At 37.4% G+C, this 68,792-nt stretch overlaps 1 protein-coding gene across 1 annotated transcript; it reads left to right on the forward strand.

Annotated features, from left to right (window-relative positions):
* The first annotated feature begins 14,019 nt into the window (after nt 1-14,019).
* LOC121388916 (tyrosinase-like protein) lies at nt 14,020-33,353 on the forward strand. The gene is made up of 4 exons (XM_041520457.1): nt 14,020-14,114; nt 21,845-22,097; nt 26,433-26,548; nt 31,931-33,353. Exons 2-4 carry the CDS (start codon nt 21,855-21,857, stop codon nt 33,159-33,161), a joined length of 1,590 nt encoding a protein of 529 aa, XP_041376391.1. The 5' UTR covers nt 14,020-14,114; nt 21,845-21,854; the 3' UTR covers nt 33,162-33,353.
* The last annotated feature ends 35,439 nt before the right edge of the window (nt 33,354-68,792 follow it).

Below are 68,792 nucleotides of genomic sequence, written 5' to 3' on the forward strand. Positions count from 1 at the left end.
GGAACATATAATCGAAATGAATTATGATTAAAAAATATCAGAAGTACAAAAATTGATGAGAGTATGGTCTTGCTGAAGATTGAAAACGTTAATAATGCCAAAGTTAACTCACCTATTAATAGCTTTACCGAATCCAAATGAAATTCTGATAAAACATAAATACATTATTTTTCAAATTTATCTGGCAGAGTAAAACTGAAAAATTGAAACGAAATTTAATAACGCAAGATTATGAAAGGGGTGGTATTAAAATGATAAACATAAATCATTTTATAACAGCAGTGAAATGTACATGGATTCGAAGAATGTTTTTAAATAACTCAAAGTGGATCACTTTGTTTAAGTCAATTACAAACATATCGTTAACAGACATGATTAAACAAGGTGATTATTTCCTAACGCGCAAAATAGAACACATTCGCAATAGGTTTTGGAGAGAAACACTGTCCAGCTGGATAGATATACAAAGTGTGGATGATATATTAAATATTAATATCTGGAATAACAGCAAAATATGTATAGGTAACAAACTATTTATATATAAACATTATATCAATAATGGTATCACATTTATTAATGATTTATTAAACGAACAAGGTGATGTTTTAACATACGAACAGTTTATAACAAAATATCATATAAATACAAATTTCTTGGAATATGCGTCAATAACAAATGCTGTTAAATCATTTATAAATAAATTAGAAAACATAAACGATGACACTTTCACAAGTCTTAAAAATCCTGTTTTCCCGTTTAAGATAAAACATTTATTAAAAGACAAAAGCGGTTGTAAACATATGTATGATATGTTAAATGCACAAACTGTCATTCCAGAAGCACGATTGAAATATGCAAATGAAGGATACATGTTTGATACAACGAAATGGGAAAAGTATTATGTGATTCCTTTTCGATGTGTAAAAGACACAACATTATCATGGTTTCAGTATAGAACAGTACACAGAATCTTAACTACTAATACATTTTTGTATATGATACATTACGTGAATTCTAATGCTTGCGACTTCTGCAAAGCTTCATGTGAAACGTTACAACATCTTTTCTTTGACTGTAACAAGGTTAACCACATTTGGGAATCAATATGAGAATGGATATTGACTGAAACAGGAATTGACATTATTTTTAGTCAAGATATTGTTATGTTTGGTATAATCAATAATGAAAATAGTAACTTTGTAAATTGGTTGATTATCAACATTAAATATTATATCTACTGTATGAAAGTACAGAAAAACATATTAAATATCAATGGAGTTAAAAACATTTTGCGAAACAAGTTTGAAACAGAAAGATTTATTTTATATAAGAATTGCAATTACGAAATTGTTAATCAACAATGGACACCATGGCTTAATCTCTTTGACTGAAACGTATTTCCTAACAATAGCTTGTTTCGAATTCCAGGTCTTTTTCATTTCGCGCTAGTATAGATTCACCCCCCCCCCCCCCCATGTATGTATTTATTTATTTATTTTTTATTTATTTATTTATTTGTTTTGTTTTGCTTGTTTGTTTGCTTATTTATTTATTTATTTATCAATTTATTATTATGTGTTTTAACCATTATATCGTCTTTCTTCTTCTCCTATATTTCCCAGTCATAGCAATTTGTTTTCTTTTTTACCAATCTTTAATTTATACAGAAACATTACAAATGCATTATTATACAACAAATTAGATATATGTACTTGTATATAAATTATATTACTTTGATGTAAGGCCATGAATTCAAGACTCCCCAATCTTGACATGGTCAGAATGGACTGGGAAAAATAAAAGATTTAAAAAAAAGAAAAAAAAAAAAAAAGAAAAAAAAAAGATGATATCCTTGAGACTTGGATTTTTCTGCATGCAATAACCGGAAGTGCTGTAGTAGAGTTTTTCATAACAGTTTGCAGATTTAAAAATTCCTCCTTCATAAGTTTACCAATATCAACGCTACGTCGACTGTAAATTATTGGAAAACATATTTTATCTCTGTCTACGGCTTTACCAGATTCAACATTAATTTCAAATGGCTGTTTTGTCTGTAATACACGAATCCAGAAGACCTCTCGGTCAAGTCTCAAGAGGTCTGTTTCATCTTTTCAACCAAGTATCAAGGGTTGTTCAATTGGAATTATTTCAAAAAATGTCATCTAACAAATGGTCAGGTAGATTGAAGTGATTGGCGACAGGGGTGTCAACTTTATGCCGAATATCATACTTGTGACAAACTGCTCTAATTCAAAGTTGGTTTTGCATTTGTCCTTCATACTGTTTTTATGTGTAAACCGGCACAATTTTAAAGTCCTGTCCAGCTACCGTTAATTTATTTGGAATAAAACTCTGCCTACATCGAACCCTGTCTATTCCGGACTTCGGATGCAAATTCAAGAACAAAAGAACAGTTTATGTAGTAATTACTATAAAATAATAAGGAAATATTCCGGTCTTTAAAATATTGGTCTTTATAGTAGGGTGATCTTAAAACTGGGGTTATCATTAGGTGGGGTTTGACTGTATACATAAACTTCCGATTAGATCAAGACGTGACGATGCGAGTTTAATTAAATGTGCAATTATAGAGCACCCCAGGCTTGTTGTTTTTTTCTGTATCTATAAATACACGGATGATATGCAATTTTTAGGTGACGTCACCCAGTATATAAAGTCTCAAAATTCTAAAAGTGCAAACGTCATTGGTCCGTTCTCACTTTCGTTTTAAAAATAATTCAATGTAAATTTTTTTAAATTCTAACAAATTGCCATATACATAAAAAATCTTACTTTAATACAGGATTGAAGGCAACTGCTGCAACAGCCAAGAAGGCAACTGCTGCACCTGAAGTTGTACTACTAATCGATATGCAGTACCCAGACACTAAACATGCACGTGCAATTGCATCAAATAAGAGATTTAGCCTATGCATTTTGATGGTAATTTTCGTTTAATGTTTTTTTTAATTATTATTTACCTTGAATATATTTGAATATAACACAAAATCAAGCAACAACAACAACAGCAAACAAATAAATAGCCACTTCCCCCCAAAAACCTCCCGCAACAAATCAACAACCAAAAAACCACCCGACCAAACAAAAAAGAAGAACAACAAACAAACAAATAAACAAACAAACAAACAAATAAACAAACAAACAAACGCGTTATACCTGATGAAGTGGGTTTAAAATTTAATAACATATTTTTTCCCAGAGGTTCAGCATTGTTAATTGTAGTTTCCTTTTTATTTGACGCAAACGGTTATTATCCTGCATGATTACGTGTCTGTTTAATTTTATGAATTAATGAATAAATAATAATGAAATATGTTTTTCACATTTTAGATGACCCCACTGCACCCGGAAGAGGTTCTACAAATTTGAAATAGGATTAAGATAACGCAGGTCATTATTGCCCCAGGATGAAACACTTATCTCGAGCGTTAGGATTGGTGGTATATGAAGGCATGCAGCCTTCACCCATACCCCACTCCTCACCATGGTAATGTCAGGGCTGGAAATAAAGGCGAAAGTCTTACACACGAGGCTTGCAAACCGTCCTAACTTTAGTGCGGTCTCGTTTGACCTGCACACTAATTATAGTATGTAGGTCAAAATGAGGTCATGTTGAAGATGGGGCAGTTTGGGAATGTTACGTGCTAGGAAAACAACTGTGCAAAACGTGACGTTAACTCGCATTCTATTCTGTCGTCTAATTATAAGACACAACATATGGGCATCCAATTGGTAGCCATCGGAAACGTTTGTGGTCAAAGGCCACATGTCAATGGAGCCCCCTAAATGTATTTTCTAGATCCGCCACTGGCAGTTGTAGCTGTGGTAAAGCGCTCGCCATTCGTAGGATTGGTCGCCTTCGGTTGACCAGGTTTCTTCTTGTTTTAACCAATGCCTTATGTCTAGTCATCAAAGGTCATGTTATCTACTATCTTTTGGAAAAGTTCATGTAAAAGACCCATTGCTGCTTCTTGTATAGTAGTAATCCATATGGAAGCTATATGAAATAGCCGTTGTATCAAATAGGTTAGTGTATCATCATTCGAATATATTTTAGACAGAACCATCAACAGTACATGAAAGACAAAATTATAATAGCATTTGATTAGGTTTTTCTCGTTAAAACCAGTGCACCACAGCTGGTCAAAGGCAGTGGTATGTGCTTTTTTGTCTGTGGGAAAGTGCATATAAAAGATCCCTTGCTAATGAAAAATGTAGCGGGTTTCCTCTGATGACTACGTGTCAAAATCACCAAATGTTTCACATTGAAACCCCCGCCCAACCCCCCCAAAAACAACAACAACAACAACAACAAAAAACCCCACAATTTTAATTAACATGGGTTACACTGGTCATTATTACAAAAAGGCCTTAAACCTGTCAAATAAGGGCAGCTATTTACATATTTATACCCTATACGCCTTCCCTAAAAAATCCCTTCACCCACATTTCTTCAATCCGAAAATATTCTAACAGACATCCGTATAAGGAATGAATGAATGAATGAATGATTAACGACACCCCAGCACACAAAAACAACCTTATGAAGGCAGATTTAGGCATTATAACTGAAACTATCTTAAACGGTAATTGATACTAATGTATTGCTATCTATGTCGATCATCTTGTCATAGTTAATATTTAGATGTGTTTTCATATCGCTGAACTAAGCAGTCTACCAACTGTGGCAGGTCAAATCCACGTAATTGTCCCCCAGGGTCATTTTTATAATCTTAGTATATAATTAGTGTTTCGTGGCATTTTAATAGAAGTATACCCGAGGGATGTAAAAGAAGAAGATATGTTGCTATTTATCTATCTAACTATCTTATCTTATCTTATCTTATCTTATCTTATCTATCTATCTATCTATCTATCTATCTATCTATCTATCTATCTATCTATCTAAATATATATGTATATATATATATATATATATATATATATATATATATATATATATATATATATATATATATATATATATATATATATATATATATATACATACATACACACAGAGAATATTACTAGTGTTTTTCGGTATTGTCAATATCATATATTAGGAATAAAAATAATACATTATGTTTATTCCTAATATATGATATTGACGATACCGAAACACATGAGGGTAATAATCTCTTTATCATATAATATCAAGCTTAATACAACTTGTTTTTGTAAACTGTACACGCAGCTTTAATTCCAGTCCGCCATTACTAGATATTCAAATGTCGTAAGTACATGTGTCGCGGTTTTTTTTCTGAATGGAAATGGCGTCAAAGTCGAATGACGTCATTTTGGATGTCCTTACATCGAAATAAACTGGAGCATAACGTTTTTTATTTTCTGAACGCTGGACAGGTTTCAGTGTAAAATTGCTATTGAAATGTTTTTATTTGATAACTATGAATGCATATGTTAATTATGGAGTGTCACCCTAGAACGTTTGCTTAAATGTCAATAAACCTAGTGCCGTGACATCGATTAATTTACATCTAATTTGCAAAGTTATCAAATTCTTAAAGTATGTGATCTGAAAAAATCATACACTTTGATTGCACTGAAAAAACCCACAAAAAGCAAACAAACAACACACACACACACACACACACACACACACACACACACACACACACACATATCTATATCTGCATACACATACACACACACACATATATATATATATATATATATACATACACACGCACGCACGCACGCACACACGCACGCACGCACGCACACGCGCGCGCGCGGTCGGCGTGGGATCGATCCCCGTCGGTGGGCCCATTGGGCTATTTCTCGTTCCAGCCAGTGTACCACAACTGGAATATCAAAGGCCGTGGTATGTACTACCCTGTCTGTGGGATAGTGCATATAAAAGATTCCTTGCTGCTAATCGAAAAGAGTAGCCCATGAAGTGGCGACAGCGGGTTTCTCTCTGAATATCTGTGTGGTCCTTAACCATATGTCTGACGCCAAATAACCGTAAATAAAATGTGTTGAGTGAGTTGTTAAATAAAATATTTCTTTCTTTCTTTTTCTCTTAAGTTTTGGTCTCATTGCACTCTACGAATAAATATGATATGGTTTAAGGATAATTACTACATAAATTGCACATATTCGAATCGACGTAACAAATCAATGCAAAAATGTATTAGTAAATAATCTATATTAGAACCATAATAAAGTTGAATCATTCAGACATTGAAAAGGTAGCAAATAGTACTGTTCCCAATCACTTGGTGTAAAAATAAATCCTTGATTCGTGTATTTAATTTGTGATTTTGACGTTACTGATTTGAAGTTTATGAGATTGTACATATCTTTACATCCTCTTGGGCTTTTTAACAATAGATTTAGTTTAAATAGAAGAATAAGTTTATTTATTGTTGTGAAACTTTCATCTTTCAAAGCATCTAAATTTGTAATGTATGATTTTACTGCTTTTACCATGTTGTATGATATATATATTTATAAATTTATCATAAGACAAAATATCACCTTGTTTATCAAATAGGTCACTAATGAAAATAATTCCTTTACTGGCATAATTTTTAAATATAAATGTTTTTCGATATGTAAGTATTTCACTATTATGCCAGATATTAGTACATAAAATATCGTTTACACTTTCAGGATTATGTTTATTTTCTATCTTTACCCAACAGAGTCATGTATCTCTCCAAAACTTATTTGGAAGTTGTTTGGCTTTTCCCTTTATGAAATAATCTCCATATATTATTAATTTAGTTATTGATACGTTTGTAACACGCTTAAAAAGATAAACCCACTTTGAATTATTTACAAACAATCTTTGTATTTTATTATGTTGGATTTAACAATAGAAAGTGAAAAGACTACACTTGTAAACATATATGGACCAAATATAGACAATAAAACATTTTATGAAAATATTTTTGACAATATTGTAGATCTGGATAATGATAAATCTATAATTTGTGGGGAATATAACTTGGTTTTAAATAAAAAAATCTAGACACTCAAAACTATTTACATGTCAATCATCCAAAGTCACAAAAACAAATCATAAAAACTATGGAAATTTTAGATTTAAAAGATCCATTTAGAGAACTATATCTAAATCTTAAAAGATATACTTGGAGAAAAAAAACTCCACCTAAACAAGCTCGATTAGATTTTTTTCTTATAACTAATAATTTAATGCCATTTGCTGAAAAGGTAACAATTGAAAATAGCTATCGTTCCGATCATTCTGGTGTAGTTTTACATATTAAATTTAATCAAATTAAAAAAGGTAGGGGACTATGGAAATTTAACAATTCGTTATTAACTTGTAAGGAATACATCAAAATAATTAAAGAAACCATTTGGGAAATAAAATGTCAGTATGCAGTGCCAATTTATAATATTAAAAACTTAAAATCAATTGCAGATAACGAAATTCAATTTATAATAAATGACCAACTATTTCTTGAAACATTACTTATGCAAATTAGAGAAAAGACAATTTCGTATTCGGCTTTTAAAAATAAAACAAGAAACGAATTAGAAGTTAAACTATGTGAGGAAATTAAAATGCTAGAACAAAATGAAAACACTGAAGATACAAAACAAATTGAAGATAAAAAAGAAGAACTAATAGAACTAAGAAAAGAGAAACTCAAAGGCCACTACATTCGATCACGGGCAAAATGGATAGAGGAAGGAGAAATTCAAAGGCCACTACATTCGATCACGGGCAAAATGGATAGAGGAAGGAGAAACTCAAAGGCCACTACATTCGATCACGGGCAAAATGGATAAAGGAAGGAGAAAAGCCAAAAAAATATTTTTGTAATATGGAATCTAGGAATTATTCTAGCAAACTAATTTCAAGAATTCAATTAGATAATGGAAATGAAATTAGAAAATGGGAAGACATTTTGAAAGAAACTAGAAATTTCTATGAAAAACTTTATTCTGCGCCACTTGGGCAAAGTAATAATGATATAACTGAAAAAAATTCTAATTTAAAATTTAATAAACTAACCGATGAAGAAGCTAATAGATTAGAAGGCGAATTGACTTATTCAGAAATACTGTCATATCTTAAAACCATGAAAAATTATAAACGTCCAGGCTCAGATGGTTTCTCAGCTGAATTTTTCAAAATGTTTTGGATTGATTTAGGACATTTTATAACCAGGGCCATCAACTATAGCTATTCTATTAAAGAAATGTCAAATGTACAAAAATTAGGTATAATTACATGTATCCGAAAGTAACTAAACCAAAGGAATTTCTTAAAAACTGGAGACCTATAACTCTACTAAATTGCATTTATAAAATGGCTTCAGGGTGCATCGCTAACAGAATAAAGCAAACTTTGGACAAAATAATAGATAATGACCAAACTGGTTTTGTAAAAGGAAGATATATTGGAGAAAATATAAGACTAATATATGATATTATGCAATGTACCGAACTGAATAATATTCCTAAATTACTACTTCTTATAGACTTCGAAAAAGCATTTGATTCATTATCATGGTCATTTATAGACAAAACACTTGATATTTTCAATTTTAAATCATCAATAAAAGATTGGGTCAAAACATTTTATAATAATTCTATGTCAAGAGTAATACAAAATGGATTTTTATCTCAACCTATCATTTTACAACGGGGATGCAGACAAGGCGACCCACTATCGCCATACATTTTTATTATATGTGCTGAAATCTTTGCAATTATTATTAGAAATAACCCAACTATTAAAGGCATAAATATAGATGGTGAAGAATATTTAATATCGCAATATGCTGACGACACATGTTTTATTCTAGATGGATCTACTGAGTCCCTTCGCAGTACACTAATGGAATTATACTATTATGAACAGATTTCACACCTAAAAATAAATTATTCAAAATCAAAAGCTATATGGACTGGGAGCAAAATGTTTTCTAAAGATGTTTACCACTAAACAAGATGGAAATTTGACTGGGGCGCAACACAATTCAATTTACTTGGTATTAATTTTTCAGTAGATTTGGAAAATATTACTGCAGTTAATTATGAATTTAAAATAAAAGAAATGCAAAACTCCATGAAACTGTGGTCTATTAGAAAACTAACAGTTTTAGGAAAAATAGTTGTTCTTAAAACTTTAATAATACCTAAAATAACACATCTTTTAATATCATTACCTAATCCTGGAGAAACGATCATAAAAAACTTAAATACGTTATTTTTAAAATTTATTTGGCAGAATAAGCCTGAAAAATTAAAACGTGATTTAATAACTCAAGACTATAAAGCTGGAGGTCTTGAAATGATAAACTTAAACAATTTTATGACTGCCTTTAAAATGCTCATGGCTACGAAGATTATTTATAAGTAATTCACAATGGGTAAACCTATTTAATTCGGTTACTAGTATAACAACAAAGGAGATATTAAAATACGGAGACTATTATTTAACAAATTTATATATATATATATATATATATATATATATATATATATTGCAAATAGATTTTGGAGAGATACCCTACTTAGCTGGCTAAAAACAGAGAAAGAACTTAATCCTCAAACCGTAGATGATATTTTATGTATTAATATTTGGCTGAATGATAGAATACTCATTGATCGTAAGCCATTTCTATATAAAAATTATTTTGAAAAAGGAATTGTTTTTATAAACGACCTTATTGACGAAAAAGGTGATATTTTAAAATATGATCAAATCATAAAAAAATACAATATATCCACCAATTTCATTAGCTATGCTTCGTTAACAAATGCAGTAAAAACGTACATATATAGTTTAGATGATTTGAAAGATAACAAATTTAAAATGGTTAATAACCCAATTCTTCCATTTAAACTTAATCTTTTATTAAAACGACAAAGAGGATGTAAGGATATGTACAACTTATTAAACTCTAAATCCATAACTCCAAAATCGCAAGCTAAATACACCAATCAAGGTTTTATCTTTTCATCAAGTGAATGGGCAGAATATTATTTACTTCCTTTTCAGAGCACTCAGGATTCAACATTAATATGGTTTCAATATAGACTAGTTCATCGAATCTTAGCTACGCACACTTTCTTATATATTAAACACTATGTTGAGTCAAACATGTGTAGCTTTTGTAACAACCATCCAGAAACTATACTACATCTATTTTTCGAATGCAATAAAGTTCACAACTTATGGGTTGCAGTTCAAAACTGGATATTGACTCAGACTGGTATTATAATTAATTTCAATAAAGATAATGTTATCTTTGGTATTATTAATAACGAAAAATCTAACTTCCTTAACTGGTTAATTATTAACATATAATATTATGTTTATGGAACTAAGATACCAAAAAAATATTTAGAAATCAAAGTTGTTAAAAATCTGTTGAAGCAAAAGTTTGAAATAGAAAGATTTATTTTATATAACAATTGCAAATACGAAATGTTTAATAAACAACGGGCTCCATGGGCTAATTTATTTAATGATAACGATTAAATGAAATATATGATGTTAGCTTAAGTTTGTTCTTGTCTATGGCTTGTTTGGAGATAGCGGAAAACAAACAAAAATAAAAATACACCTCACGTATAACCTTATCTCGTCTTCTACCTCTTTCTCCTCTTTCTTATTCTCTCTCTTCTCTTTATAATATCCCAGATTAAACCAATTACATGCATGTATATTTACTACTCTTGTACCCACTTACATTGATGCCTTTTTGCATATATATATGTGTATGTATGTGTGAATCTATGTATGTACATATGTGTGTGTATCGGAGGACATCCGGGTACGTGTGTACGTATTTGTTGGTGTATGGATATATGTGTTGTATATTTATTATATGTACAGCAGTGATTTGGGGCTCCCATCCCTGACACTGCTATGTTTGTGATCTGGGACAATAAAAAAACACAAAAACAAACAAAAACAAACAATCTTTGTATTCACAAGCTTTTAAAGCGATCATGAAGTTACTTACGTTTAACATTTTGAGTCCTACTTTATAGTCTTGAGTTATTAGATCACGTTTTAACTTTTCAGGTTTATTCTGCCAAATAAATTTAAAACATAGTGTATTTAGAGTTTTTAAGAACATTTCTCCTGGGTTCGGTAATGATATTAAAACATGTGTTATAACTGGTATTATTAATGTTTTAAGAACAGTTATTCTACCTAAGACTGTTAATTTTCTTATAGACAATCTTTTCAATGAATTTTTAATTTCTAGTAGCTTAGGGTTAAAATTAAATTCATTAATATTTTCCAAGTTGACTGGAAAGTTGATACCAAGTAAACTGAATTAAGTAGCGCTCCATTCTATCTTCAATCGTGTATGGTGATAAGCATCTTTAGAAAACATTTTACTGCCTATCCAGATAGCTTTTGAGTAGTTTAGTTTTAAACCTGAAATATGTTCATAATAATCTAATATCGTAAGTATACTGAACAGGGATTCGGGGGATTCTTCTAAAATAAAACTTGTATCATCTACGTATTGCGATATTAGATATTCCTCACCATCTATATTTATGCATGTAATAGTTGGATCATTTCTAATAATAACTGCAAAGATTTCAGCACATATTATGAAGGTATATGGCGACAACGGATCACCCTGCCTGTAGCCCCTTTGTAACAGAATTGGTTCGGATAAGAATCTATTTTGTATTACTCTAGAAACAGAATTGTTATAAAACATTTTAATCCAAGTTTTTATAGATGATTTAAAATTAAAAATATCAAGTACTTGATATATGAACCCCTGCGCGTGCTGTAACCTCACCGTGGTGCAGGGGTGTAACATTCTCTTTGAGAATGGCCAATACAGCACAAAATTAAAGTTTTAAGTAAAATTCAGTATCCGTAAAATTCTGTGATATTTGTGTTTTTGCACAGTTCTTTACACTGTTTTTGTTTAAGTCTTGAATTTTTATATTGATGTTATCATCACTTTATTTAATTGCATTACCATAGTTTGACACCCAATAGCCGATGTATTTTTCGTGCTGGGGTGTCGTTAAACATTAATTAATTCATTCATTCATTCATTCATTGATATATGAATGACCATGATACACATTCAAAAGCGTTTTAAAAGTCTATTAGTAGCAGCAAGCCGGGAATTTTGTGCGTTTTGGTATGCTGCATATTATTATATATTAGTCTTATATTTTCTCCAATGTATCTTCCTTTATAAAACCAGTTTGGTCTTTATCTGTTATTATATCTATTATCTGCTTTATTCTGTTAGCGATACAACCTGATGCCATTTTGTAAATACAGTTTTATAATGTTAAGGGTTTCCAATGTTTAAGATATTCTTTTGGTGTATTTGTTTTTGGGATACATGCAATTATTCCTAACTTTATGACATTAGACATCTCTTTAACAGAATAACTATAGTTAATAGATCGAACTATGAAATGTCCCAGATCTATCCAGAAATATTTAAAGAATTCCGTCGGAAAGCTATCCGAAACTTGGCTTTTTTCAATTGTCATACCTTTCAAATATGTTAATACTTCCGAATATGTTATTTCGCCTTCTGTTTGCGTCATCGTCACATTGTATTGAATTTTAAAATGAGCAAAACTGACAAAGCACGCACATGTTCAGTAAATTATGCAGAGGGGAGGTTTGCTTTGGAGAGGGGTTTAGACCACGCCACCCAAACCCTTTGTACATGCGCCTGCAACATTAATGACAAAAAGGCACAAACGTCAGGGAAGTACAAACTCATCAATATGAATCATAAAAATATAAAATAGCAAGATAATTCATATAACGCAAATATCACATTTTTATAGTTGAATTATTATTATTATTATTATTATTATTATTATTATTATTATTATTATTATCAAATACCGGTACATAATGTCTAACAGATAATTTTGTTGGTATATCATATGGGCAAGTTATACGTACTAGTTTGCGAGTACTAATACATGGAACATGCTTCGAATTATGGAAAATGTTTTTGAGTTTTCAAACAGTACTTTTAAATGTTTAAGCATTTATTAGTTGGAACGACACGCAATGAATAAAGACCTTGGTTCTGCTCATGTAATAAGGTGAACAAAATTTGTACATACTCTTGAAAATTATATAAATGGAAAATATATTGGAATAAATAGAAAATATTTAAATAAAGAGAGGCGACAGTATCCTAAGTTAATTAAATGAACCAGAAAGGAAACTGCTTTTCGTTTTGTTTACATTATAATTTAATTTTTATGAGTACCACCGGACTTAAATTTTGATTGTCCAGGAATGAAAGTCCGGCTCGGAAATCCATGCAGTCAGACCAGTATTCCTAAGGAACATAAGTCATAGGACTTGTATTCCTAGGTATATTAGACCTAGGACCTACATTCCTAGGAGATTAAGTCCGGGCAGACAACTGTTCCTACGGACATGCATCCCGTTTACACCGATACCGGGCTGCGAACCCTGTACCTACCAGCCTTATGTCCGATGGCATAACCACAACACCACCGAGGCCGGTTTGTATAACGTTGAGTTCTTCAAATCGATTAGAATGTTGTACTCTGTTAGTTTTATTAAATAGATTAGATTACTATGTCGTGTTTGTGTAATCAAATAAAGTAGATGACTTAACAATGTTATTATCGTTAAATGGACTAGACTATTGCATCTGCATAAAACTCGCCCTGGGTGGGTACCGATGCCGGGATGCGAACCCAGCACCTACCAGTCTTACGTCCGATGGCTTAACCACGACACCACCGATGCCGATAGTGGCATGTCCAAATTTGGGCAAATAAAAAACAACTATAAAATAATAGCCGGTAATGAGAGGTTTTTTGTGTATGTGTGTGGTGTACATGTCATTAAACATAGCACGGTTCAAAAGACCACTCGATGCCGTTATCCGATGACATATGCATGTATTTAACCGTGGGTGATAAATCTTGACAAGCCAATAGTCATCAATAGCTGTCATTAAATATGACCGAAAATTTATTGCATGACATAGCGCATCTAACTGGAGCGTTAAGCGGATGTGATTTCCTCACTTGGGATTGCGAGTTGCTTTTACAGTGGTGGAGTAGGGGCTTTTTAACAAAATGTAAGTACAGCATACATCTGGATAACTTTAAATCAGTATTCATGCTGTTAATCAATAAATAAAAATTTCAACAAAAAAAAGTTTTTACTTTGAACTAAATCCGTATTTAATAAAGGTGAGTTTCGTCTGTTTAGAATATTGAATATTTTCCTTGGCATTTTTAAAAGCCAAATGTTAGGATTAAATATCATACAGGGGTGTGATTTTAAAAAATCTTTTTAAAATCCGATTTCAGTTTTTTTTGTGTAAAAATAATTTTCACAAAGAAAATTTGATTCGATCTGAAATGCTGAAAATTACCTTTATTTAGATGTAATATAAAGGCTTTAAAAATATCATTTCGGCTTTTAGTTTTAAAAAGAATATCACATCCCTGACCATTTATTTCCCTTTTTCCATTTCCACATGGTCTATACATTTGGGCTGATTCGTATTTTGTTCGTGCTTTGAGCCGCCATTTTGTATTAAGTATATGTGAAAGTTACATCAAACCGGCTAGAGTAAGTAATTAAGCGTGATTAATTAAAGTAGGAATGCCTTTTCCGGACACCATGATCCATCATCCGTTTAGCACGGTGAGCATTTTGAAAATATGCTCTGAACTCTGATTTCGTACTGATACATACAAGTAATAATACCCAAAACACTTCTTAGAGGTGGTGCACGGCTTTCAGTTTATATATTTATTTTATTTTATTTTATTTTATTTTATTTTATTTTATTTTATTTTATTTTATTTTATTATTTATTTAATTTATTAATTTATTAATTATTTTGTTTTGTTTCATTTCATTTTTAAAAAAATTTATTTGTTTATTTCTTTTTGTTTACTGTTTAAAAAAAAAAATAATTGTGTAAAACCAGATACCAAAACCAGCAATTTGCTTCTAATTGCAACGACTCTAATTACTATAAAACTTGAAAGTGTTTTCGAAGATATAGGTGTACAATGTTTGAAAACCTATATACTCTCTCCCCCACTTGTTTAATATATTTGGCCACAGGTTGCAGTCATCTTACAAAAAACTATATCTCGCTCCAGCCAGTGCACCATGCCTGGTACATCAAAGGCCGTGGTATGTGCTATCCTATCTATGGGATGGTGCATATAAAATATCCATTGCTGCTAATCGAAAAACATAGCCCATGAAGTGGCGACAGCGGGTTTCCTCCCTCAATATCTGTGTGGTCCTTCACCATAAGTCCGACACCATATAACCGTAAATAAAATGTGTTGAGTGCGTCGTTAAATAAACTATTTCCTTCCTTCGTCCAGAAAAAAAGAATTAGTCTACTTTATAGCGATAATTATTAGATGGCAGTTGATAGGGAAGAGGATGGAGGCGGCAAGCATGTATAACTTGTTAATGCTGAAGACTTACTTATTATGGTAATTCCAAACCATGCAAATGTAGTTACTAGTACATTATTGCAAAATTGGTGTACTTCGGTCTGGTTTAGTATGTGTATTTCTGTAACCTGGTATTCTGGAAGAAAAAAGCTGGACAACGGCGATTATCCTTTCAGAATATATTGGTGCATAAGTAAATCCACGGGTCTTCGGATATCATAGAAGAGAAAGAGTCACTGATAATATAAAGAAATATATGAGTAAATACGTCACTTTTATCTTAGTGCATTTTTATTTCTTTCTTTCTGTTTTATTATTATATTTTGTTTTATTTATTTTATTATATATTAATTTTACTTTTTTATGTTTTATTATTCATTTAATTAATTTCATTCAAATATTTATTTTTGTTATTTTCAATTTATATGTTTATTTATTTATATTATATTCAATAATTTTGTTTGTAAGATTGTCGTGTTTTTCACCGCGGCGTCTAGGACTTGTTCTGCTTCTTGCATTTGACATAGATGTATTCTTTGATTGTGTAATCTTCAACACACGTTGTTGGTGAGATTGTCGTGTTTTTCACCGCGGCGTCCAGGACTTGTTCTGCTTCTTGCATTTGACATAGATGTATTCTTTGATTGTGTAATCTTCAACACACGTTGTTGGTGAGATTGTCGTGTTTTTCACCGCGGCGTCTAAGACTTGTTCTGCTTCTTGCATTTGACATAGATGTATTCTTTGATTGTGTAATCTTCAACACACGTTGTTGGTGAGATTGTCGTGTTTTTCACCGCGGCGTCTAAGACTTGTTCTGCTTCTTGCCTTTGACATAGATGTATTCTTTGATTGTGTAATCTTCAACACACGTTGTTGGTGAGATTGTCGTGTTTTTCACCGCGGAGTCTAAGACTTGTTCTGCTTCTTGCATTTGACATAGATGTATTCTTTGATTGTGTAATCTTCAACACACGTTGTTTGCAGGAGTCAGCGTATTTACTTTCGCTAGTATCGAGGACTGGACAGACAAGATCGTTTTACCCTCAAATGGGCAAACTATGAAACTGTTGGCGTCTGTGAAATCTCTTTGTTGTTGCTGGGCTATTTGTTCCAGTGATCCGGTAGAATTTATGGACATGGAAGGTTATTATGTTTTCTTGAATTAGCCCTTCATATGAACTGCAATTTGTACATTCTGTGTGAGGTAGTCAGACACACTGTTCTTTTCGGATTATTTTCTGCAAACAATGAGTTTATTTTTTTAATTATTTAACAACAACTCTAGAGCACATTGATTTATTAATCATTGGCTATTGGATGTTTCCATTAGCAGCAAGGGACATTTATATATCCACTTTTCCACGGACATGGCAGCACATACCACATCTTTTAATATACCAGTCACGGGGAACTGGTTAGAATGAGAAAACCCAATCACAGAACGGGTTCACCTAGGGATTTCGATCCTACGACCCAAATATTTCAGTCTAGCGATTCATCTGAGCTAGATCCCGCCCGTGCAAATGATGATGACGATGATAATGCCGAAGAAGAAGAAGAAGAAGAAGAAGAAGATGATGATACTCTGATGTTTCGTTGGAAGAAGGTTGAAGGTTCCACAGGGTGTACTGCAGCCTTTTATGTGGACTTTTACAGGTTGCATGACAAAACGATTTGCAAGCAAATGTCTATGTTAGACAGGCAAACAAACAAACAAACAAACAAACAAAAAGAAAAAAAGAAGAAAAGAGGATTGTTTGATTAACGGTCCCAAACTCAATTGTAAAATACACTAGCAAAACATATATCTGAACGACAAACCCGTTATCCGCGATCAAGACGGTATCTCTGCATAATGCAAAGTCAAATGGATATTTGGTAAACTAGTGTTTGATTCGATGGAGGTTGTGGAGACTAGGACAGATCGGAGGACCGTTAATTGGTCTTCTCACTGATGCAATGACCCAATGAGAGACGAATGATTTAGGACTTGAGATACGTTCTGACCCTTTATTGAAGAGACCCCAAAGAGTTAAGTTTGTTTTGTGTGACGTCACCACTAAAACATATAGATTTATTAATTACTGGGCTATTGGATGTCAAACATTCGGTAATTATGACATATGTTGTTGGAGAAAACCCGCTAAAAAAATTTCCGTTAGCGGCAAGGAATCTTTTATATGCAAATATACAGAACAGTACATACCACGGCCTTTGATATACCAGTCATTGGGCATTGGTTTGGACGAGAAACAAAAACCCCACGAACGAAAAAAACCAACTACTAATGACAAATATATAGCGGGTTTCCTCTCTAAGACTATATGTCAAAATTACCAAATGTATGACATTCAATGGCCGATGATTAATAAATCAACGTGTTCTAGTGGTGTCGTTAAAAAACCCCAAACTTTGTCACTTTCAGGAGTCGCATACCAGCCTAAAGTTCAGCCAGCAAACGTTTCGTTAACGTTCGCGAACTATTTGATTGGTCTTTGACGTGGTCATTTGGTTTACTGTGAAGTGCATAAACTAGACTAGCGGACGTTTATTTTCTGCTCGGTCTGGCTGAACTCAGTTGGTCTTGTCTCTGACGTCATCTTTAAAACACCATCTGGAGTTAAAGGTCAGCCTGGACGTGTACATCTGGCCAATAGCCAAGTACAGGAAGGCAAACGTGATGATGCAACTTCTTGGTCCACACCACATTGATTATATCATTTCTAGCAGTTGCATTTAAAAGCCAAGCCCATAAGAGGTCACGGCGTTGGTCACCGCATTGGTTACCGCATTTCTGGGTTTATTTTAATCCCTGCCTTCGGTATAGTCCAGTTCATTGCAGTTCATCAGACGTTCTAGTGCACGGGGCACATTAAGACAAAACCACACTTACTAAATCCCTGCGGACTACAGACGTTCAGTATGTGTGTTGCTCGTGTTATGTATCTGAAACTCAGTATCATTGTCCGTTTGGTTGCTGTTGTTATTTTTTTTTTTTTTTTTTTTTTTTAAATACATATACTGTGTATATACTAATTTACATACATCATCGGGGTGGTTGAATTCATTGCAGAATAATTTTGTTTGTTTTTAAAAAATTTCTTTGTCCTTTTTCCTTTTCTGTTTTTTTTCTTTAAGTCTTTTAGTATCTTTCAGTAATTTTACGAAGTTTTAGAGGATAATAAACGAGTTACCAGTTATTATCAAATTTATGTCCCGAGTGAAATAATTTTCACTTGTCACGAACTTTAGCGAGTGACAAGTGAAAATTATTTCACGAGAGACATAAATTTGATAATAACTGGTACCGAGTTTGTTATTCTATTTATTACCCCAGTTATTTGGGTTTTTTTAAAAGCCTCTATTTTCGATATAGCCTACATCGGCTACACGTCCATGTATAGAAACGATGTAAACTACTTTACTGTTCTGGGTATTGCTTTAACTTTATATTTATATTTTATTCACGGTTCACATATAATTTTCAAAACCCAAAGTTCGATATATTCTGTAAATACAATCTATAATGACTTGCATTAAAATACCATTTTATTACAAGTTTAACACTGAAACCAGAAAGACGCTTTAAAGGGACATTCCTGAGTTTGCTGCAATGTAAGATGTTTCCGAAAATTAAAATACTTCTACGATTAAATTTACATATTAAATATATTTTCTTCTTTAGAATAGCATTATCTGTATATTTAATGTGTTTCTGGTCGTCTTACTATTTGTAAGAAGCACAAACTGGATTTTGTCTTCAAATAATTTCATACGTACGAAAAAATATATATTAGGAAATAAAATGAAATTTGACCTTGTACAAATATTAGAACGATCAGAAACACGTTTAATATACAGCCACTGATATATTATGCAGAAAAATATATTTGATATGTAATTACAATCGTTAAAAAGTCTCTGTTAGTCGATAACATCTTAAAAATTGCAGCAAACTCAGGAATGTCCCTTTAAACTAAGTGACGTCATTGTGTGTGCTTTGCGAAATCGTGATGACGTCATATTTAGTACCACAAGGTGATTGGTTTGTTGGTGTCAAATCGTCCAATAACTAGTAGTGTACGTTAAACCAATGCATGATAATTTCTCAGTGAGAAATTATGATTTTTATTTTTCCCATTATGAGTGCCTGCTGGGGTAATAAAAATCATATATTCACAGATCTATGACTTCTGGTATTTCAAATGTTGTTTTTAACTGTTGAATTGTTTTAAATTGATGCTCATCACTTCATTTTTGAATTAAATGTTTATTTAATAATTAAATAAATATAATTTTTATTCAAATTTCTTTTTAAAAGTCTATGGTCAAGCAAAAGTTTTGGAAAGTTCCATTCGATGGAATATATCACGGCGTTACGTGTTTTCAATAGAATAAGCGAAAGATATTAACAAAAATCGAAAGATATTGTCAAAAATTAGGAAAGATGTATGTAATAAATACACAATTTCATGGTGTTTTTCCGAATACGATTTTGATGTCAACTCGTGATCTGTGAAAATAAATATGGTTTTCAAATATCACTCGTTGACATAAAAATCGTATTCGAAAACACCATAAAATAGCCATTATGTATTCATATATAAACACTTATTGTTTTCTGGCACTTCGAATTGGGGGTGTGGGGGGGGGGGGGGAGGGGGTATGCGCACCCCCAGCACCACATCCTCGGATCTGCATCTGTTCAAATCATCATATGTTGGACACCAAACAGCTGAAGGGTGAATAGTGCTGTCAGGAAACGAACCTTTCTCTCCTTCTTGTTTTATAATAACTATATGTATGGCAATGATTTAAGAGTACCTAGCCTTAAGATTACCATATGTATCTATTTGGGGCAATGAAGATTACCAACAACCCGCCCCCCCAAAAAACACACACAAAAAAACACAAACAAACAACAACCAAAAAACACCCCCCAACCAAACAACACCACCTGGTCTGGGAGTGGCAGTCCTCTTTGAGCAGTGCAGGAAAGATGTATTTTCCGTAAAGGATCTCTCCAGGAGTGGCTGGCCACCTAAAGACAAGGCACTAAAGATTCATGGAATCATCCGCTATTTTGCCAAATATCTTTCGACTCAGCATTGTGCAGAGAAACGGTTTTTATTATGGACAGCGGTTTTGTCCTTCAGATTTCATTTCCATTTAGAAGGAACATTATACGTACCAGCAGCATGTTTCTTATTTCTTATATTCTCGACCAACTTTCAAAATAAGAGGGAAAATTCAAAACTTTCAGAGAATATTCATATTAGGTTGGGTGTTTCCGAAATGTTATTTGATAACAGTCGATATCAAGACTCTCTTTTATCATATATTTACATAGTTGTGTTTAACGGTAATCCACCCTCCTGGAACTTCGAATTTATCAAGACTGGAACACAGAGCAGTCATCACTACTGAAATCCATAAGCCAATAGTTTGTGATTATTGTACAGGGTTTTCTACATGATTGTTTTGCCAGGGTCCCACGTCTAATGGGATTGGGAATATTATTGTGAGTAAATCATACGGGGGATATTTTTTTTCAGGCTACTGAATGATGCAGTACACCACTGTTAAATTAATTTATTGGAACAGACATATTGGGAATTGTTTACATAAAATTGGGAATTTTCAGAGCCACCACTAGAGCACAGTGATATAGTAATCATCAGCTATTGGATGTTAAATATTTGGGTAATTTTGACATATAGACTTAGAGAGGAAACCCGCTACATTTTTCCATTGTCAATGTCAAAGGGTTTTACGTGCACGTTCAGAGCAAGCTGTTGTAGCGCACGCCTGTCGTGGGCACAGTTGCCGGCCTTGGCCGGCCTCTCTGTCCAAGACAGGAAAGGCATTTTTCCATTAGTAACAAGGGATCTTTTATATGCACCACCCCTCAGACAGGATAGCATATATCACAGTATTTGATATACCATTCGTGGTGCACTGGCTAGAACGAGAAATATCCTAATGGGCCCACCGACGGGGATCGATCACAGACCGACCACGCATCAGACGGACTCTTTACCACAGGGCTACGTCCCGACCCTGACAATAGTTTAACATGTTCTGAGATGTTGTTAAGCAAAAATTAATTTCCTTTTCTCACACATTTTCTCCACCCCCTTTTATATTTGCCTGCCGCCCCATAATATGACTCATAGACAATGTGGGTACCAACCCCTCTAATTTAGGTGTCCGCCCAATATAAACTCCTGGCTTATCTTAATACTCACTTTGGGAGTGGGACGTAGCCAAATGATATTTATCATTATCTGATCCGCGTTAGGCGTGCACTTTACCACTGGGCTACGTCCAAACCAAAATGTCAAATGATCTAATGTATAGATATTCTAATTTGTAGTTGCCAGAAGATGGGCCACCCTACGACGATCCTACTGGTGCTGGCTGCAATGATGCAACTTACAGACCCACAGCTACCTGCCATGTCTGGGATGCAGCTGCCGACACCAAGCACCGATGACGCACTATCGCTGGCCAACTACCTGATGCGTCGACCGTTCGGTCCAAAAAGACCGCGAAGAGAATGTCGTCTGCTCAGCGAACGAGAAATGCAGGGCATTTTTGACGCACTCAGTGCCGCAAAACGGGATACGGTAAGACAAACAAATTATTGACAATATTTGACGCCATTAATGTCACGAAAATTACAGAAGTTAAATTTTGGACCCATACCACTCAAAAAAAAAAAATGTATAACGAACTATTTGAAAATCCAATATTCAGTGACAATTACCTTTAAAAAATAAAAGGAACCAGTGAACTGATAATCCAAATTTCAGAAACAGTTTTAGGTTTACCAGGTGAGATCATAGGGCTTAACGTGCAAGCTGTTGTAGCACACGCCTGTCATTAGACCGAGTACTCTGACTGTAAGCGAGCTAGACGGACTTTTGGACATAAATACGCTCTCATTACTTTATAATGACATTACTGAGAGCGTATTTATGTCCAAATGTCCGTTTAGCACTCTTACAGTCAGAGTACTCGGGCTAACCTGTCATAGTCGCAGGTGTCGACACATGCCGTCTCGTCCGTGTAGGACAGGTTTTTTAAACCATTATTCTGAAGGTTAAATGAATTTCAAAAAGCACTATTCCGTCTGGGAATGTACTATCCTACTAAAGAACTTGTGATAATTGAAGAGTGTATTTACTAAACCTGTTAAAAATAGCCCCATTAGAAAAAATATATTTACCAGTCTATGTAATTGGAACTAGAATTCCAGACCCGTAGTCAGGTGGGGTCAGCGGGATCAGTCAGCCTCAAGTATTAGAGGGCCTACTTAATTAAGGCACTCACACTATAGCTCACGCACAACGGATTGTGGACACTGCATCAGTCTCGTTCAAGAAGACGTCTTCAAGTTACTGTACATGATTATATTTTACCATATGATTCGAACGTTTGTTGAACCACAATATTGTTGCTGCTGAAAACGCTAAGAATAGTCACATGCAGAGTCTGCTGTTCCGTATTTTATTATATACATAGTCATGAAATATTTAGATCTAGGGCCTACAGAAACCAGAAAAGTGACTGGTGAAAAGTCCTATTTTTATTGTAAATGTAATATGTTCACTGTATTTGACTAACAATGTACCCATTTCCCACTTATGCGGTTTTCATACGGTGCGCGCGGTTCTGGAGTGTACGGTTTTCCGCCAGTTTTTTATGACCAACGCGCAAATTTCATTACCTAGGCGGTGTGCTTACGGGTTGATCACGGCGGTGTAGCGGTTCCTGCGGTTCGATGCTTTTCGGCTCGCGTAGGGTCGTAGAAGGTCGTAGAAGGTCGTCTTTCAGCGGATCGCCGGGGATGATAGACGGTGATCACGTTGTTTACACGGATATGCACGGTGTTCTCACGGATGTACACGGTGTCCTCACAGATATACGCGGTGGTTTCGCGGATGTGTGCGTTGTCTTCACGAATATAAGCGGTGGGCTCGCGGACATGCACGGATGTTCGCGGTGACTTTGCGGATAATCACGGAAGCACTATGATGAATACGTACACCACGGATTCCTCACGGTGTGTAGACGGTTCTGGAACTGCGGAAAACAGCGAGACTCTGCGGAGTGGGCAACCGCGCAGAACCGCAGAAGTTTTGGTATAAAAAGTCCCTCCAATGGTGCTGTCTGCCATTTCATCTGCTGATTTCAAGAAGATAACATGCTGTCTGAAGAAGACACGCTTTTTCCACCAGACAATAGAGCTAAATTACTGCAACAATGTGCTATGGAGCTCCTGGTTCTGACTGCAGAAGCTGCTATGGAGCTCCTGGTTCTGACTGTAGAAGCTGCTATGGTCATTATAATAATGAGGAGGCAAAAAGAAGCTGAAGTTGTTGCTGCAAGAGAAAGAAGGAGAATGAAAAGACAGAGAAGAGTATGGGTCAAACAGTGGTTGCTGAGAAGGGTCAGGTTTGGACAGTATGAGCAACTCATGGTTGAATTGGGAGCAGAAGACCAGTCAAGTTTCAAGAACTTTCTGAGGTAACTTCACATTTCTGTCATCACGGAGGGAAAGGGCTTATAGTCCGATTAACACAATATAGGACATTTACGGACATGCCAGTTTTAGTGGTCGAGGAAACCAGAGTACTCGGAGTAATCCACCGACCCGCGGCAAGTAACTGGCAACTTTCCCACACTCGTATGTGTAAAAATCCCTTGACAAGTATTAACCTGCCCTGAGCGGGATTCGAACTCACGCCTAGGAGGTGAGAGGCGTAAAATAATTAATCAAGCGACTTTGACGCCACGGCTACCGTGAAAAAGAGAAAAATAGCTTTAACCTAAGTACAAAAAGAATCCTCTTCTGTGGAACCATGATCTTGAGATACATCAGATGGAGCAGCACTGGGCAGGTTCTCCGACAGTTGACCCCCTTTCTTTCTCTTGCCTTCTGCAACTCTCCTCATGTAATTCTGGATGTAACCGAAGTTGTCTAAGACCCACTTGTCACGGTCAGTGAGGGGCTGCGCTCCAGAGCCAGAGGGTTGCTTCTTGGTGATTTTCCCTGCTCTGTCTCGCATCGATTTCAACCAGGTGCTCAACTGTTCTGCAAATATTCCGAACTGTTGAACTTTTTCTTTCATTATTCTCTGCCTTTTCTCCTTGTTTTTATAATCAGCCTTCCTGAAGTTGTATAAGAATTCATTTTCTTTATACCAGTCAGCCAATTCTTGTTCTTGTTCTGGCTGCAAGGTCAATGGAACAGCTCTCGTTTTTTTCATTGCTGGGGTTGTTGCAGCCCCGTCTTTTGTTTGTACTTCTATGTCAACTGTCTCATGTGTTTGTTGTTCTTCATCGGATTCTACTGTAGCAGGATCATGTTGTGGACAGGAGGAGTGACAGACCTATGTCTTTTCTGTTTGCCCTTTCCTCGTCCCTTGGGTGGCATGGCTATCAGATGATGGACAGTACAGTCTTGTAATAGGTTTTCTCAAGACAGTCGCTTTTCGTGGAATGATGAGCTTTGGCATGGGCTGCTTTATATATTTCTCCAGAACCGCTACAGATCGAGAAAAGAACGTAATTAAACGTATTAGCCGTGTGGATAACGTAACAACCGTAGTTACCGTCAAGAAACCGCATGCAAACCGCCAATGCATTCAAGGGAACCGTATAGCTTCCGCAAAGAAACCGTAGCGACCGTAAATGTTAATTGTGGCGGAAGGCTGCGGTTGTCTTGTGGAAGGTCGCGGAAGGTTAACGGTTTGCTTGCGGTCAGTACGGTGCATTCACGGTTCGCGCGGATTTCTTACGTTTTAGAGCTTTCCGCAGCATTTCGGCGGAAAAATTAAACCTGCGGACGCTTGCGGAAACCTGCGAATCACCGCGCGGTGTCTTCGAGGTTCCCTGCGGTCCATGCTTCATTTACTTCCCTTGTAAATTATGGTCTAATTATTGAGGTCAGTGTAGCTTTATCGCTTTTCAGTCACATGGTTACCAATGAATCTGATTGTTTTTGAAACAAACAAAAAAGATACTGAAATTTAAACAATTGTGCCTGTAAAAGAAACATGTATACGAAGTACAATGACAGTAAAATAAAAATGAAACTGATTGCGCTAAAAAACCAAATAAGGATGACAATGCCCGGTCGTTAACTGTCATGGGTGGGGTTTTTTGTGGGATTCTTTTGGTTTTTTGTCGATCTCTTTGTCACGTATGTTTTCACAGCAGTATTACTAAATAATTCTTAATTTAAGTGTAATTAAATAAAGGCTAATTTTGGTTTAAATTTCTTTTAAAAGTCTATGATCAAGTAATGTTTCTGCAAAAGTCCCCTCGAAACATTGTATAAATACATCATGGCGTCATCTGTTTTTGATCAGAAAGGCGAAAGATATTGTCAAAAATAAGAAAAGATATGTATAATAAATATACCATTTCATGTCAACTCGCAAATCGTAAAAATATAGTTTTTACACATCACTTGTTGACATATAACAATCGTATTCGCAAAAAAGAGAAAAGATCCCAAACAAACGCATGAAAAAGCGTCTATGTATTGCAAGTATTCATGATAGGATACTTGTAACAGAATTCTGGGAGACTTCTTTTTAAAAGTCCCCTTTGAAATATCACTATTTTCCTTTGCAGTTACGACTTAGCATTAACTCTCACAAAGGAGACACAGAAAAGTAATTAAAAAAAGATACTAGTTTCTTAAAAGTCAATGTTTTATCCTTGCATGTATGTGCTGCTTTATAAATTACGAGTGTGTGTGTGTGTGTGTGTGTGTGTGTGTGTGTGCCAATGTAAAAAAATAAGCATAATGAATTGAAAAGAAAAAAACAACCCTATGAGACACTGCTTAATATAGCATTACTATTGCAAATATTTGTCTCAGACAAACGTTTTACGACAGACTTTGTATAGAGTTTGAAGATGCTAATTTGCGGTTCGTTGTTTTGCAGAGGATGATGCCCAATGTTTTGGATGTATTTTCATCTCTTCACGCTAACCCGGATATAAACACCGCGGCTCACGGAGGACCAGGTTTCTTATCCTGGCACCGAGTCTACCTATACCTGTAAGTTTTATGTAATACCTTTCTTTTCTCGTTCTAACCATTATCCATGACTGGTGTATTAAAAGTCGTGCTATTCGAAGTGCGAAAATGGTATACAATAGACTCCGGATCAAGGTGTGTGTGTGTGGTAGGGGGGGGGGGGGAGGGGGCTGACAAAATGTTCCTTTATACAGAGCGTGTGGTTTAGACAGTTTACACAGATCTGGACTAGACAATTTAAAGTTTGTTTTGTTTAACGACAATACTAGAGCACATTGCACATTGATTTATTAACCATCGGCAATTTTGATATAGTCGTTGAGTAACTTAGATAGAAACCTGCTACATTTTTTCATTAGTAGCAAATAATTTTTATACACCCTTCCCACAGTCAGGATAGCACATACCACAGCCCTTGATAAGACTAGCCAGATGCCAGTTCAATCTAATTAAAATTAGCTCCACTATTACATGTGGATCTAACACCAGCCAGTTGGAGCTCATGTCCACCAATCAAAACCTTACTTACAGAATCCTGCCAGTGATTTAAAAATAATTTGAAAACATTCCGAATTATCCTGACGGTATACGACATGTTTCGTGTGAATTACGAATGCCTTAAAACATGTTTTATTTTATAAAATAAATAATTTTTAATGTAAAATTGAAGACTGATAACCCACCCCGTACGTATTGGTATGGTTCGCTGTACTGCGGCCACTGAAATAGACTCGCCCGATATTTTTAGAATTTGTATGCTCCCAAATAACGTTATAAAAGGCGAAGTGTGATTGGTCAATATTTAAATTATTATTTACAGACGAAATGTTACCTGGACATTGGGGACTACGCAGTGTTGTTAGTTTTAAATCACTGGCAGGATTCTGCAAGTAAGGTTTTGATTGGTGGACATGAGCTCCAACTGGCTGGTGTTAGATCCACATATAATAGTGGAGCTAATTTTAATTAGATTGATGCCAGTTTTGACAGAATTCACTGTATATTGTATATTAAAGATACTTCGCTGCTAAGCTATAACAGTAGACCATATGACGAAAGAGCTTTCATTTCATCGTTTGTTTATTTTTTCTTTTGTACTCGTTTTTTTATTACAACAAATTACGCAACGAAAAATATGGCATTTTTATACCCTCTCCCACCTATTATATGTAATGTTTTGAAAAGTCAAGATCATACCACCTTCAAAATTAAGTAACCCCTCCTCCTCCTCTGCATTCTCTGACATGGCATGATCTGACCAATACTGGTGGATAATTTATTTGTTTTTATGTTGGCTTCGTTTCGTTATATACTATAACAAAAGTTACCTAGCCCTTGACCGACACCCCTCCTACCCCTATAACGTTTCGTTGACCGCAACCCATTATACCCCCTCCCACTAGAGCGTTAGGTTATTGTTAGGTGATAAGTTAGATATTGAATAGCTCTAAATTAAAGGTGCATTGTCCTCTAAAGACAGCGTATGACACTTCTGGTTGAAACTTAGTTTTCTCGTTAGAATATTGATTGTTGTATATAGAGTCTATTGATGGCTGTCTTAAAGGGACTATCCTGAGTTTGCTGCCATTGTAAGGTGTTTACGACTAACTGAGTATTTGTAACCACTAAACCTACATACTAAATACATTTTCTTGTTTAGAATAGCACTGTTTGCATGATATACAGTGTGTTTCTGGTGCTACAGCAGCTCAACCAATATATATATATATGTATATATATATATATATATATGTGTGTGTATATGTGTGTGTGTGTGTGTGTGTGTGTGTGTGTGTGTGTATGTGTATGTGTATGTGTATGTATATACATGTACATGTACATGTACATGTACATGTACATGTACATACATACATATATATATTCATATGTACGAACTTGCTTGGAGATAAAATCCACTTTGGGCTTCTGTAGACTTTATTACTGTGTATGTGTATGTGTATGTGTATGTGTATGTGTATGTATATACATATACATATACATGTACATGTACATGTACATGTACATATACATACATACATATATATATATTCATACGTACGAAATTGCTTGGAGATAATATCCACTTTGTGCTTCTGTAGACTTTATTACGACCAGAAACACATCGGATATATGAACACTATATTCTAAAGAAGTAGATATATATAATGTGCAATTTTAGTCGTTAAAAATCTCTATTAGTCGGAAACATCTTACAATGGCAGAAACTTAACGTCTAAATAAGAATAGAATAGAATAGAATAGAATAGAATAGGTTATATGGCGTCGGATATATGGTTAAGGGCCACACAGATATTGAGAGAGGAAACCCGCTGTCGCCACTTCATGGACTACTCTTTTCGATTAGCAGCAAGAGATCTTTTATATGCACCATCCCACAGACAGGATAGTACATACCACGGCCCTTGTTTCACCAGTTGTGGAGCACTGGCTGGAATGAGCAATAGCCCAATGGGTCCACCGACGGGGATCGATCCTAGACCGACAGCGCATCAAGCGAACGCTTTACCACTGGGCTACGTCCCGCCCCAAAATGTTCGAAAATGACGAAGTACAATTACAATCTCGTCAGTGTTTTTTCACTTCCACTTTTGTTCAAACATAAGAGCAATAATAACTACTTTTGCATCAAAAGGGAACCGATGAATAACTATACCCAATAATGCTAAAACTCATATAAAAACATTTGCTAAATTTAAACCCATACCAGTGTTTAATATTCACTGTGTGTGTGTGTGTGTGTGTGTGTGTGTGTGTGTGTGTGTGTGTGTGTGTGTGTGTGTGTGTGTGTGTGTGTGTTGGAGGGGATCCAATGTAAATATTTAAAAATAGTTTCTTAACAAATTACCATCAAAATGTATAGATTAAATCTCATCTATAACAGAGGGGTGAGGGGAAAATGCTGTAGGCAATTGCGTTCAGATTATTATTATTATACCAAACACTGTTTGCACACAATTCAGAAAAAATCCTAAATTAACATTATGATGACAAAACACAAAAACAAAAACAAAAAACAAAACAAACAAAAAACAACAACCCCCCCAAAAAAAACAAAAAAACAAACAAAAAACAAACAACAACCAACAAACAAAACCCACAAGAAATTACCCAGACATCATAAACATCAATAATTTGAAGAAAAAGTTCATTAAAAAACCCCCAAAACAATTTGATACAAAAACACACTTTGAAACAGACTTTACGTTGTCTCATAAGTTATGTTTACAAAAGCCAGGTTTAATACCTTTTGTTTATATGATAGTTTCTTCAGTAAATTGGAATATTTCTTTTATAAAAGCAACTTTTTATGTTTATTTGACTTGTTTTTTTATATAGAGTAATATATAACCAAAAATGTTTGGGTTTTAACTTTAATTTTTAAAAACATTATTATTATTTTTGTTAAAAATATTTTTTATATTGATATTTGTTTGTAAATATATGTTAAGAGAGGTGTTATGGGTTTAAAACTTAAAAATTATATTTTATATGAATTTTAGCATTCTTCAAATTCATTTGACATCCAATAGCCGATGGTTAATTAATCAATATGCTCTAGTGGTGTCGTTAAACAAAACAAACAAACAAACATCTTCAAATTCATCAGTTCCCTTCTGACACAAACGGTGTATAATAGCTGGACTCGCGAGTATATTTTTATACTCAAGCATTTTAATATATTAAACCGGACTTCACTGTCAGTGTACTCTGGCGGTGCGCCACATTTTGGTGGAGTGTAAGCATCTTAAAGAAACCGAAAAGATATGGTTGGCCAACGTAATGTGATGGAATCTTGTTTTACAATTTTTACGTGATACTGACTTTTACTCTAGATTTTGATTTGGTCTATCTGTGATCAATCTAATTAAAATTATCTCTACTGGTCTCACCAGTAGATCTAACAGCATTGCATGGACTCTCATGTCCAGGTGACATTTCATCTATAAATAACAATTTAAATATTGACCAATTACACTTCGCCTTTTATAACGTTATTCGGGAGCATACAAATTCTAAAAATATCGTTAAAGACTATTTATGCAATAGGCGCGAACTTGTTGGTCTATTTCAACATTGAAAAAACAGTGGGAAAAGTGCAATAATAAACTATGGATTGTATACTAGCATAAACAGATTTTATGGCTATACCATCACGGTTTTTTTCCGTCTTGAAACAAATTTTATGTAAAATTTTATATTGAAATTGGTTTCCGGCATACTTCGTAATTCACCCGAATCATTTCGTATACCCTCGGCATAATCCCGAATGTTTTCAAATTCTTTTCAAATCACTGGTATAATTTTGCAAGTAAGGTTTTGATTGGTCGAATGAAAGGTCAACTGGACATGAGCTCCAACGGGCTGCTGTTAGATCCACATGTAATAGTGGAGCTAATTTTAATTAGATTGATCTGTGATATTTGTATTTTTGCACGGTTCTTTACACTGTGTTTTAATTTAACTGTTGAATCTTTTTGCATTTACAATAGTTTGACACCCAATAGCTGATGTATTTTTCGTGCTGGGGTGTCGTTAAACATTCATTCATTCATTCCGACTTTAATCTTACTTCCGGTGACGACAATATGGTGTCAAACGTAAAATTACATTTAAATTTACAATAGAAATTGACTGTGCTTCCTGTAGTATTGAATGACAAAACCATTGGCGCATTCAGTCTCATATCTCTGCACAAGATAAAAAGTCCAAACAATATTTTAATAGGCAGTGACGATATGCTCCCTGGAATCACTACTTACATTTGTTCGACACCCAATAGCCGATGTATTTTGTGTGCATCTGAGAACTTCGTTAACATAACCGAATGTGTTTGTCTTACTGAACATTGTTTGCTTGAGAACTCCCTTAAAATAAGAAGATCTATTTGTTTTACTGGATTTTGATACAAGTTTGAGAACTTCTTTAACATAGCCATATTCAAATTGTGTTTTACCTATTTGATTTTGTTATAGGTTTGACAAGATCTTTAACATAAACATATCTGTTTTACATCCTGGCACTACCAATTTGATTAGAGGGTTAACAAATGGTATATTTGATTTCTTGTTTCAGATTTCAGAAGCTTCTTTAAAAAAACCTCTTTTTGTATACCCTGGCATTACCAAATTTGATCCTGGGGTTAATAAATTTGATTTAAAACAAATTAAAATGTTTGTTTCACAGATTTCATTTTTTGTTACAAAATTTAAAAACTCCTCAACATAACCATCTTTGTTTTACACATTTTTTTTGGTCACCGATTTGACAAACTCCAGCGCATGTACAATTGTCTTTGTTTTGTTTCAGCGCATGTACAATATTTGTTTTGTTTCAGATTTGCGAAACTGCAGCGCATGTACAATTATTTTTGTTTTGTTTCAGATTTGAGAAAATGCTGCGCATGTACAACCCAGATCTGAGCCTGTGTTACTGGGACAGCACGCTGGAACCAGTCAACATGGGCGATTCCGCCATGTGGTCGAGTCAACTCTTCGGCCAGAGGGACGGCACCGTCAACACTGGGTTTGCCTCCGGCTGGATCACCCCGTTGGGTCCCCTCACGCGAGAAGGGGGCGTTAGGGGCAGAGCCATGACCACCGTGGACTTATACAACATCTTCTCTCGCTCCACGCTTGGCGAAGTGTCCTTCCCGAACGGCGAGATTCCCTCCAACATCGAGGAGTGCCACAACCTCGTGCACGTGTACGTCGGCGGCCTGATGGGTCAGGTGGACACGGCGTCGTACGACCCGATATTCTGGTTCCACCACACCTTCATCGACTGCATCTACGAGTGGTTCCGAGACCTCCAGGCTCTCAACGGCACGGTGGACAGGCAGCTCGACTGGCCGCTCGACTACGGCGACGCCAACTCCGCGCCCCTCAGATCGATGAGGTTCGGAAAGCTGAAGATGATCGACGGCGCGAACGACTGGTTCTCCAAGAACACCGTCGACTGCCAGAAGATGGCCCAGCGATGTCGGTCGGACACGGAGTGCGGCAGACACATGAGGTGTAACAGGATGACAGGCAGATGCATATCGGACACAGTCAGACCCATAACCTCGCAGTTCATGAACACCCTGTTTGGAAATTTCGGAAATATCCCCAGCAACATAGGCAACGTCGGCAATCTGGGCAACATCCGAAACATGTTCGGTGGCATGAACATGAACAACATGATTCCACAGATGTTTGGCGGCGGCACGAACGGCCAGAGGATGGGTCCTGGTGGAATTCCCGGAGGCGTCGGACAAGGACAGATGCCGGGAGGTTTCGGTAATCAGAGAGGCCCCGGTGGCATGCCAGGACTCAACTCCGTTGGACAAGGAAGGATGCCCGGAGGTATGCAAGGGGGTATGCAAGGCGGTATGCAAGGCGGTATGCAAGGGGGCATGCCCGGAGGTTTCCCAGGCAACCAGCAACCTGGAGGCGGATTCCCTGGCAGACAAGGCGGATTTCAAGCAGGTGGAATGGGTGGCGGTTTCCAAGGTGGTCAGCCTGGTGGGTTCCCTGGCGGTATGGGCGGTCCCGGAGGTCCTGGTGGTCCCGGCGGAGGACGAGGGGGCATGCAAGGATTCCCTGGTCAAATGAATGGGTTTGGAAAAAAATAAAACGAGAAAGGTCTAAGAATTTGTCTTTGTGAACGCCATCCATACAATGTGTGAATGTTTGTTTAGCAGGTTGTATTTTGTTAATTAAAGTCTATTTATTTTCTTCAGAACATCCTGTCACATTTATTACTTAACACAGTCCGTAAACACTCGATTCGTTGAGCAAAACAACCAATAAAGCACTCAAACGTATCTTGTTCTCTTCTTATCTAAAGGTTCAAGATAATGTTCTTGAGGCTAGCAGGTACTGGGTTCTCCTCCCGGCATCGGCTCCTATCTAGAATGAGTTTTTAAATGCTCGTCTCTTGTGGCTATCCGTGTCACAAACCTGCCGTTCTTCATCAGCTTTTAGCTGTGGGTTTAGTCTGACCACTAATGAGAGTGTACTTTTGTAAAACAATATGTTTTTGTATGAAAGTTAACGTTATTCGTTGTAACGTTACATGCCAATTCATCGATTGCCTTTTGACACAAACGGACTGTGGCCATTAGTCCACTGTCTTGAACAGACAGCTCAGAGAGCTGATGTGTATGCCCAGTATAGCGTGCTTGAACGTTAACCCGGTGTAAGCACGAAATTGGCCTAATACGAAAACAAAAACCACCAGCTTTTTGGATGTTTAACGACGAAAAAGATGTATTATATAAAGTTTGTTTTCTTTTATGACACCACTAGAGCATATTGATTTATTAATCAACGGCTATTAGATGTCAAACATTTGATAATTTATGGGTTGTAGTCTTAGAGGAAACCCGCTATATTTTTCCATTTGCAGCAAGGGATCTTTTATATGCACTTTTCCCCAAAACAGAACAGCATACACCACGACCTTTGATATACCAGTCGTGGTCCGTTGGTTGGAGCAGGACAAAACAACAATGAGAAAATGTGTCCACTGAGATGGTTCGATCCTCCGAAGTACCCCATGCGAGCTCTCTACCCACTGAACTAGATCTCGCACTTAGTATTATATAAAGAGGGGTGGGACGCAACCAAGTGGTAAAGCTTGATGCGCGGTCAGTTTGGGATCGATCCCCGTCAATGGATCCATTGGGTTATTTCTCGTTTCAGCCAGTGAACCACGACTGGTATATCAAAAGCCGTGTTATGTGCTATCCTGTCTGTGGGATGGTGCATATAAAAGATCCCTTGTTACTAATGGAAAAATTTAGCGTGTTTCCTCTGACTGTCAAAATTACCAAATGTTTTACATCCAATAGCCGATGATTAATAAATCAATGTGATATAACCATTAAAAGTTTGTTTTGTTTAACGACACCACTAGAGCATATTGATTATTATTCATCGGCTACTGCATGTCAAACATTTGGTAACTTTTTTTACAAATAGTCTTAGAGGAAACCCACTATTCCATTCCACTGACAGGATAGCACATACCACGGTCTTTGATATACCAGTCGTGGTGCTCTGGCTAGAAAGAGAGGAAACCAGCTACATTTTTCGATTAGGAAGAAGGGATCTTTTATATGTACCATTCCATAGACAGGATAGCACATACCACGGCCTTTGATATACCAGTCGAGCAAGGGATCTTTTATATGTACCATTCCATAGATAGGATAGCACATTATTACCACGGCCTTTGACATATCAGTCATAGAGAAATAGCCCAAGTGGGCCTCCGACGGGGATTGATCCTAGACGAGAGCGCTTTACATCTGGAATACGTCCTACTCCCGTGACCATCTACTGTCACTACCCCTATGGCAGTCATTCAGACCTATTCTTTACATCTGGAATACGTCCCACTCCTGTGACCATCTACTGTCACTACCCCTATGGCAGTCATTCAGACCTATTCTTTACATCTGGAATACGTCCCACTCCCGTGACCATCTACTGTCACTACCCCTATGGCAGTCATTCAGACCTATTCTTTGAGTCGTGACGTTTTGACAGATGCATTGATTAATTAATAATACTCTCTTTTTTTCTGATCCTAGAATTAAAATAAATCACAATTAAAATTAAATTAGAATAATTAATTAATTAATTTGCTGTGTTAATAAGCTTCAAGCAAAGTAGGAATTTAACATTCCTTTGTGATTAGATCATGAATTTTTTTTATTATTTTTTTTTAATGTTCAAAAGTAATGACTGTCATATTTAACGCATCAGCCGAAATAATTTACAAAGCGGATGTGAAAAGCTCATGTCACTGAACCGCTTGGGCGATCAATCATCGAGTTTGGGTGATTTTGTCTTGCGGGTGACAAGACGTTCTATTTATGCATCTGCATTTCAAAAAATGCGCACCATTGACAATGTGTTAAAGGCAAGGCCACGTGGCGCTGACATAATAAAGGTGCTTATAGGAACTGTCCCGAATTTGATGCCATTGTTAAAGGGACAGACCCTAGTTTTTAAACACTAAGGCATATTGTTTCATTATTAGAATCATTTATGATCACTGAAATCAAACATTACATTTTATTCTTTAGATTATCCATTTCCGTATAACCGAAGTGTTTCTGGTCGTCCTGGTGTTTCTAATACCAAAACAAAACAAAACAAACATTTTTCATATTTAAAAAAAAACCCCGCACGTGCGTCTGAGAAGTAGCGGTTTATTGATTCGAGTTCCATATTTTTAAGGGTATTTCCCGTTTTAACGTCACAGACTCTTCTTTGACTCTATTGTAACATTATCCAAATGAGTTACAGGTTTGTAGATTAACTAAACGTAGTGTCCATTTTTACGGGTTAAAACTAGACTCTGCGCCTTTAAGATGTTGTCGACTAACAAAGACGTTTTGACGACTGTAAATGCATATTAAATATGTTTTTCTGTATCGCATGTCAGTAGCTGTATTATTAAATGTGTTTATCATCGTCCTGGTGTTTGTACTGGGTGAAACGTCACTTTATTTCCAGGATAGTCCCTTTAAGAGTTTGTTTTGTTTCACAACATCACTAGAGCACATTGATTAATTAATCATCGGCTACTGAATGTCAGACATTTGGCAGTCTTTCACGTTTTGTCCTATATATCGAGTGTCCTCTTGCCCTGTTCTATTTATAGATTGTGCTAGAGTGCACTTGGTGTTACAAATGTCGATTTTAAAATCTGAGACGAGTAAAGCAGATGCGGATTTAGGGGGGAAGGGGCCCGGACCCCCATACATTTTGCGATTAATTTTCATATTTTTTTTAACAATCCCCCTCCAAACCTCCCCGAAAGTTCCCTTGGCATTCCACCTTATATCACTGCCCCCACCCCCCCACCCCTCTGTCCTAAATGGATTTTCTGGATCCGCTACTGCAAAGGGTCGTTAAGTAAAGTAGCATCTAGGTTCTCCACAAGTACTCGAGTACTCGGGCACGGGCCGAGTCTAACAAGACTCGAGTGGGTTCACAGGACTAGGTATCCGTGCAAGGAAGAGCACTCTCATGTAATTATATTTGTTTTACGTCATTGTGCCACATGCTTGCCGCCGGTTACATTATAGGGCTATGGTACATGGCGGGAAAACAAAAGTTGAATCTGTGGAATGCAATACAATGGCATGATTTGTCACCCATGTCCAGCGCTCGAATTAACATGCATAATTTTATTCCTTAGTTTCATTATCATCTACTAAGTGGCGGGTACTCGTGTCCGGGTCGATATTCTGGTCGAAATTGGCTACAAATTCTACCGGACCGAATCATAACCTGCCTGGCAAAATAATTCTGGACTTCACCTTTAAAACAAGGCATATAAAGTTAAAGTTTGTTTTGTTTAACGACGCCACGAGAGCACCTTGATTTATTAAGCACTGCCTATTGGATGTCAAACATTTGGTAATTTTGACATATAGTCAGAGAGGAAACCTGCTACATTTTTCCATTAATAGCAAGGGGTCTTTTATATGCACCATCCCACAGACATTATAACACATACCACGGCCTTTCATATACCAGTCGTGGTGCACTGGCTGGAACGGAAGATAGATATTAGACCACACAACCCCCAAACAGTTTGCTTTGTTTAACGACAACACTAGAACATATTGATTTATTAAGCACTGCCTATTGGATGTCAAACATTTGGTCATTTTGACATATAGTCTTAAAGAGGAAACCCGCTACATTTTTCCATTAGTAGCAAGGCATATTTTATATGCACCATCCTACAAACAGGACACAACATACCACGGCCTTTGATATACCAATCGTGGTGCACTGGCTGAAAAGAAAAAGAGCACAATGGGCCCGCCGACGGGGATCGATCCTAGACAACTGGGCTACGTCCCGCCCTTTACACAACCGATGCCGACACTCCTATCCTTATATTTTTATGAGTAAATTTGGAAAGGATATATAGTTCAGGGCCCCGTTCCACGAAGCGATCTTAGCCCTAAGATCAACTTAAGTGCATAGGGTAGCTGTGCGCTTAAGGTAATCTTAGGGCTAAGGTCGCTTCTTGGAACGGGGTCCAGGGCCCCGTTCCATGAAGCGATCTTAGACCTAAGATCACCGTAACTGCACAGCTAATATATGCACTTAAGGTGATCTTAACGCTAAGATCGCTTTGTGGAACATGATCAATTAATTTTAAACAGATCGCATGTACGTTCCTCCTCAGATGACTGTATAACGTTATTACTAGGGATGGGTGTTTTGAGAATATGGGTGTTCCGTATAACGTTCGTTACTAAGGACAGGTATTTTGAGAATATGTGTATCCCGTATAACGTTCGTTACTAAGGACAGGTATTTTGAGAATTGGGTGTTCCATATAACGTTCGTTACTGGGGGTGGGTAGTTTGAGAATATGGGTGTTCCATAGAACGTTCGTTACTAAGGACCGGTATTTTGAGAATATGGGTGTTCCACATAACGTTCGTTACTGGGGGTGGGTATTTTGAGAATATCGATTTACCGTATTAATAAGAGTGGGTATTTTGAGAATATGTGTGTCCCGTATAACGTTCGTTACTAGAGATGGGTATTTTGAGAATATGTGTGTTCCATATAACGTTCGTTACTAAGGACAGGTATTTTGAGAATATGGGTGTTCCATATAACGTTCGTTACTAGTGATGGGTATTTTGAGAATATGTGTGTCCCGTATAACGTTCGTTACCAAGGATGGGTATTTTGAGAATATGGGTACCCAGTATAACGTTCGTTACTAGGAACAGATGTGTTGAGAACATGGGTGCTCGTTATAACGTTCGTTACTAGCGATGGGTATTTTGAGAATATCAGTAATACTAATAACGCTCGTTACTGCGCCTATCCTTTCTCTCCTTTGAATTCCATATCATTTGGTGCAGGTGTGTGTGTGTGTGTGTGTGTGTGTGTGTGTGTGTGTGTGTGTGTGTGTGTGTGTGTGTTATTAGAAATACTCTCATCGACCTACTTTTTTTTCAACATGTTCCCAGATACACACAATTTTTAGGTCTGAATTAAATCCTACAAATGATCTCAATTGTAGAATGTCAGCCTGAGAGGCAGTACGTAGTAAGATCAATCCCCAACGATGGATCAAATTTTACATCCATAACAACCACAACGACTGGTATATGAAAATCTGATATATGTGAACGCGTTTTGACAATTCACAAAGTTAAACTACGAAGATACAACTGTTTTGATATAAACAAAAGATACTGTTTCTTGTACCATTTAGTACTCTAAGAAAGAGAACTGTTTTCGCCTGCTATATCCTGCTATATAAAATGAAAAAAAAGAAAGTTTTTAGTTGGTTAAGGGAGATAATTCTATTTAAGTTAATCCATGGATTTTGTCCCCATTTTAGAGTTGTTTCCCTTCCTTCAACACGGCCGATAAAATATTTATTTTGTTAATGTTAGTTATTTAACCGTGTTTTAGAGAGAGAGAGAGAGAGAGAGAGAGAGAGAGAGAGAGAGAGAGAGAGAGAGAGAGAGAGAGAGAGAGAGAGAGAGAGAGAGAGAGAGAGAGAGAAACAGAGAGATTGAGAGAGAGAAAGAGAGAGGAGGGAGAGAAGGAGACAGAGGGAGAGAGAGAGATAGAAAGAGAGAGACAGAGAGAGAAAGGGAGAGAGAGAGACAGACTGAGAGAGGGAGAGAGAGAAAGAGAGAGAGGGGGTGTAGAGAAGGGGTGGGTGGGTGAGAGAGCGGGGTAGAGAAAGGGAGAGACAGAGAGACAGAGAGACAGAGACAGAGAGTGGGATGGAGAGAGTGAGAGAGAAATGGTGATTCATAAAATAACGTCCGCTTTATGAAGTTAAAATTCGTTTTATTTAGGTCTCACTACACAGATCACTTCCGGGTGAGAGTTCATTGATCACGGTCCACTATAGTTCCTAATTGTGACACATGTTATGGTTCACATATTCACTTCTAGGAAATGGTGGAGAATTAAAACAATATGTATGTTTAATGGTAAGCCTTCTGGCTGTATTTTGCCCATGTTATTTTTGTAATATTGTGCATCGACCTTTTGGGACATGGGTATTTAGCGCAAGTGACAGCCAGAGTGAATCGGTTAATGAACAACCTGTTCGGACCGGTACTACAGCCAGATGCGGTCATATAGCAAAAAACTGAGACGGAAATGTTCTCAATTTTGAAGTGAAAATAAATGCATATATAATGTATGTTCGCAATGGTGCATGTTGTTAGTGCCAACAAGAACCCGTTCTACTGGCAATCTTCGCTTGAAGTTGGGCAGTTTAACATGGGTTTCAATGGCAGATGACATTTGTGTAGTGAGACCGTAACGACACCACTAGAGCACATTCATTTATTAATCATCGGCTATTGAATGTCAAATAGTTGGTTATTTTAACGTATATAGTCTTAGAGAGATAACCCGATATATTTTTTTCCATTAGCAGCAAGGAATATTTAGTATGCATCATCCCACAGACAGGATAACACATACTACGGCCTTTGATATACCAGTCATGATCCCAATTTCCGAAGTTAATTTGCGGACAAAGAAGATGAACCAAGTTATTATTTTGTCTGTTTTCACTTTGATACATAGCTTATGTTTAAAACGTTATATATATTTTGTTTTCGGCCGAATGAAACTCGGTACAAACAGTGGTCATAACATAGAGTATGGAGCTTTGGTGAAAATATAGTCAAACAAACCATGATCACACTACATCTAAAATATAAACTATAACATTATACAGAACAAACATTAAACAAACAAATAGCTCCGCCACCCCACTCCGCATTGAAAAATGTATGCATACATATTACAGATATTGACAAAATACAAACTAAATGGGAAATAATTACGTAAAAATGGCTGTCACAAATCGACAGACTACAGGGAAGATAACTCTGATTGTTTTAAAAGTGTATTTTGCCACCAAAGCACATTGATTTATTAATCACTGGCTATTGGAAAAGAAATGAAATAAGGTTTTATTTAACGACGCACTCAACACATTTTATTTACGGTTATACAGCGTCAGACATATGGTTAAGGACCACACAGATTTTGAGAGGAAACCCGCTGTCGCCACTACATGGGCTACTCTTTCCGATTAGCAGCAAGGGATCTTTTATTTGCGCTTCCCACAGGCAGAATAGCACAAACCATGGCCTTTGTTGAACCAGTTATGGATTACTGATCGGTGCAAGTGGTTTACACCTACCCATTGAGCCTTGCGGAGTTGGCTATTGGATGTCAAACATGTGGTTATTTTTGACGTGAAGACTTAGTGGATACTCCCTACTTTCTTTCCATTAACAGCAAGGGATACCACATACCATGGCCTTTGATATACCAAAAGTGGTATTCTGGTTGGGAAGGGACCCCCCCCCCCCAAGACCCCCCCTCCAAAAAACCCAACAAAAAACCCCAACAACAAACAAACAAATCCCCCCCAAAAATAAAAAAACCCAATCACATAATGGGTCCACTGAGGAGGATTGATCCTACGACGCAAGCAACTCAGACGAGCACTCTACCGACTGAGCTAAATCCCTATAATTAACGAAATATAACCAACAAGTATTAAAAAGGAAGGACATGTTTTATTTAACGATGCACTCAACACATTTTATTTACGGTTATATGGCGTCGGGCATATGGTTAAGGACTACACAGATATAGAGAGGAAACCCGCTGTCGCCATTTCATGGACTACTCTTTTCTGTTAGCAGCAAGGGATCTTTTATATGCACCATTCCACAGAGAGGATAATACATACCACGGCCTTTGTTACACCAGTTTTGGAGCACTGGCTGGAACGAGAAATAGCCTAATGAGTCCACCGACAGGAATCAATGCTAGACCGATCGTGCTGTACAACTGAGCTACCCCCCCCCCCCCCCCCCCCGTCAACTAGGTCCAATAAAATCCAGTAAACTCGGTCACTGGGTTAATTTTACAGTTTTGGTATTTTGCAATTGGAATTTCTGGCCAACGATAAAATTTCACAGAACATCAGATATGCTTTCTGTTTTATGAACTTGTATTGTCTATAACATTGTATAAATATACTAGTTACTGAAATTGACATCTAATTGAAAGTGGTTTAACATTTCTACATAGTAGCCCTACAGAACGAAAGTTAAGAAAGTTAAAGTTTGTTTTGTTTAACTAGAGAACATTGATTTATTAATCATCAGCTGTTTTATATCAAGCATGTAGTATGTTTGACATATAGTCCTAGACAGGAAACCCGTTACATTGTTCCATTAATAGCAAGGGATCGTTTATAAATACTACCCTACAGACAGGACAGCACATACCACGGCCTTTGATATACCAGTCGTGGTACCATGGCTGAAACGACAAATAGCCCAATGGGTCCACCACATATTGGGATCTATCCTAGACCGACCGCGCATCAGACGATCGCTTTCCCACTGGTCTACATCCTGCCCCAATACTCCACTAAGTGAAATCTTGCCCACGGCATATATTTTAAACATGTAATAAGTGTTTAACATGCGCAATTGGACATGCCTCGTGTGATTCAGGAAGACACATGTGTGTCCGGCTGGTATAGTAGTTAAGCCTTCGGAGTTTTGGCTAGGAGGTACTGGGTTCTCAACCCGGTACCAGCTTCAACACAATGTGATTTGTAATGGCTTAGTGAGATGACGTGAGACAAGAACACCGTCTTCTCTCTCACTAACTCCTAACAATTTACTCTCCCTTTAGGACAGACAGCCTAGATGGCTAACATGGGTGCCCAGGACAGCGTGCTTGAACCCTTAATTGGATATAAGTACGCAAATTAAGTTTCAAAGAATAAAAAACAAACATTATACTGTAGAAAACGCTCTCTTAGTCTTCGTTGTCTAGTGGATAAGCTGTTAGACAATCAAGCTGACGAAAGTGGTTCAAATCCCGTCAAAGATGGCTCACACATTCATTCATCTTTCTTATCTATCACCCTCTGCCTATCATTCTCATTATCTTAATATAAAAACACTTTCCAATTTCTCTCACGATTTCAATCTGTTTCGACAATTTCTGTCAGTTTCCTCCGACTCTCTCTTCTGAGCTGTCCACACCATCGCCTACCTGTCTCAACTTCCTCCACGGGTGCAGTCTCTGTGTATTTCCCTGCACCCACCTGACAACCTCGTCCTCTGCCACTAATAAAGCTGGTCTGACCCACGGCACTAACTAACGACAGTGAAACCTCTCAAGACCGGACCCTCTTAGTCTATAAACCGGAATTCCCTCAAAACCGGATGTTCCCGAAGTGGTCAGACTAAGCCTACAGCTAAAAGCTGATGGTGAAAGACAGGTGTGTGGCACAGATAGCTACAAGAGACAAGTACCTGTCGCGGTTGGAGAGACAAGGATTGGGATGTGGAGGTGGACAGCGAAATAAGTTGAAAGAAATTGCCAGATCGGGAAGAAATGAGATGGAATTTGAAGGAGAGAAACGAAAGGGGGCAGTGGGATAAAAAAAAGAAGAAAAAAAAAGAAAAGAAGACGCGCTCTTGACTGGTTTTGGCGCCGTGGTTTGCAATATCCTGTAAAGAAATGGGAAGTGCATATAAAAGATCCCTTGCTGCACGTCGGTAGGAGGAAGTTGCCTCGTTGGCAGGTGTCTCTGTGTGTTGTGTGTGTGTGTGTGTGTGTCTGTGTGTCTGTCTGCCTGTCTGTCTGTCTCTCTCTCTCTCTCTCTCTCTCTCTCTCTCTCTCTCTCTCTCTCTCTCTCTCTCTCTCTCTCTCTCTCTCTCTCTCTCTGTGTGTGTCTTTATATCCCTTTGTCATACATGTATGTACGTGTTTGCGTCTCTTTCTCTTCTGTGTGTGTGTCTCTCGTTTTTGCTCTGTCTCAATATATCTTTACCTCCTTTTTCTCTATCCTTTTACATACCAACATTTACTACACCATCGAAGCCGTCTGATCAGTTGGGCTGAAGTCTGAAGTAATTTCTGTGACGTCATTCCACTGTTCATTGCTGTTATTATTCTTTCATAAATAATTTCTGTGACGTCGTTGCATGGATTCTTGCATTTATTATTCTTACGTATAGAATTTCTGTGACGTCATTCCATTCATCCTGAAAAATACAATAGAAGTTACGACTACGACCACATCGTAATTTAGCCGGATACTCTTCTTCCTCATTTCATAACTGTATTCTTTCTAGTTTAGGTCACGAATTGGGGCCACGTTCAGCATGTTGCGCTGGAAGTGATCCATCAAAACGTTTTCCTCCAGCTACGTGTATCTGGTGCTGTCAAAACCCTAGCCTAAAGCAGTGCAGTCAAACTTTTTTTTATGTCTGTCCATGCAATCTTTGCAGAAATGTAAACAAAACAAACGTTCATTCAGGGCCGTACCCTGATCAAAATCTTAGGGAGGGGGGCACTACTTTTTATAAACAAATGAAACACTATACAAATTAAACCCTGAGATGTGTATGCTATTTTCTGGAGTAAAAAAGAAGAAGGTGAGATTCTCGGGGGGGGGGGGGGGGGGGGGGGGGGGTGACCCCCCGCCCCCGGCTGGTACGGCCCTGTCACTGCATTCAAAATCGGATGGCTACACAAGACAAGATTATGATGATGCCCTGAGACTTAATTTGTTGTTCGAAGCGTATTTTTAAAAAATAATTATTTTAATCAATTATTTGAGGAAGACAAATTAGTAAAAGTTGTTTTTTTTTTTTTAGCGAGAACAAATTGTTACTTTTAACTGCCAAAACCGGCTATTATATTTAAAAAAGAGGCAAATATGATGTTTGACTGACTGACTGACTCTATATAAATATTATAATAATTAACTTTTTAACCCCCTTTTAGCAATTTAAAAAAGATAAGTTTTTATTCCCATGCATTACTAAAGATTTTTTTCGTTTTTATTGTATATAGTCTCTCATAAGTAAAGATTAGCCAATATAAAGTTTCAGTAGTATATATTTGTATTTTTAGGGTGAGATTTAAGCTAAATATATGTCTGTCTGTAACTTGTTTCAGAACCGCAGGTGTTGCAGGATTTTTTTAGCGAGGGATTCAACGTCCAACAAGGGCACCTATTGCATTTCAAAGTATACTAGCATGCATTGAATAGACAATTTACATGACACTTTGAATCAGCGCCCGGCAATCGCACCTAGCCCACAATAAGAGGGATGACAGTACGAAAAAATTGGAGCTTAAGCTAGCCATCCATTTAATACGTGATCCGTGTGCACATCTGTGTAGGTGTGAATTGAACATCCATAAATATGTGAAAACACTCTTTCTCTGCCTGGATTGACAAGATGTCGGGATCGCTGCATCTTCGTCGCAATTTAGAAGCGCACAGTCATTTCTGTTCTTGGCTGGTATTATCAGAAGACGTCAAAATGTCTCCCCCCCCCCCCCCCCCCCCCCCCCACCGCAAAGAAAACACAGGTAGTGGGCACATGCGGTACTTCCAAGGCGTCATCAGTATAGAACATACATTTTCAACGTTTTTATAGATTTACTAGGGAATAGTTTAGGCAAATACTCTACCTAGTGGAAGGAAGAAAGAAAGAAAATGTTTATTTAACGACGTATATATCGTTATATGGCGTCGGACATGTGGTTAAGGACCACACAGATATTGAAAGAGAAAACCCGCTGTCACGACTTTATGGGCTACTCTTTTCGATTAGCAGCAAGGGATCTTCTTTAAGGGGTCTTCACGAGGTAGACAAAATGAACACTTTTGAAAAAGTGGCAGTTTTAATATTTTCTTGGGGTCAAATTCTCCCTTGCACCCCCGCTAGTAGGCTTTCTGCCAGAGGGTACTGAACTGAACTGAACTTTATTTACACTCAGGCCGTAGTCTATGGCATATGAAGACATGTTTACATAGAACAGTTAATACATTTTGACAAGATGGTGAAAATACAATAACATACATAAATACAAAAACACAGAAAATCAGACAGAGGGTTTGAAAGTATTCATAACAAAGTTACAAAATATAGAACGTTTTCTAAGGACACCAGCTTTTTTAGAGTTAAAGCGGGTAAATAGCGATTTCTTTTATTGTTAAAAAGCATACATGTAAATATATAATGAAACTCATCTCCGATGTCGTAATGTTTACATAATGGACATATTCGATTGTTTAGTGATACATTGTTCCATCTGCCAGTTTTAATAGGAAGATTATGATTTGAAAATCTGAATCGTAATAATGGACACCAGCGTTTTTTTGTCTATAAGTATGAGATATGTCTGAAATGCAACAGTATTTTTTAATAATTTATAATTTGAAGCTTTGGATGAATTATTAACGTGAGTGTACCATGATTGTAAGTATTGATCTGTAAGCCTTGTGGAAATAGATCTTTTCATCAAGGAACAGCTAGTAATACCATTGCACTGTGAGGATCATATATATGTACAACCAACATCATCTAAAACTGATCTATTTGTGATTAAAAACATTATTGTTCACATCATTTAGTAATAATTTATAGACTAGTAATGACAACTTGGACTGTTTTCCAGTGATTAATCGATACCAGAAAGATTTCACAGTGATATATACAGGATAACGTTCAAGTTCTCCATATAGTATGTGCAATGGTGTAGATTTCCTTACAGGTAATAACAATTTTAAAAACTGGTTACATAATTTTTCCATTGATGACAAAGTTTCGAAACACCAAATTTCCCTACCATATAAAAGGACTGGTAAAACCATGCAATCAAATAATTTTAGCTGACACCGTATGGAAATATTATAATATCTGCCTTGTCTTAGAACGAAGTACATAGCCTTTTGTGCCTGTGTATTTAACATGTTTCTTGCCTTAGTACGAAGGGTAAAATTACGTAACCTAAAATCTTGGGAATTAATGGATGCCTGACTCGTTAAAACGGCACCTTGATAAAGTTTTGATATTTGCAAGTAATATGCATGTGTTTGTGTATATATCACTGTGTACGAATGGAAGTGTACATTAATTTGACTAAATGACTAGCTGCGATTTTCTGTACCGCTAGCTGCATTATTAACTACGACTTATACAGTAGTTAATAATGAAACTAACGATACAGAAATGCACTTCTTCGGCTAACGTCTGACTCGCAAACAAATCGGAACAGCGAATCCAGTGTCATTATCAGACGGACATAGTGTAACGGACATAATTTCATGTGTAATTTAATAGTTACGATCGACTATCTACCTGCAATTATTAATATCCATGCCTGTCCATGGCGAGTGAGTCAGATTCTCTAATGCCTGTCCATGACGAGTGAGTCAGATCCTCTAGTACCTGTCCATGGCGAGTGAGTCGGATCCTCTCGTACCTGTCCATGGCAAGTGAGTCAGATCCTCTAGTACCTGTCCATGGCGTGTGAGTCAGATCCTATAGTACCTGTCCATGGCGAGTGAGTCAGATCCTATAGTACCTGTCCATGGCGTGTGAGTCAGATCCTCTAGTACCTGTCCATGGCGAGTGAGTCAGATCCTATAGTACCTGTCCATGGCGAGTGAGTCGGATCTTCTAGTACCTGTCCATGGCGAGTGAGTCAGATCCTCTAGTACCTGTCCATGGCGAGTGAGTCGGATCCTCTAATACCTGTCCATGGCGTGTGAGTCGGATCCTCTAGTACCTTTCCATGGCGAGTGAGTCAGATACTCTCGTACCTGTCCATGGCGAGTGAGTCGGATCCTCTAGTACCTGTTAATGGCGTGCGAGTCGAATCCTCTAGTACCTGTCCATGGCGTGTGAGTCGGCTCCTCTAGTACCTGTCCATGACGAGTGAGTCGGCTCCTCTAGTACCTGTCTATGGCGTGTGAGTCGGATCCTATAGTACCTGTCCATGGCGAGTGAGTCGGATCCTCTAGTACCTGTCCATGGCGTGCGAGTCGGATCCTCTAGTACCTGTCCATGGCGTGCGAGTCAGATCCTCTAGTACCTGTCCATGGCGAGTGAGTTGGATCCTCTAGTACCTGTCCATGGCGTGCGAGTCGGATTCTCTAGTACCTGTCCATGGCGTGTGAGTCGGATCCTCTAGTACCTGTCCATGGCGAGTGAGTCGGATCCTCTAGTACCTGTTAATGGCGTGCCAATCGAATCCTCTAGTACCTGTCCATGGCGTGTGAGTCGGATCCTCTAGTACCTGTCCATGGCGAGTGAGTCGGATCCTCTAGTACCTGTCCATGGCGAGTGAGTCGGATCCTCTAGTACCTGTCCATGGCGTGTGAGTCGGATCCTCTAGTACCTGTCCATGGCGAGCGAGTCGGATCCTCTAGTACCTGTCCATGGCGAGTGAGTCGGATCCTCTAGTACCTGTTAATGGCGAGTGAGTCAGATCCTCTAGTACCTGTCCATGGCGAGTGAGTCGGATCCTCTAATACCTGTCCATGGCGTGTGAGTCGGATCCTCTAGTACCTGTCCATGGCGAGTGAGTCGGATCCTCTAATACATGTCCATGGGGGGCGGTCTCAAGTTGTTCAGTCTCCATTGCCAGATCGCCGAGCTTCTTCATCCGAGTCTTTTTATCCCTTCAGGATCTTTGTTGGGCAAACCAGTTGTTGTTCGCCTCAACGATGTTGTTCAATTCGGCACTGGTTTCAGGGCTTTTTCGTGCTGGGGTATAGTTAAACATTCATTCATTCATTCATGGTTTCTGTTTCTGTTTTGGTGCAGCTGAAAAGTACAGTTTTGCAGTATCAAAGATTCCCTCCTCGGCGCTGTTTCTCACACTAGCCTCGCTACTACTGGTTTCTTCTTCGGCGTGTTTTTTTTTTTTTTTTTTTGCTCCGACGCGGTCATCATCTTCGACGTAATTGTCGGCTCCGACGTGGTTGCTTTTGAATTAACACATTTTTCTTATGGCACTGTCCGTTTCTGTCACCCATGGTGCCTCAAATGATACCAAAATTCCTCCAGTTTCTTTTTTGTAGCATCCAGGCTCAGACTGCAAATTTATTTCTGATAGTGCAAAAGTGTACCGTTCAGCTGCCTAATCTTATCTGCTATATCTATTAAAAGCATACTGTCACGGATGTAAGGACCTTATTTCTCTAAAAATTAATAATAAATAAAAATGTCATTAATGGTTGGAAACCAAATTTAGCTATCGCATCACCTTAACTGAACCATGATGGAGTAGAATCCATGTTATCCCTCTCGGCAATTTTAGTTTTTACAAAATGTCATTAATAAACGGAGTATGGTGGTTATGAAGATGGTTGAATAAAGTACATTTAGGGACAAATCAAATTATTTTTGTTCAGGTAATACTTTGTTAAACCATTAAATAGGTCAGTGGTCTGTGACAATATGCCTTTAATGTTTTGTTTTATTTTAAACAGCCGGCATACAATACTTAATTGAAACGTCATTTCCGACTGACAAAATATGACGTGCAAATGAGGTAAGGGGTATGACACCTCAGTTAATAATTCCCTTGCATTAAAGTTGATAATCTTCCCCAGACAAACCAAACAGATCGCTCTACACAGTTCACTTCCGGATGAGAGTTCATTCATCATCCGCTATAGTTCCTAATTGTGACATAAATGTTCTCAAATTTGGTATGAAAATAAATGCTTATATAATGTATGTTGTTAGGTACAATAAATGTATGCAATTTAATTTCATCTAGTACCACTGTGTCAAGTAGCCTTGTGATTGAAACATGTATGGGGTACCTGTAAAACTAAGTATTACAATTTTGTGCTAACTAGGGGTGTTGTAAAAACATCCGGTTATATCGAAAATGAGCCATGAAAGGTTCTACATTTTTCAGGTAATACTTTGAGGTCGGGGTTGTAGTATTGCTATTTATGGGTCATAGTTTAGTAGATATATTGAATATACACATGTAGTGTCTTTAACCATATATATTAACATTGTTGATAATGGAATTTTATTTGGTATAGGACGACCTTTAATATGGATTTCAATGGCAGACAGCAGACGTGACCACCCCAATGAAAAGTAAACCAATTATTGTATTCATTTGATAAACACGGGGAATGAATGGGGGTTCCTATCAGATGGTACTAAGAGTAAAAATTTCATACCCCAAGATTTTGAAAATTAATGGATACATTTTTATAACTTTTAGAAAGAGTACAGCAAGAGAACTGCTATTTAAAATTAGTAAAAGAAAATGAAATGCAGTGTCCAATTTCAGAACATTTCAAGTCAATAATGAGTAGAGGTAGTTATGATTCATTTTGTTTTATTACGTACCCTCAAATTATTTTCTGGCAGAAAACCTGTGAATGTATGTGTAATGATACCCCAGAACAAAAATAGAGATCGGCTATTAAAGGGACATTCCTGAGTTTGCTGCAATTTTAAAGATGTTATCGCCTAACAGAGACGTTTTAACGATTGTAATCACATATCAAATATTTTTTTCTGCATAAAATATTAGTGGCTGTATATTAAACGTGTTTCTGATCATTGTAATATTTGTACTAGGTTAAATTTCATTTTATTTCCTAAAATATTGAGGTTTTTTAATATGTACAAAATTATTTGACGACAAAATCCAGTTTGGGCTTCGTACAAATATTAGATGACCAGAAACACATTGAATATGCAGACACTGATATTCTAAACAACAAAAATATATTTAATATGTAAGTTTAATCTTAGAAATATTTTATTAGTCAAAAACATCTTACAATGGAGCAAACTCAGGAATGTCCCTTTAATGTTCGATGTAAATGCACTGAAGCATAAATTCTGGAGCATATGTCTCACCGTTCATAACGTGTTTATCGCTGGATGTATAGACCAGCGCACAGAAAATAATACAGAAAGTTGTTTTTTTGCACTTTTCCTCCACATCTAGGTTAACAGAACAAGGCCATAATGTCGTTGGGTGTGAAGGAGTCGACAATTGGTGTCAAGAGTTTCTCCAAGAACAGAAAATACAATATACGACTTGCCCGATGAAGTCTTGCGAAGAAACCGTGTATCAGGTACTAGAAAAACCATTGTCACTTGCCACTTGACCTAGTAATTGAATGCCCCAAATTAATAACTCGAGGACCTTTTCATTTAATTGGGGCGGGTTGGTAAACCTCGTCGGTGGGCCCATTGGACTATTTGTCGCTCACGCTGTACACGCAACTTTAATTCCAGTCCGCCATTACTAGAATTTCAAATGACGTAAGAATATGTGGCGCGATGTCTTTTTCAATGGAAATGACGTCAAACTTGAATGACGTCATTTTGGATGTCCTTACACCAAAATAAACTAGTGCTTAACGTTTTTTGTTTTCTGGACGCTGGACAGTTTTCAGTATAAAATGCTATTGAAATGTTTTCATTTGATGACTATGAATGAATACGTCACCCTAGTACGTTTGCTTAAATGTCAATAAACCTAGTGCCGTGACCTTGATTAATTTAGGGGCGAGACGTAGCCCAGTGGTAAAGCGCTCCCTTGATGCGCGGTCCGTTTGGGATCGATCCCCGTCAGTGGGCCCATTGGGCTATTTCTCGCTTCAGCCAGTGCACCACGACTGGTACATCAAAGGCCGTGGTATGTGTTATCCTGTCTGTGGAATGGTGTATATAAAAGATCCCTTGCTTCTAATCGAAAGAGTAAACTACGGCCTGAGTATAAATAAAGTTCAGTTCAGTTCAGTACACTCTGGCAGAAACCCTGCTAGCGGGTGTGCAAGGGAACATTTGACCCCAAGAAAATATTAAAACAGTGGCCACTTTTTCAAAAGTGTTCATTTTGTCCACCTCGCGAAGACCCCTTAAAGAAGATCCTTTGCTGCTAATCGAAAAGAGTAGCCCATGAAGTCGTGACAGCGCTTTTCCTCTCTCAATATCTGTGTAGTCCTTAACCATATGTCCAACGCCATATAACCATAACTAAAATGTGTTGAGTGCGTCGTTAAATAAAACATTTCCTTCCTTCCTTCCCAGTGGTAACATCCTCGCCAGATGCGCGGTCGATCTAGGTTGGTGGGCCCATTGGACTACTTCTCGTTCCAGCCATTACACCACGACTGGCATATCAACGACCTTGGTACGTGCTATCATATGTGCGGGATGGTGCATATAAAGTATCCCTTGCTACTAATGGAAAAATGTAGCGGGTTTCCTCTCTAAGACTATATGTAAAAATTACCTTGGAAATGTTTTACATCCAATGGCAGATGATTAATTTATGTTAACGTTTAACTGACCTACTAGATGAATGGCCCAAGGATATTTACTGTTAATTTGTCTAGAAAAATACTTTATTTAACCAATTAGTCATCATATCCCACTTGATATATTGATATTTTTTCGTGTAATTGAATTGTGGCTACTTAGACATAACTAGGAAAAACCCAACTTGGTTAATTTCTAGGTACTATTTGATTCTTAAAGTTTTGCAAACCAACTAATGGCGGCGAGCGTAAATTGAACAGGAAAGTACTCGAAGTGTATATTTCAAGTCACGTAATCCACGTGATCCTGACTTTAAATAAACCTCAACACGTGTAACCAGCCATAACTGTGTATATCATAGACAGAACTGTGCATACCATATATAGAACTGCTTTGGTTTTCTTTCAACGTCATAGTTTATCCGCTATCAACTCTGGACTCAACCCAGCACCCCATACTTGCTAGATAGATAGATAACAGTTTAACGTGCTCATATAACACTAGCGTTTCGAACACGTCTATCCCGCATCTGACCTCCGATAAGATTGGTGGATTGACTCGGGATGGGGGGCCATACTTGCACCGTCGATATGTGGCCAATATTCACTGGTTTAGGCTTGATGATTGGTGCACACAATTGAATCTGTAGAACTGTTTACCTCTGAAACTCACGGACATCCACCTGCCACTGAGCTGTTCTTAATACCCCCTTACCCCCAACAGAGGCTTACCTTGCCCCCGCGGCTCTATCTACAAGATACCAGCCCTGTTAAAAACAGTCTCTCTTCAGCCACCACACTCGTCGTCCTGATTGCTATGCCCACGGACCTTAAGAAAAGCAATACCCAGTATCCGATGTGTTTCTTGTTTTCTTTATTTTTAGGCGAAATCTTATCCTCTCACACCATATACAGATGCAACATCTTTGATCTTAAAAGGTAATCATGCCATTACAATTATAGCAGCATATATATAACTGTACCTGTTTTTGACCAATCACTTAAAATGAAACTTCTAATACGTGTACCTGTATAATAACCTCTTTTCCAGTAATAATTATGTATGTATGTATGTATATATATATATATATATATATATATATATATATATATATATATATATATATATATATATATATATATATATATATATGTATGTGTGTGTGTGTGTGTGTGTGCGCGCGCGCGTGTGTATATGTCTGTGTGTGTGTGTGTGCGTTTATCTATATATATCCATCTATTCTATCTACCTATCTATATTATCTATCTATCTATCTATCTATCTATCTATCTATCTATCTATCTATCTATTTACCTATCTATATTTTCTATCTATCTATCTATATATATATCTATATGTCTATATATGTATGTATCGATGCATGAATATCTATATATTGTATGTATGTCGAGGTTGTATGTATGTATGTATCTATCTATTTTATCTACCTATCTGTATTTTCTATCTATTTTTATATCTATAAATCAATCTATATAGCTATCTATCTATCTTCCTACCTACCTACATTATATATATCATAATGTTATTGATCTATCTATCTATCTATCTATCTATCTATCTATCTATCTATCTATCTATCTACCTACCTACATTATATATATCATAATGTTATTGCTGTGAAGTGTGGGAATATCACAATGCTGCAGATACTGAAAATGTACATGTGGATTTAAACAAAAAATAAATATTATAAGGTATAAGTAAAAAGTGTTTTAACATGGTGATAAATTCTGAACATTAAAGGTTCCCCGTGAATTCAGAATTATAAAATATAAACTATTAAAGGGACATTCCTGAGTTTGCTCCATTATAAGATGTTTCCGACTAATAAAATATTTCTACGATTAAACTTACATATTAAATATATTTTCTTGTGTAGAATATCAATGTCTGTATATTCAATGTGTTTCTGGTCGTCTTAATATTTGTAAGAAGCCCAAACTGGATTTTGTCTTCAAATAATTTCGTACGTACGAAAAAGCAATATTTTAGGAAATAAAAGGAAATTTAACTTGGTACAGATATTAGAACGATCAGAAACACGTTTAGTATACAGCCACTAATATTTTATGCAAAAAAATATATTTGATATGTAATTACAATCGTTAAAAAGTATCCGTTAGTCGATAACATCTTAAAAATTGCAGCAAACTCAGGAATGTCCCTTTAATTACAAAAAATTGCAGTTTGAAAAGTTGTTACGAAACTTTAATAGATTATTTTAATCTCCTTATATTTAATTGGTATACATCTGTTAAAATATTATAGTAAAACAACGGCTTAATGACAATTTTATTTAAGAACGTCATGACATAATTCATTCATCATCGTAATAAAACAATCAGAGTTCTCCAACTGAACATTAATTCACCAAAATAGTTTATCTGATAATAAATTGCTTGTTGAAGTAGTGAGAAATCGTAATGTCCTAAGGGAAAATATATTTGTATGTGTGACGGTGGAGATATAGAAGATGAATTACATTTTGTATTAAAGGTACATTCCTGAGTTTGCTGCATTGTAAGATGTTTCCGACTAATACAATATTTCTACGATTAAACTTACATGATAAATATATTTTCTTGTTTCGAATATCAGTGTCTGTATATTCAATATGTCTCTGGTCGTCTTAATATTTGTAAGAAGCCAAACTGGATTTTGTCTTTCGTCGTACGAATTTTTTTTTTTAGGAAATATAATGAAATATAACCTAGTACAATAATTAGAACGATCAGAAACACGTTTAATATACAACCACTAATATTTTATGCAGAAAAATATATTTGATGTGTAATTACAATTGCTAAAAAGTCTCTGTTAGTCAATCACATTTTAAAAATTGCAGCAAACTCAGGAATATCCCTTTTATATGAGATACAGGCTAGAGATGTTCGAAGCTATCTTAAAATCACCATAAGCTATGACGTCACTACAGCAGACGCCAGAGTGACGTCATAGCTTACGATGGTTTTACGATATTGTATACGGTAAGAGGATAAGATTTCGCCTACAACCCCCCCCCCCAAAAAAAAAAAACCCCCAAAAAAACCCCGAAAAGAACCGACCCCAACATAGTATAGTCCAATTAAATTTAGGGCAGTTGCTTGTAGAATTGCCGAAAAATACATTCATATTTAACGTTTGTTTTAATTCACAGTTTGTGAATAATAAACAAACTTGTTTGAGGATTGTTTTATGCACCTCGTTTTCGTTCGGATAATAAAATAATGCCCCAACTATTTTTATAAATTCCGTATAGGAATTTATCTATTACATAAGACTCTGTCAAAAAAGAAACGCATAGGCGAAATATTTATGGAATTATCTCTTTAATACAAAGTGGCATAATTTCGTTATTTATGATCGTATCACAGTCAAATTTGACACGAGTATGTAACAATGGACTGACGGCAGTGGAGGCGTTTTCGTCACCAAACAGCGTCGCACGAGGGCGCTGAAATCAGTATCTTGTGTGGCCACCAGCAGCAGCAATCACTGCGCGACATCTCCTTGGCATAGACTGAATGAGTCTCTGAATCCGGGCACGTGGAATCCTAGCCTATTCTTCCTGCAGTACATGTGACAATTGCGGAAGCATCTGAGGTTCCGGGTCACGCTGGCGTACGTCTGTACAGTTCGTCCCATAGATGTTCAATGGAGTTGAGATCTGGCGATCTCGATGGCCATGACAGCACATTAATGTTCTTATTCTGTAGGAAATCCATTTTTACACGCGCCGTATGCGACCTGGCATTGTTCTGCTGAAAGAGTTCTCTCTGTCGATCCAAAATGGGAAGCATGTGATGGCGAAGAATTTCATCTCAGTAGCGTACAGCTGTCAGGTTGCCGTGTACGAACACAAGTTCACTTCTGTCGGTATGTGAAATGACTCCCCACATCATGACACTCCCTCCACCGAATCAATAAACTTGGGCGACGCAGTGGTTGACAAAACGTTCATTGCGGCGTCTGTAAACATGTTGTCGTCCATCACGTCGCTGTAGAAGGAAACGTGACTTGTCGCTGAACCATACTCGCCGCCAGTTTCCTAAGTTCCACCCCTGTACATTCGTGCACCAGCGAACACGTAAATGTCGATGTTGACGTCGCAGAACGGGGCCAACATATGGTCTCCTAGCCCGTAAACCAGCTTCTCGAAGTCGGTTCCGAATGGTTTGTGCAGACACCCTTCACAAACCAGATATGCTTCTAGCAGTGTTCGTTGCTGTGACAGTTCGGTGACGCAAGTGCAGAACCCGGATGTAGCGATCTTGTGCTGCAGTTGTTATGCGAGGTCTTCCACTTCTGTGCCGATCTTCAGCTGATTGAAACTGCTGGTACCTGTCCCAGAGACGTGAAATGATGCTCTGATGGACGTCAAAATCTGACCATTTCACACCGATTTCCTGCAATTGTCGCAATTGTCGCACAACGTGCCACAACGTGCGTTAAATTTGTTTTAGGGTGCATTTGGGCATGCTGTCCCATTCCAGGATCATTAACAAACATGGTCATTCAGCAACATTGTACTACCCCCCCCCCCCCCCCGACATTTTGTAAAATCAAACTTTTCTTCTTTCCCTATCACCTATGCGTATCTTTTTTGACAGAGTATATTATTATTATTACACACACACACTCACACACACACACACACACACACACACACGCACGCGCACGCACACACACACACACACACATGTATTTATACACATACATACACACATCTATACATCTATACATACATACATACATAGATACATAGATACATACATACATATTCACACACACGGTTACAATGATTTAAATAAAGAAGAAACCTATAATTATGGTAGGCCAGTTGTTGGTAAGTCATAGTTGCTTAGGTATAATTATATATTATAATAGTTCGTGTCTTGTACTATAAGTTGTGTAATCTGTATTTATAATCTGCCAGGACCTTACTGCACGGTAAAGAAACTTGACGAGAAAGATGCCTTCATGGACTGGCCTAAGAGTTGGGGTGCTTCCTACTTCATTGAAGAAGTATGCCAGATGGAACTGAAAAACAAGGAATAATGTTTGCGCAAAGACGTCATTTCTGTGTCTTACTATGTCTATGGAGAAATATGCGATATTTGACTCTTTCTCTTAAATATTCTATATTAACCATCATTCCACTGCCTTTCTTATTCTTATATATATATACTAACCTAGTGGTGTTAAAAACGCACAAAATGTAACTTTGCATACTAACCAATATATCGGTTACATAAGTCGGCATAGAATCATTATATGTGTTTCACAGTCACTCATTTGTTTTTGTCCGTGTTGTGTGGATTGCAGAACCTTTCTCGTTTATTTTGAAAAAGAAATATGGATTTGGAAAGAATGATTACTCCAAAAGTGGGAGAGATTTGTTTGTTTAATACTCGCGATCATTGTAAAATACTGAAACAAAAAGTACGAAATTTAACCCTACTTTTTCAAATTGCACTACATAGGATTAAGGTCCACCTTCCTTCATACCCACAGCTGACAAACATATGCACTCAAAATACTTTGTATGGACACACTCACAATGTTTTTTTCGTAACTTTGTGATGACAAGAAAATATTGTATCACACAAACAATTTTATATTGTAAGAAAACAACAGCACACTTTAAATGAAAATGAGTAAGTCCAATATTTACCACTGTTAATCAGAATCACACATATTGAATGAAAACCGTGTTATTGTTTATAGAATAAACAAAAAAGTTCAAGATTTATCACTGTATGAGATACATACATAATTTATAATTATATTAATATTATAATGTGTAAAAATAGTATATTTATTGTTCGAATTTCGCTACATACATTGAATGAATGAATGTTTGACACCCCAGCACTTGCACCGACCAGTGATCCATAACTGGTTCAACAAAGGCCATGGTTTTATGCTATCCTGCCTGTGGGAAGCGCAAATAAAAGATCCCTTGCTGCCTGTCGTAAAAGAGTAGCCTATGTGGCGACAGCGGGTTTCCTCTAAAAAAACTGTGTCAGAATGACCATATGTTTGATGTCCAATAGCCGATGATAAGATAAAAAATCAGTGTGCTCTAGTGGCGTCGTTAAATAAAACAAAGTTTACTTTACTTTACTTTACTTTACATCAAGAGACGTTAGTGTGGAGTCATTATGGGCCGTCGGTGAAAATTAATTTGGTAATTATTGGTAAATAAATGTGAACTATAAATATTCATATGAACAAATTGCAATACCTTTATTTAATGTATATCTTGAGTACATACTTGTCTTTCATTTTCACATTGTAAAGGTAACAAATTGTCACACTGAAAACATTTGGCCATAACTGTATTTAGTCAAATGTGAAGCAAAATCTAGACTAAAAATATTTATACTCATTAAATCTTGTTTGCAATTTATTTATTTTATTTTTGGCATCAATAGTTTTGTTTATAATAGCAATATGTATGCAAGTTTGAGATTCTGTGTGCGCTATGAAAGAAACAATCTTAAAATAAATGGTGAGAATTTCAAAAGTTATATCCCTTGGTATAAAAGTCCCGGTCAATCATAATTACTTTAATACATCAAATCTTTTATTTACGGTGGTTTAAATTCATGTTAGTGACATAAATCGGTTCTTTAAAGGGACGTTCCTGAGTTTGCTGCAATGTTTTAAGATGTTATCGACTAATAAAATATTTCTACGATTAAACTTACATATCAAATATATTTTCTTGTTTAGAATATTAGTGGCTGTATATTAAACGTGTTTCCGATCGTTCTAATATTTGTACTAGGTTAACTTTCATTTTATTTCCTAAAAACATTATTTGAAGACAAAATCCAGTGTGGGCTTCTTACAAATATTAAGACGACCAGAAACACATTGAATATACAGACAATGATATTCTAAACAAGAAAATATATTTAATATGTAAGTTTAATTGTAGAATTATTTTATTAGTCGGAAACATCTTACAATGCAGCAAACTCAGGAATGTCCCTTTAAATATTGCACATAACATACATATAAATTGTGCTGATGGCTGATAAAGGATTACAAATTGATAACCAATATTTGGGGAAATAATTTCACCACTTTTGATTTGCAACTAAGGTGCTAGAGTCACGTAAATTAATTTATTCATCTTCCTAGTTTACGAACACTACCGATTTCTGACGATTAATTCAGTCGTTGTTGTTTGTGAAGCCAGAATCTACATGTAGCTATTCAGGGTCGCGTTTTTGTCAAAATTATAAAACGCGTTTAGAGTTGCGGCCCTTAGCTTGGTGGTCGCTATAATACGTTATCCGAATATATCTTTTCTAGTTTCTTTCAGATGAGTACATTCCACCAAAATGTGGCGTACCGTCAGAATACACTGACAGTGGTCACACTGGGGTGGAGGTTCCTTCTTCAAGATAAATGAATGGGTCAAGTAATTATGACCTATGCGAGCACTACACAAGACTATTTCATCCTTCCTGCACTGACTATAGGAGGATTGCCACTCTCCCAAGATTGGCTTGATAGCATGGAGCCAGTTCGCAACCGCACCGTCCCAATCATGTTGCCAAGTCGAAAAGATAAATTGGTTGATACTATGTTTAAAATCAGTATACGGTACACCAACCCTGGCATGAGGCAAATCCAAAGCAGACTTGGCAGCAGAATCTGCCTTTTCATTACCCATGATGCCAACATGCCTGGGCACCCAACAAAATACAATATCTTTATTGGCAGTGGATGAAAAGACCCATTTTCACATCACCATCACAATTAAGGGATGGTCCAGTTTCATACTGCGTAAAGCACCTGAGTCAGGCAGTCTCATATTGGATGTTTTGGCATTGATATAATCTTGGCGGCATACTGCAGAGAAAGCTTTGCACGCCTAGCACCCAAACAAGGTTCGTGTGCATCACGGTACAAGCTCTCTAAAGGATATGTTCTAAACGCACCAAGACAATATATTATATATATATATATATTGTAACAAAACCTAAAATATTATATTTTTAAAGATATTAATTTGAGGTAAACACTTGAATACCAGCAGTGGAGATGAAAGAAAAGATGCAGTGGAGCTTTCTTTTGCGTTTTTCCTATATAAGGACGCCCCGTAACCAATGACGTTAAAACTATCTTTATCGTTCCAGTTAAAATTTTATTACGAAGATTTTTTCTTCAAATTTTGGAAACGAAGATGTCTAGCTCCCAGTCCTAGTCCTCCCACTCGAAGCTCAAGTCTCAAGTCTAGATCCATGTCGAGATGCGAAACATCCGTTGACGTAGGAGCCCCAAATGACGGTTCGAATCTTCTAGCAGTAGTAAACAAACACCCCACCAATAAAAGTGTGGTCCACGATCATGAAAATGGTGGATGTCGTCGTCGATGAGGTAGACCTGGCGGTCGAAAAATAAAAGTAAAAGGACGTAGCAGATATCTATCTAGAATTTGAGAAGTAAAGGCTGAGCCCAATTCAAGTTTCCACATGGTCATTTTCCTGATCACGTGGACTTGCTCATCCGAAAACTTCCCTATTTTAATGAATATGTGGACAGTTTCAAAAACTAGAACAAACTGTCTTTCCCAGTCGGGATGAGTTTTATTCCTCTCTGACAGAAGACACTGTGTCCGAAGAGGACTACCTCTTTGTACATGGGATATGGGACACGTTTCACTGCCGGTCTGCCCGAGAGTTCATGGAGCTTTACGTCTCTGTAGACGCATTTGATCTTAACAGACGTCGTGGAAGCATTCCGTGACATGTGTTTGCAATATTACGAGTTAGATCCTCTATATTACTACACACTCCCAGGGATGGCCATGGACGCTTGTCTATAAATGACGGACCGTGTGTTTAGATCTGATGACGGACCCCGATATGTATAATTTTATCGAATAGGGTATTCGAGGGGGAGTGGCACCAGTCACAGAGTAGAATAGAATAGATGTTTAACGACACCCATCAATCACAGACACGCTCAAGCCAACAACAGACATATGGACGATTTTGACCCCAGTCAACCCGAGTCTACATTATTATGTTTTGACGTCAATAACTTATATGGGACAGCCATGTCATTACCACTTACCACCCTAGGGAATTTTGAATGGATTCCCGAAGAAGACATAATTAATATTGATTGGCTTGATCTTGATCTCGAGAGAGAGGTGGGGTATATTCTAGACTGTGATTTAAAATATCCCCGCGAATTGCATCATCTCCACCAAACCTTATACATTGCGCCGACCAAAACGAGCATCCCCTATGATCAGTTCTCCCCCTACCTCAGAAACCTTCTCAAAGAAATGGGGATCAAAATGGAGAAATCCACGGGAACCAAACTGCTTTAGACGTTAAAAGAGTAACCATCATTCATGTTTCCACTGTGCAGTTCTACCTGCAATTGGGTCTAAATTCACAAAGTCTTACCATTTACTCAAGATCCATAGATGAAACCTTACATTGATTTTAATACACAAAAGCGTAAAGAAGCCACGGACGATTTCTCAAAAGACTTGTTTAAATTATTGTCTGACACTGACAGTTTATTATATCAAATCTCAGCTCCCATACGTAGACCTCTCAGAGAGAGAGAGAGAGAGAGAGAGAGAGAGAGAGAGAGAGAGAGAGAGAGAGAGAGAGAGAGAGAGAGAGAGAGAGAGAGAGAGAGAGAGAGAGACACACACACACACATAGAGAGAGCTTTGATATACCATTCGTGGTACACTGGCTGGAACGAGAAATTGCCCAATAGGCCCATCGACGGGGATCGATACTACACGGATCGCGCATGAAGCGAGCGCTTTTCCACTGGGCTACGTTCCGCCCCCTGCCGAATGATGAATTGTAGCTTTGCAGATAAAACTCATTTTGCAACAGTAAGACCAGCATCACCTTCCTGCAAACAGTCCATAACTGCATAACAACCGTTGTCACATTTATCAGGACTCACTAACTGTATATATATTATATTATATTTATCAGGACTCACTGACTGTATATATATATTATATTATATTTATCAGGACTCAGTGACTGTATACTGATATTTATCAGGACTCATATATATATATATTATATTATATTTATCATTCATATTATATATATATATTATATTTATCAGGACTCACTGACTGTATATATATTATATTATATTTATCAGGACTCACTGACTGTATATATATATTATATTATATTTATCAGGACTCACTGACTGTATATATATTATATTATATTTATCAGGACTCACTGACTGTATATATATTATATTATATTATATTATATTATATTATATTACATTACATTATATTATATTATATTATATTATATTATTGTATTGTATTGCATTGTATATGTATAGCCTAATGGGCCCACCGACAGGGATCGACACACACACACACACACACACACACACACACACACACACACACACACACACACACACACACACACACACACACACACACACACACACACACACACACACACACACCGACACACACACACACACAGACACAGACACACACACATACACACACACACACACACAGACACACACATATACACACAGTCACACATACACACACATACACATACACACATGCACACACATACACACACAGAGAGACACACACAGACAGACACACAAACACATACACACAGACACACACACATACACACAGACACAGACAAACACACACACATACAGATACATACAAACACACACACACCACACAGACACACACACAGACACCGCACACACACACACACACACACACACACAGACACCGCACACACACACACGCACACACACACACAGCAAACACACACATACACACACACAGACACACACACACCGCACACACACACACACACAAACACACACAGACACACACACAACGCACACACACACACAACGCACACGCAGACACACACACAAACACACACACACACATACACAGGCACACAGACACACACACATAACACACATATACAGACACAGACAGACACACACACAGAGACACACACAGACACACACACACAGACACACACACATAACACACATATACAGACACACACAGATACACACACACATTCACACACGCACAGACACACACGCACAGATACACACATACACACACACAGGCACACACACAGACACACACACATAAACACAGACACACACGCACACACAGACACAGCCACACACACAGCCACACACACAGACACACACACAGAAACACAGACACGCAGCCACACACACATACACACACACACACACAGACACACACCCACCCACACACATACACACACATACACACACACACAGACATACACACACACAGAGACACACACAGACAGACACACACACACACAGACACACACATACACACACATACACAGACACACAGACACAGACAGACACACACACACACACATACAGACACAGACACACACACACACACCACATATACAGACACACATACATCGCACACACACACACACACACACAAACACAGACACACACTCACACACCACACACACAGACACACACAGGCACACACAGACTCATACACAAAGACACAGACAGACACACAGACCGACACACACAGACACACACACAAACAGACACACACAAATGCACACAGACACACACACACACACACAGACACATACACACACACAAACACAGAGACACACACAAACACAGACACACACACATACACACACACAGACAGACACACACACATACACACAAACACACACAGAGACACACACACACACACACACGCACAGACACACACACAGACACACACACACACATACACATACACAGACGCACACATACACAGACATAGACAGACACACACACACAAAGACACACACAGACACACACACATACACACACACACACAGATACACACACAGACAAACACACACACATACAGATACATACACACACACACACCACACATACACACACAGACACCGCACACACATACACACACACAGCACACACACACACACACACACACACAGACACACACACATAGACACACACACACCGCACGCACACACACATACACACACACACCGCACGCACACCGCACACACAGACACACATACACACGCAGACACACACACAAACACAGACACACACACACACAGACACACAGATACACACACATAACACACATACACAGACACACACACACATACACACACACACACACATACATACACACACACGCAGACACACACAGACACACACGCACAGACACACACAGAGAGACACAGGCACACAGGCACACACACACATACACAGACAGACACACACACACAGACACACACACACAGACACACACACATACACACACATACACAGAGACACAAACACAGACACACGTACATACTCAAACACACACACACACACACCACACACACAGAGACACCACACTCACACACACACACAGCACACACACACACACACAGACACAGACACCGCACACACACACACATACACACACATACACACACGCACACACACACACACAGATACACACACAAACACAGACACACACACACACAGACACACACACACACAGACACACGAACACACACAGGCACACACACACACAGACACACAGAGAGACACACACATACATACATACATACACACACACACACACAGACACACACACGCAAACACAGACACACACACACAGGCGCGCGCACACACACATACACGCATACGCACACGTACACGCATACACACACGCACACATACAGACACACACACACACGCAGACACACGCACGCACGCATACACACACACACACATGTATATCAAAGGCCGTGGTATGTGGTATGTGTTACGGGATATTTCGTGCCTGATTTATTTCGTCTCTGGACGTTTCGTATACACTACCGTTTTATACCCTAGACTTTTCGTCCCCTGAGCCCCGTTCCACGAAGCGATCTTAGCCTTAAGATCAACTTAAGGGCATAGGGTAGCTATACGCTTAAGCTAATCTTAGGGCTAAGATCGCTTCGTGGAACGGGGCCCAGGTCACCTAGGACGCGTTTTATGTTCAAATGTGTACGTGCATATTGTTTGGTCTGTCTTAGTTGTTCGTTTAGGGGATTTTAACAGATTTTTTCCCAGGGTGACAACATATAAGAACTTGGCCCATTCAAGCGACATATTATTTTCAATGAGTTTTGTTTTCAGGGGATCACCTACAACGTTTACTATAACTGAATGAAGAACATTGAGTAATTAAAAACAAACAAAAGATAAATAAATTTACATGTATATAATACATAGGGAATAATACATGAGTGGCCGTTAGATATCATTTATCTCACAACGACTTGTTTTACAATGTATCTAACTAGCGAAAGCGAGTTTGATACGCTTTATACGAAAGAAAGAAAGAAAGAAAGAAAGAAAGAAGTGTTTTATTTAACGACGCACTCAACACATTTTATTTTACGGTTATATGGCGTCAGACATATGGTTAAGGACCACACAGATTGTTTTAGAGGAAACCCGCTGTCGCCACATAGTCTACTCTTTTACGACAGGCAGCAAGGGATCTTTTATTTGCGCTACCCACAGGCAGGATAGCACAAACCATAGCCTTTGTTGAACCAGTTATGGATCACTGGTCGGTGCAAGTGGTTTACACCTACCCATTGAGCCTTACGGAGCACTCACTCAGGGTTTGGAGTCGGTATCTGGATTAAAAATGCCATGCCTCGACTAGGATCCGAACCCACTACCTACCAGCCTGTAGACCGGTGGCCTAACCACGACGCCACCGAGGCCTGTGAATTACGAAGTATGCCGGAATCTAATTTCAATATAAAATGTTATATAAAATTCGTTTCAAGATGAAAACCCAGTACCTTCCAGCCTGTAGACCGATGGCCTGCCACGACGCCACCGAGGCCGGTCCGCTTTAAACGAGTTGTGAGGTAAATGGTATCTAACGGACACGAATGTATTATTATATTTCTTACATATCCTCAAAAACCAGGTTTTAAGCAAATTTTAACATCTTTTTCGACTAAAAGTTATTTACAGCCGTTGCACTTGTAGCTGACTTACGCGTCACAGACACATGAATGTCAGATTAACTACACGTCACAGTCTAATCGATTTTCATAGTGTAGTTTTTCATTGGTTGTATGACACTGGTGACCTGGTCATCACCTAGGAACAGCCAGTCGTATGCCTTGAAATTGTTAACACACGTACATGTGTCAACAACCATGTGTAACCAAAAATAACGCACGGTGTTCTCCCCAACGGGTGTGTAAGAAATATAAGTAAGCATGTTTGAACCCTGAAAAAAACCCTAACATTGAACTAAGACAGACCATATGCATACATGTACAATTCAACACAAAACGTGTCCTAAATGACCAGGGGACGAAATGTCTATGGCATAAAACGGTAGTGTGTACGAAACAAATCGTGTACCAAACAAATCGTGTACGAAACGTCCCGTAACCGTGGTATGTGCTATCTTGTGTAGGATAGTGCATATGAAAGATGATTCGCTACTAATGGAGAAAAATGTGTTTCCTCTCTAAGACTATATGTCAAAATTACGACATTTTTGACATCCAATAGCAATGATTAATAAATCAATGTGCTCTAGTGGTGTCGTTAAACAAAACAAACTAACTTTATATATATATATATATATATATATATATATATATATATATATATATATATATATATATATATATATATATATATACATATATATATATATATATATATATATATATATATATATATATATATATATTTATCAGGGTTGAAAATTAACATGAAAACCAAGGTCGCCAGCAGGGCCAGTTGAAGAAAAATCTTACTGGCCCTTCTCAAATTCAACTCGCCCTCCAGTTATCACATTGGAATTTAACTGCACATGTAAAATTAAAACTATTGTGTTTTTTGTTGAATAATAACCGTTTGCGTTAAAGAAAACCAATGAATTGACATTTAACTTCATAAAGAATAAAGTAAAAATTGATATAAAAACATGTTGTTAAGTTTTAAACCCATAACAATTCAAAAAAAATAAAAAAAATAAAAACAAAATAAAGAAGAAAAGATATCCAGTATAAATAAACATGTTTTTTTTCAAAGTACCATTAAATTAAACATATTAAATCTCATTTTCAATACAGGGTAAAAGATAATGCAGTAGAAACAGACCAAATGTAGAAGTGTGCGTGCTTTAGTAAACTAGTCTGGGAGTGGCAGTCCTCTTTGTAGCGATAAACTTTGTGGTGATACAAGAGGGGTAAAATTCCCAGCAAATGATTTCCTCGGGCATGGCTGTTTTCCTAGATAGAGATCCATGGAATCATCCACTGTTTTGCCAAGTGCCTATTTTACTCTGCTTTGTGCAGAGATACGGCCCTGATCATGTATTATGGTTGTGTCATTTAGATTACCTTGGATTGCCGTAAAACATGTATCACAAAAAAAGTTAACCTATGCAGTTTGATGGTAATTTATAAAGAATTGTTCTTTTAATTTACACTTCACTTTTACCCCGAATAAAATGTTATTTCAGACGGTATGGGTTTAAAACTTAATAAATTAATATGTTTTTATATGAATTTTATTTTTATTCATCATGTTGGCGCTGTCAAAATATAGAACATGTTCTAGGTCTTCTGCTGCCAGATCTGTAGTTCGCGCCAACATAGACGCGGTGTGTTTTGTCACATTCGATCCAGTATGAGTCTGTTTCTTTTTTAACTAGTGCTATACTCGCCAGAGACTAAAATCGATGGTCGCCCAACGGACTACCTTTATAAAATTCTTAGTCGCCCGTAGCCAATAAAGGTCGCCACGGGCGACTGGGCGACTGCTAATTTTCAACCCTGATATATAGATATATATAGATGGATACGCGCTTGTGTGTGTGTGTGTGTGTGTGTGTGTGTGTGTGTGTGTGTGTGTGTGTGTGTGTGTGTGTGTGTTATTCCAGGGACCGAACCTGTTGCAGGGGTGGGGGGGGAGAGACATGCTCCTCTGAGAACATTTTAGATTTTTGGTTAAAATCCGGCATTCACAGCCTTCTGAATAGAGCAACGGGTACATGACCTAAGCTCCCGCTCCGCGCCCCATATTTATCATCCAACTACAGGACTGGCATTATTGCTGATCGAGTCGCTGCGAAATTTCTTTTTCTCTTTCTCTCCCTTGAATTCCATCTCGTTTCTTCCCGATCTGGCAACTCCTCCTATCTTTCAACTTCTGTCGTTGTTCACCTCCACATCCCAGTCCTTGTCTCTCCAACCGCGATAGGTGCTTGTCTCTTGTGGCTATCTGTGCCACACACCTGCCATTCCCAATAATCTTTTGTTTGTGGGCTTTGTCTGATCACTTCGGGGAGTGTTCAGTAGTTACTTCTGGCATTGTTAAGAGGCACTTGTAACCACCTACTATGCACCCCTACTACCGGCGGTCGTTAGTTAGTACCGTGGATCAGACCAGCTTCATTAGCGGCAGAGGACGAGGATGCCAGGTGGGTGCAGGGAAATACAGAGAGACTGCACCCGTGGAGGAAGTTAAGACAGGTAGGCGATGGTGTGGACAGCTCAGAAGAGAGAGTCGGAAGAAACTGACAGAAAGGGTTGAAACAGATTGAAATTATGGGAGAAACTGGAAAGTTTTTTTATATTAAAATAATGAGAATGATAGGCAGAGGGTGATAAATGAGAAAGATGAATGAAGGTATGAGCCAGCTTTGACGGGATATGAACCACTGTCCGAGTGTCGTCGGCTTGATTGTCCAGCAGCTTATCCACTAGATCACGGAGCTCACAGTCGCTGCGAAATTTGACCCAGTTATTTGCTACACTGCTACCTACACAATATGACCCCGGTGACCTATGATTACTCTCAACTGATCAAGTCTACAATCGACATGCTTTTCTGTTTGACATCTTTCTTAGCAACTCATCGTCCCGACTGGTACCAGTCGATATGTATTTTACACTGCTGCAG

The sequence above is a fragment of the Gigantopelta aegis genome, chromosome 14, assembly GCF_016097555.1.
Source record: "Gigantopelta aegis isolate Gae_Host chromosome 14, Gae_host_genome, whole genome shotgun sequence".
NCBI lineage: Eukaryota > Metazoa > Mollusca > Gastropoda > Neomphalida > Peltospiridae > Gigantopelta > Gigantopelta aegis.

What these genes read in the sequence shown, in the direction of transcription:
- LOC121388916 (XM_041520457.1), top strand. Translation starts at nt 21,855, where the DNA reads ATGGGCCACCCTACGACGATCCTACTGGTGCTGGCTGCAATGATGCAA. An exon ending in GTGCCGCAAAACGGGATACG is followed by an intron (nt 22,098 to 26,432) that starts GTAAGACAAACA and finishes GTTGTTTTGCAG; the next exon opens with AGGATGATGCCCAATGTTTT. An exon ending in CACCGAGTCTACCTATACCT is followed by an intron (nt 26,549 to 31,930) that starts GTAAGTTTTATG and finishes GTTTTGTTTCAG; the next exon opens with ATTTGAGAAAATGCTGCGCA.